General features: G+C 43.3%; 1 protein-coding gene and 2 long non-coding RNA genes across 3 annotated transcripts; 1 reads left to right on the forward strand and 2 right to left on the reverse strand.

Annotated features, from left to right (window-relative positions):
- Positions 1-4,125: 4,125 nt before the first annotated feature.
- Positions 4,126-9,637, forward strand: LOC125716230 (uncharacterized). Its single transcript, XR_007384281.1, has 3 exons — positions 4,126-4,220; positions 4,786-5,030; positions 9,154-9,637. It is a non-coding gene; the product is annotated as an uncharacterized LOC125716230 (long non-coding RNA).
- An 8,264-nt stretch (positions 9,638-17,901) lies between these two features.
- Positions 17,902-53,140, reverse strand: LOC125716820 (uncharacterized). Its single transcript, XR_007384407.1, has 3 exons — positions 52,552-53,140; positions 22,782-22,844; positions 17,902-22,008 (listed from the first exon to the last, which is right to left on the reverse strand). It is a non-coding gene; the product is annotated as an uncharacterized LOC125716820 (long non-coding RNA).
- On the reverse strand, positions 34,629-40,889 carry LOC125716818 (transcription factor Sox-2). The gene has a single exon (XM_048989583.1). It carries the CDS (start codon positions 36,283-36,285, stop codon positions 35,338-35,340), a length of 948 nt encoding a protein of 315 aa, XP_048845540.1. The 5' UTR covers positions 36,286-40,889; the 3' UTR covers positions 34,629-35,337.
- Positions 53,141-72,089: the final 18,949 nt, after the last annotated feature.

Consider the following 72,089-nt stretch of genomic DNA (forward strand, 5'->3'; position numbering starts at 1 on the left):
AATTGCTGAAATGGGCCACTTGCGACTTTTTGTGTTGAAGAAAACACAGGAAGAAAAGCGCTTTCGCAGAGCACAATGGACTTCTTGAATAATGTCCTTATTTTGTGGCTTATTTGGAGTCATTTTGGGCACGATGACTCGCAGCCCTCTTGTAGATTTATCGAATATGCAACACAGTGATTTTCATTTAGTCGTGCTGCACGCATAAGAAGCCTGTATTTTACCGAATATCTCAGAGTATTTGTGTGTTACATCGAGTTCTTCCTGGAAACTCATATCAGCCCAAATTTCCAGCAAACACTGCACCACTGCCATCGATCAAAGTGATCCCTTTGCTGCAATGTTTCTTAAATATTCGTCGCTACGCAATCTGTACAGCCTACCCCCACCCCCACATAAACCTTGTGGGTCTAACGTACTCAGCACGGTATGGATCGCCTACTGTGAATACACCTTTAGTCCATTGATTGTCCATGTTCCGCAATCACTTATTCAATTTGTGGTGATAGACAACACGGCAGGGTGGGGGCACTTGAGGAGGACATCCCAGCTCCGCTCATTTGAATCAGGGATGTGATTCTCGATGTGTTAGGCCTCAGTACGTCCTTATTCTTGTTTTCAGCTGTTATAAATCAATACTCATACATCTTGATATAAAGACAGATACACAGTAACACATACACACGCACCTTGGTGCTACACTAAACCCCCCACCATGGGATCCAAGGCCTGTTCGTGCTTCTGATTGGTTCCCGGTGAGGAAACGTGTCAGCTGCCCAATTAGAGGTTCAGGAACCTGAGCGGACTCTGTGCCTGGGACTCTATCCCAAGGACCCCTGAAAGGGCCCAATTTCCCACTGAGACCTTTTAGCAATCGGTTGCCATTGGTAGCCCATAACGACTTACACGGACCATGCGATGTCAAAGCAGACGGGCTGTTTTTCATACACATCCAAATAACCAAAGTGGAAATGGGGCGGAGGAGTTTGTCGGCTGACTTCCTGCTTTGTCAAAGAAAGAGGGATTAGTGAATCCTTATATCGGAGAGCCAAGAGTACAGCGATTCCTAATTATTCTTCATATCAGTAACAGAAATGTGCCCTTAACATATTTGGATTGGAACCGTAAGACTGTGTTCCTCAAACATTTGAAATACATTCCCAGAATTTCTCTCTAAGGACGTGTTTGTGATTATTTGAGCTCCCTCCTTTCAAAGCTCCTTACGAATTACACTTAGCAAAGACTGAAGCCGTTATGGTAATTTCAATTCCGAAGATACAAGCCCTTAAGTTGGATTTAATTTTATCCTGGTGTGGCTGAAAAACCAACGGCCTCTCATGACAGAAGGACTCAGCGACTTGAATAGTGAGTCCTTTCTTTTCTGCTGTCTCTGCCTGATCGGCGGCTCTGAATAGACGTACAGTCGCGTTCGGTTTCGGCTTGTTACAGCTCTTCACATTTAACCACAGAAGGGGGCTTGTTTCTCCATCTGTGCCCAAACCATGGAGTCCTGGTTCCGTGGGCGGCATGAGATTCAGCTCTGTTCTGTTCTGTTCTGTCGCTCGGTTCCTGTCACTGTCAACGCAGAATGGAGAAGACCAGGCAATTATCTCGGGCACAAAAGGAAACCCCTCAAAATCTGAAAATGGGATGGACCGAGATTCTCCTTTCAGATGGGACTCGCTCAGAATAAATCGGATGAAGCCTGTGTCCCGTGCCAGTGCCCTTGTATCATTAGTCAGTATCGGGCATGGCGGTCTGTGGATAAACAGACGGCAAGTGAGAAAACATCCGTGATGGCCAACGTTTGTGGGTCTTCCTCCCTCTTGTTTCCATGCTCGGGGCCTGGCTGAAACCAAAGCGGCAGACTGACTCGACCAGTCCTGCTGCTCTGTGCTGTCTAGACTACCCTCAGTGCACCTACCGCCCCCTTCCCCCCCTCCTCGCCCACGTTCCTACCCTTCCATGCGGGTCCCTCAACAAGATGGGGGAAAAAAACATCCGACAGCAGACAGAACATAGATGCAGATAAAGCGCAGCTGGAGGGGCCTGACCTTAGCAGTAACGCTGGTCCCTCGCAAACCCAACGGCAAGGGTGTGAAGCGTCTTCTTCAGATATACACCAACCCTGCATCACCAGGTGACCCCATGGAAGAAGTCAACCGTAACAAATATGTTACATGTCCAATGTGCTGAAAGCTCTGACCATCAGCAGCCGTTCCACCAGCGATCCAGATTTGGTAATCTGTCTGAAGTTAAGCAGGTTTGGTCATGGCCAATACTTGGATGGGAGAGCAACTAGGAAATCTGGATTGCTGCTGAAAGAGGTGTTGGTGTGGTCAATAGGTTAGCCCACCCTGTGGTCTGTGTGGGCCCCGACGACGCTGCCTGTAGTGTAAAAATGGCTTACTCCATTAAACCTGAGGTCCTGACTCTCTGAGGTCATAAAAGATCGCTGGCCATCTTTTGGAAGAGTATGGGTGGTACCCTGATGTCCAGACCAAAATCACCTATTGTGGCCCTTTCAAATCTGGCCTCCTAATCATCCACTATATCTAACTGGTGATTTCTTTCCTGATCCATCACCACCTTAGCTACTCTGTCATGTCATCTAGGTGGGTGCGATACAGTGGTAATGGTTGAAGTGGCTCCCCATTGCTTCTGGGATATGCTTTGTGTGTTGAATAGTGCTACATGTAGCATGTATTTAAAAATGTTGCATGTACAGTGTCCTGTGTAGCCGCTGAAGACCCTGACAAAAATGTCACATGTAGAGTGACCTGATCCTGACCCTGCTTTGGATGTAAAGGCTTCCTAGCAACCAAAACATATCCCGAAACGGAAGTCAAACAGAAAGAACGAATAACAGAATTTGGGAGTTCCCTACAATGTTACCAGACAGTACCCATCATAGGCATTAGTTATCACTAGTGTTTTATGCAGAACATAATGTGGTTCGGATTGATATTATCTGTTACCACGACCCAGGACTGGATTAGTGGTTGGAAGATGGATGAATGGATAGGTATTAAATGTGAATTTTGGAGAAAGATACTCTATTTCGGTTGCATTCACGGAGTCTGACTGTAGTGTGTGTGTACGTGCCCTATGACAGAATTGCATTCTGTTCAGGACGTACCTCCACCTCATGCCCTGAGTTTCATGGGTCTTCACCCTCCGCAACCCTGCCCATGATACGTAGTTAGAAAGGTGGATGGATGGATAGACGGATGGATCGATAGTTCAAGGAGTAACTATAATGTTGATGGAAATGAACACGATGGCCGTAAGGCAAGGTGCCAGCCTGGTGCCAACCCATCTTGGGTCACACATACCATTCGCACAATATGGCAACTGCATCACCATGCCAAGGACAGACATGTAAACATCACACACAGACACATGCACACACACACGGAATTTAAACCCCCACTCCTTCAGGAGCGAGGTAACCATGTGACCTCCTGCGCTGCCCAAAAAGTCCCGGAATTTACAGCAAAATCATTTTTGCTGCTAATATAAGTTAAAGTAATTTGATTCTACCTCATGTACTCATAGAAAACATGTCTTTTCATCTGTGTATGTGGAGATTTCAGTGTTGTTTTGTTTATTGCTACTTTTTGTCGTTCTTGCATTTGTTGGTTCGCATTTGAAGGATACACTGAAGAATATCACTGCACTATGTCCACGAATCGAAAAAAAAAAAATGTGACACTTTGTTCCAGCTTTCATGCATGTGTAAGTTGTACAGTTTCAGATTGCGGTTGTAACTGACTTTGAGTCATTACGCGATTAGATAAGCGAGATTTGAAGATGCCTTTCAATTAAAGCAGACGAGAAAGCAGGTGAGGTTTTTTCATTCCAACAGATTAGTGAGACAGTACTGATAATTCTTAAACTATCGCCAGCAACGGGTACAAACAGGCCCTTTCACCAGGCCCACCTTCACTCAGAGAAATTAATTTGAACTCTGGGTGTGTGTTTAGTCTTGGTCTTACCCGAGTTTGTCCATTAGGTGGAATTCACTGTTTGTCTTTGGATGGTTATCATGCTAAGCCCGTGTTTGCCAGTGATTTTCACCAGATTGCGCAATGCGGTGCTATTTTCAGCGCCGAAAGCTGTTTGCTCGAAATGTAGCCTTTCGCACACAGAGCTGCATCTTGTCTGAGCCTCATTTTTAAGATGTGAGAATAACTTTATTAGCCGCTGAGCTGGATTTAGTAAGTAAACATTCAAACAATATACATTTGTGTTTCTTTGTATCGGTTGTTTATGGTGTAAATGATATATTCAGCTTCTGCAATTTCATGTGTTTCACATGGTCATATGTTTATATGTTCGTGCATTCTCACGTTAAGGTGACATGGCAAATGTATAGCATGATTTGGTGTGATATGAAATCGGTCTGATGGACTATATTGCCTAATTTGCCGAATTCAAAGATTCAGCTCATAAAATAGTGTGTGTAGCGCACTTTCTAGGTTTTTCACTTAATCTTGGACATGATGTGCACGCAGAGGCATGTGTTATTTATGCAAATTTATCCTTTCTACGTCCCAGTTAAACCAGCATCGCTAGGAAATCAGTAATCCCGTAAATTATAAATAAACAGATCACTGTCCTATTAATGACTCTAAATTTGCCAAAAGTCGAAGCTGATCTGTTTGGAAAAGGATGAAGCTGTTTTTTTTTTTCCCTAAATGCCCTTTGAAGTCTCCGGCAAACAAGCTGGCTGGATAATTTATTCGAGTGCGGCGGCGGAGTAATTACTTTTGGTTTACTCAGGGGTGGGGCAGCGTTGACACAGCGGAGCGAGACGGCGAGGCGAGGGCCCGGAGCGGGCGGGGTGCAGGGAAGCCTGGCCACAGTGCTTGTTTGACGAGAGATTACGGTGACGGATTGGACAAACACCTCGTACGTGATGGAGCACAGATGGAGCGTCCGCTGCAAGGGCACACCTGGCGGCAGTTTGCTCAGTGTGCGGCTGGGGCCCCTCACTCCTCTCCCGTTGTTTTATTTACCTCCGGCAGGTAAGGGCAGGCCCTGGGACGTCATACGGAAAGCCCTGCTTTCTAAGGTGTGCTTAGCTGATCCCCAGGCCACACTGTAAGGGGCAAGGCCGGACTTATCCACAGGCTCGGCCCAAGACCTGGAGATGTGGGGGGCACCAAAATAGTTGTTTTTTTCTGGTCGTCACAGTAGCATTTTATGCAGAGGGTAGGGCCCCAAAAAATAATGGGCCAGGAGCCCCACCCCATCTAAATTCAGCCCTGGTGAGGGGGATTTATCCTGGACCCAGGGTGATTCGTTCAGTGGTCAAAGTGAAACGAACATGTTCAGTGTGTATGTGTCGGGGGGGTGGGGTTTGCATAGATCATATTTGGGGACCAAATATGTCCCCAAACTGTGGTAAAACCGTAAAATCTGAAATTTCCTTACTTTGGGGGACATTTTTCAAGCTCCCCTTTTTGGATCATATGTTGTAAAAATGTGATCAAAAAACTAAAAATGCCATAAGTCTTCTGTTTTGTTTGATCACTTACGGTTAAGGTTAGAGCTGGGTGGGGGTTTAGGTTTTTTCTGTAGAAATGAATGGACAGTTCCCACAAAGATATTAATAGAAAATGTCTGTGAATGTGTGTGTGTGTATGTGTGTGGGGATTAGGTTTATATTACATTGTGGAGACCAAATGTTCACCACATTGTAATAAAAACCATTTTTCAGGTCCCCACAAAGATATAATTACAAACCTGTGCGTGTGTGTGTGTGTCTGTGTGTGTGTGTGTGTGTGTGTCTGTGTGTGTGTATGCGTAAAGAAAGCAAGCTGGGATATGTGCAAAGAAGCATTCCATTGTACCTGTGAAAATAAAACCTCAGCATTATTCTTTTCTCCCCACTATAATGGTACTATGACCTACCTGGTCGTTTCTAGGGTGACCAGATAATCCATGTCAGGGGGGACACTCTGAGTTAGGACAGGAATTGTAAATTACCATTTCAATTAAAAGGACCTGGATTTCACTTCAGCACCGAGTTCCTGCTGTGTGCTGATTGGTCAGTCTCCTATAATCACGCATGAGGTAATAATGTTAATGTGAAACAGCTGGATGAGTCTTTCAATCAAGGAAACAAACCAGTCAAAGCACAAGAAAAGCTGAACTGTTTAGCCGAGCACAGGGGCCTTTCAGTTTGAAAGCAGTTTGTAAAACCCGAAGTAGCTCAAAGTGTCCTCCCTGACATGGATTGTCTGGCCACCCTAGTCATTTCTCTAATATGATCCCATCCCAGACTGGCCTCCTTGGGCACCAGGCAACAGGCATTCAACTGCTAATGCACAAACACCGGCATGTAGCAATATGGTGACTGCTAGTGCACAAGCACCAGCATGTAGCAATGCTGGGACAGCTAGCATGCAAGCAGGACTGTGACTGCTGGAACACAAACACCGCCGTGTAGCAGTTCTGCGACGTTTGGCACAAAAGCACCCCTGTTTAGCAATGCTGTGACTGTTAGCACACAAGGCTAGCACACAAGCATTGCCATGCAGCAATGCTGTGACTGTTAGCACACAAGACTAGCGCACAAGCACTGCCGTGCAGCAATGCTGCGACTGTTAGCACACAAGGCTAGCGCACAAGCACCGTCGTGCAGCAAAGCTGCGACTGTTAGCACACAAGGCTAGTGCACAAGCACCGCTGTGCAGCAATGCTGCGACTGTTAGCACACAAGGCTAGTGCACAAACACCGCCGTGCAGCAATGCTGCGACTGTTAGCGCACAAGACTAGCTCACAAGCACCGCCGTGCAGCAATGCTGCGACTGTTAGCGCACAAGGCTAGCGCACAAGCACCGCCGTGCAGCAATGCTGCGACTGTTAGCGCACAAGGCTAGCGCACAAGCACCGCCGTGCAGCAATGCTGCGACTGTTAGCGCACAAGGCTAGCGCACAAGCACCGCCGTGCAGCAATGCTGCGACTGTTAGCTCACAAGGCTAGCGCACAAACACCGCCGTGCAGCAATGCTGCGACTGTTAGCACACAAGCACCGCCACGTAGCAACGCTGCCACTTTGTTGCTGTGGGGCAACTTGTTAGGGAGCAATTAGCTAGGTCTTAAGCCATTGTCCCATCTATCATTTGAAGCTCTGCTCGTGTGACACATGGGTCCGGATATGTCTCACATTGCTAAAGGCCCCATGCAAAATACAGGCGCACTCCAAAACAAAACGGGATGATGGTTTCACCATTGCACCCTGTTAAAAAAATGGGGGGTGGTACCTAGGCAACAAGTATATCCTGATACTTTGAACGCTGCAGTAATGAGACAGGTGTAGCAACCTGACTTGGATTCCATCCTCCAGGTATGGCCTGGGGTTGACTGATGTTATCCAGAAAGAAGGACCACTCCTTTCCATCGGCTTGTGGGGAATATTACATTACAGATAGGGCTCTTTCCCCAGAACTTGAAACGAATCTTCCCATCTTCTTCTTCTAAGTCTTTATAATTGGGCAGTGTGTGAATAACCATATTTAAAGCTAATTAAGCTCATCCTGTCATTAGAAGGGTTTAGTGGTTTCACGGACTGATTTAAATCTGTGGTACATTATCCTAAAACGGATAAATAAGCAGATCGATCCACTGCTAGGAGCTCAGCTTGTGGGAACTTTCAGCACCGATTCTGTATTGACGGTCCTTTCCGTAGGTCTCTACAGAGGGCTGGAGTGTCGCAGTCGTTTTCCCAGTGGGCCGATAAGTATGTGGGCAGCCAAAATTTGTCGTGGGGATCTCCCCCCTCGCCAGAAATTACCGTAGTGGACCGTAAAGTCCAGGGACGATTTTTAATCCCTGTCCAGTTCCGTCTGTACAGAATCAATGCAAATGTCCTCTCATTTGCACATGTAAATTAAGTCTCATTATACTTAACGCGTTTGCGAACATAACTTTACACAGATTTTATTCTGATGGTGTAAATAGCACCATAAACCTTGGTGATGTTCCACATTTTTGCTGTTAATTCCTAGTTAGTCTCTGATATATGCTATATATGCTCATCTTGGGGTTAGGGTTAGGGTTAGGGGGTGAGGGGGTGGGGGGGTGGGGGGGCTGGCTTGGTGTTGGTTTGCAGAGTTACAATGAGTCCTGTCAAGCAAACTATACTGTAGTTAGAGATATATTAGTAATAATATTAGACTACTGTTAGAATATATATATATATATATATATATATATATATATATATATATATATATATATATATATATATATATATATATATATATATAGAATACAGCATTACTGGCTTGTTAACCATATTGCACCTCCAGCATCATGTGACAGGGGAAGTCTGAGTTCAGGTGTTCCCATTGGTTGGTAGTGATGAGCATCCAGGGTATTGTTTGGCCCCATTGGAAGGGACACTAAGCAGAGCTAAAAATATTCTCCGGGCCTGCATCTTGTTTCCAAATCCTTCCCACCCACCCACAGGCAAGAGAGACCTGCTAGTAACACCACGCAGAGGGTGGAAGGATGGAGTGCATGAAAGCCCCTTTGTGCACCCCTCCCCTCCTGCTTCCCCTGGCCTGGAGCATCTCATAGCTCACATTTTTGTTCTCATTAGTCGAGACCCCAGGAACGGTTCCCGCAGAGGACAGGCCTGGAAATGGGGGCCAGTTCTCTCCCACTGGGTGCTTCCAGCACTGGGAGGTCAACACTGTCATCACAGTAATTGCCTGATATTAAGCCCTTTCCAGAAACTGGTCCCGTTAAACATTTAAAGGTTCTTCAGTCTTGGCCCGCTTACCAGTCACCCATTCCAGTAACCTTTATTTCTAATCTAGCGCATAGATACCAATTCTGAAATGGGAGTGCAATCACTTTATTTAATCATTATTAGATCTTCATTACCCAAGAGTCTAAGATCCAGAAAGGAAGCAAACGATGTAATAGAGACTGGGAACTGATGAACTGGTTAAACTAAACTAAGCTAAATTAAGTTAAACTAAACTAAACTAAACTAAACTAAACTTCAACAGTTTGAGTTCTTCTAAAACATTCATTCACCATCTGCTTATGGTATTATATCTGCTGTTGATTGAACACTTTGGTAACTTGTTGGTTAAGTGCAGAAAAGGTGTCTCTCCCTTCTCCATCCGAGGTGCCAGGAATCGGGGACCATAAGCCAGAGAATTCTGCTGGCCTCGTGCCACATCCCGCTTCTTGCCTCCTCCTGTTTTTTCCTCTTTATGATTTTGCCTGGGTCAAACCTCCTCTGAGTGGTCCGAAACTGCCCGGCTGGCTCTGCCTTCCCATTCATCAGCCCACCAGCCCAGTGTCTCCAACTGGGAAATCAACACTCGCTCCCAGTGGGTATGCTGGAGCAGAGGTACTTGCACCCCAGCAAAGGTGATCAGTGTTTGGGGAGGTATGCTATGTGGAGGGGGGAGTGGGGCTGCTGTGTAGGGGGTGGAATCACCTAGGAATGTTGCACTGAAAACTGAAAACAAAGGCCCAATGAGTGTGAGTATGAATGTCCAATCAGCAACTAGCAAGACATATTTACTTCTCCTTATGACAATGTTCCATGTTCTTTTCACCACAGCTATCAGCTTGCAACTTTTTCCATTGCCACCACCAATGCTACCCCCCCCCCCCCCCCACCCAAACCGGGTGAAACTGGTTTGCAAATGGGTGAAAACTCAAACGTACGTTTACCTCTACGGCACCCTATTCAGCTTTCTGTTGCAGAGCCGGGAACCAGCCAGTGTCGGCCTGTGACTGGGCCACTTTCCATACCTGAGGCTCAATCTCAATGATACACCGTTAGGAACAGTGTACAGTACACTCTAAGCACACAGTGCAGAGTTCCCATGAAAGCCTCCCTCTGAGGAAGGTAATCAACAGGACCAGAACTGAGAATTACCTATTAATTATTAATTCATTATTTTGGCACATGTCAGCACTGGACATAAATCCTGTGTTCCTGCCACATTAAGACCCACCATCAGGCAGCAAGGCAACATACTTGTGACTCGCTCTGCGATTTGTCTTTCTTGTTCACCCTGTACCCAATCTGACAAGACAGTCCCCCCCGCCCCCATAGCCACACTCACTTCTTAATCCACTAACGACGATGGCAGTGCGATTTCATGGACGTTGTGAGCTCAGATAGCCGGAACAGCTGCAGGAAATGGGCAAGCTCAGCACCGGAGAGCCGATGTATGCATTTGTTTACATGAAAGAACTTGGAACGGAAAGATATGCTGTAAATTGAGGCAGCTTGTTCAGCCGGGATCTGCGATGTACCAAGTCAATGAGCGTGACTTGTCCCTGAGCTCAGAGCTGGTACCTTGAAGAGGAGTATCACAGGTTCGGAAAGCCGGCAGCCTGACAGGTATTTGGCCCCTGGGGGGAAAATGGCGGTGGTTCAGACAGATCGGGTGTTTGGCGAAAAAAGGCGCACAGCCGGCGAGCATCTGTCGCGTGCGAAGCGCACAGCTTCCCAGCAGCCTTGGCGACGCAGCAGGTGCCGCCCGGTCCCCCAGGCTGAGCAGTGCCCGATCGGCGGCAGAACTACGCGGTAATTTGCCGACCCCTGAAACTGCCAGGGGCGAAACCGCGCACAGGGTGAGAGGAGCACAAAGAGGCTGCAACAGGTGGACCACGAGCGAGACGTCACAGACAACAAAAAACGCAGCCCAGATGGTACTTCGGGGAAGACGTGTCATCAACTGAAGTTATTCACGCAGAGTATTTCTGGGGTGTGTTTTGTCTGGGGGGGGGGAAAGGTGTACGGTTGTAAATCATTGTAGTGGCTTAAACACAAATCGGTTTCTCCTGAAAAGATAACAAACTGGGTCTGTCCCTCCTTTACAGAATGGCAGCGTGCTGACAGAGATCACGATGGAGATACTGAAGATTGACTCGAGCCCCTAACTGGTCATGGGATGAGCCGGAACAGGCCAGGGTGTGGAGGGGTGGGGGGTTTCCTCATTCTGGTTTGTTGGGGCTTTTGACCCCTGTACTGGCCTTGATCCGGGCAAATGGGGGCTCCTGGACAGCCACGGGTCACCACTCAGTGACACATGACCAGCCACGGTTCATTTTTGTGGGACAATGAGCCAACTCCTCCCTTTCCCGGGCCCCAGCCTAGTCCTCATCCCGTTACAGGCCGAAATGCAGTAATGATTGTTTGTTTTTCTGGTCGGCTCTTTGCCTGACCTTTCAGGTTGGGTTTATGGGACACGCAGCACTGACCTGGAAGCTCAGGCTTAATCTGCTGACTCCGAGCGGGCTTTTTCCGGAATGTCACCGAAAGAGAGCCGGGGAATCAGCCGGTGTCAGCCTGGGGCCTCTGGGGGTGGTGGGGGTGTCCATGCATTAAAAAAAACACACTGTGACTGGGCCAGTCTTGTTACCTGAGGTTCAGTCTCAGCTATACATTGTAAACACACAGTGCAGAGTTCCCATGAAAGTTTCTCTCTGAGGATAAAAGATGGTGATCATCAGGACCAAGATTACTAATATTACCTCTTCCATCTTAAGAATATTTAATTGTAATGTGTGTTGTATTTTAGTACATATGAGAAAAACAAAAATTGATGCAAATAAATACAATGATTGGTGTTTGACGCTTTGATGGTTGACCAGTGCTTGAAATGGAGAAATAAAGCAATGACATACTCTTGGAAACACATGACGTATGAAGACATATGGTCACTGTCAGCTTTGACGTACACTATATGGACAAAAGTATTGGGACGCCTGGCCATTACACCTACAGGAACTTTTGTGACATCCCAGTCTAAATCCATAGGCATCGAAGTAGAGCTGGTCCACCCTTTGCAGTTATGATAGCTGCCACTCTTCTTGGGAGACTTTGGAGTGTTGGACGTGAAGGCCTGGCTTGCAGTCTCCATTCTAGTTCATCCCAAATGTGTTTGAAGGGATTGAGGTCAGGTGTGGTCCTGTTAAGTTCTCCTGCAGGAAACTCACCCAACCATGTTTCTACGGACCTTGCTGTGGTACAGTCATGCTGGAACAGAAACTGTCCCACAGAGTTGGTCACAGGGAGTCCAGAGCCTATCCCATAAGCTACGAGCCCAAAGAATAACCCAGGTTAGGGTGCCGACGCGTCACAGGGCACACGCACCGTTCACATCTATGGACAATCGGGTAACTCCAATTAACTTTACAATGTTTTTGGACTGTGTGGGGAAACCCCAGGACAAGATGCAAAATCCACACACACGGGGCCACATCAGACACTTGAGCTCTAGTCCCAGAGGTGTGCGACTACAGCACCGTGCCCCCATGTCACCCCACTACTTTGGCTTGTGTTACATTTCACTGTATTTGTGTATCACATGATACAAGCATAATATACAGGAAAAAGAAACTAGTTTGATGTTAATACATTTTTCAGTGAAGATGATGATTGTGAGGAGCACAGTCACCACACACTTCTGGGGTTGGGTGTTTGAATGCCGTACCTGCTCTGTGAGTGTGGAGTCATGCAGGTTTCCACCCAGAGTTCAAATATATGCAGGTAGACTAACTGACATCTCTGAATAGGTTGTGGTACGTGTGGCACTGTGTGTCCTGTACTGGAGAAGGGTTTGGAAGTCAGATTGGTTGGAAAATGAAGGTAACTGTTGGCTGACTCCTCTCTTGTGGACCATCCATCTTCCACTGTGGATGAGACAGCAGCCGCACTGCAACTCTTGTAGTTCATGCAATTATTTTGTGATTTTGTCAATGACCTTGTAATTTTCATTCACTGAATCCATTACAGCTTGATCCAGGCACTTTAATAGTTAGCATGCCGTTAAAAAAACAACTAAACTATTAGGGAAAATGTGACGATGGAAGGTGTTTGTAAATAAATTTCTTCTCAATTGATAACTTAATGCTTTTCATTTGGAGGGGAAATGATGAGATTTGACTGTTTAGGCAAACTGCTTCTGTCTGTTGGGAGGCACTAATGAAAAAATGGATTCAGTTTTTGTTCAAGTGGGCTAATCCAGGGACTGGAATTAAATTAAATCAAAGTCCTAAATCAGTAAAGAGGTCTAAATGAAGTTGGAGTGCAGGTAAATAGAGGCTGTAATTAATAAGGAGCCTGTGGGATCTGCTCAGTCGGATGAGTAGCCACTATCAGCATTTTACGGTTCACGCGCGGCGGGGCCATCCCACAGAACTCCCAGAATGCCTATGGAGTTCAACTAACAAGGATGCTTAAACAAACAGCACCTTGTTTTTGTTGTAGGGTGTAAGTGTGAAGGTTGCTTCAGTGTGTGATAAAGGCAGTGTAAAGCAGGCCCTGTGCTGGGCTCAGCGGCACCTCGGCGGACCGTAAAATGTTCCTGTTCGCGGCACTTTTAGGAAAGGAGAGAGATGAAGTGAGGCGACCATGCCCCCCTTGGACCATCACGCACACACACACACACACACACACACACACACACACTCACACACACGCCCCCCGCATGCTCTCACCAGAGTGATGCCGATCGTGCCCGGGGGCTCTCTGCTTGCTTTTGTGAGTCCAGTGCCGAGGTCCCGTTTGGGGGCCTTTGTCCTCAGTTAATCAGGCGTAGCAAACGGAGGGACCTCCTGCTCATTGCGTATTCTCACTTTGTGGTATTGGGGTGGGGGCATCATGGGAAGTTCCCGCCGCACTGGCCTGGGGGATTGATAACGAGCAGCCTGGACACCTTGTGAACCCCCCCCCCCTTCCCCCCCGCACCCCTGCTGCTTGTGCCCCCAGTCAGCGCCACAGCAAAGCAGCCACATTTCTGAGCGTGCGATGGATTTTCTGTCCGTTTTGGCCCTCGGCACCCTTTCCTGGCCTCTGTACGTTACGTTTTATGTACGTTGAATTGAACTGAATTGAATTGAATTCCTTTATTCTTATTGTGCGGAGTACAGATGTTAAACTGACATCACCCGACCCACAGTCCTTTGCTGCCACTCAACAAACACACATCGAAAAACTCAATCACAACTCAAATCGAAAGGGCAGCGAGTGCGAGGCCTGAAAGACAACCAGGATCTGTTAGCTATGTGGGAAATCATGTAGTCTGTCAACATATAGCAAATCAAATACCAAACTTTATAGCAAACATTAAAGCTACTATGTACTGTGGAATTACATAGTATCTGGCTTTGTTTTAAGTATTACATGGAACAGAGTCAGTGTTCTTAAATGATTTATCATTTGTCGGTAATCCTCTTGCAAAGCTGATTGAGTCTCGGGTACCAGAAATTGATTCAGATTTCCTGTGTTGGTTCAGATGTCCCCCTTTTGAAGGTGTTTGTCTGAAGTGGCTCATACTTGGGAGGGGGGTTACACTGACCCCCCCCCACCCCCCCTTCCTGTGAGACAGCATCGTCATGGAGCAACTGGATGATGAGTGGCTGACGGGAGGCAGATGGATGGACCAAAGGGAGCGATCGTCAGCATCCTTTATGCTGGGCTGGGGCAAAGGTTGGGTCTGGATGCTGACAGACAAGCAGGTTACCATGACAATAATTAGAGCTGACTCACTCTTTCCTAGTTATAATCCCCGAGATGCAGTATTGTACAGGTGTCCTACAAATCCAATTACCATAACCATGGTTGTAGAGAAATAGCTTATGACAAAATAGAAAGCGATCAGCATGAAAACAACGTCATCACACCCTCGATCTTTTGATTTTTTTTTTTCCTGTTACAATGGATTCTACGTGTCCTATGAATAGTTCTGAGAATTTTCTTTGTATACTTATTTATAGCAGCCTAATTTAGTATTTCACAGCACATTGTGTTTTGTGGCTGCATGTTATATTGGGAAATCACTATCCAGAAAAAGTATCTTAGTCATTCATTACCATTAAAGAAATGTTTCTGTGACGCACTATTTGAAAAGCAGGTATTGGAAATGAATGAATGGATAGATTTAAAAAATGCTGCCTTAAGGACTTGAGGTCTGTGTAAACCTGTTGATCCCTCACAGTTTGGACTAAATTCGAGGTGATGCTGAGGAGAAGATCTACTCCCTGGGATATTCCCTACTTTGCACTGATTGTTTCTAGATCCTGGACCTTCCACAACCCTGTATCAGACAAGTGGTATAGAAGAGAAATGAATGAATGAATGAATGAATGAACGAATGAATGATTAAACTTGGTCCACCTTAAGATATGGCAGGCTGGGCGAATCTGTCATTGGCTGATAAAGTGGATTTTATAGCTAAGGAGAAGACGAAGGCAGAGAAGATCTGCTTGCAGGGGATTTAGGATGGTGGGTGACCAGGGGGGTGACAGGCCCTCGAGTGGCGGGACATCCTGTCAAGGGGACGACACTTTTCCTGCAGGCAGTGGAAAAACAAAATAACAGCACTGGAGTGGATTGCAAGCATGTAATGGTCTTTTGTCTGCTACTATTGGAGTGTGTGGAGGCGGGGATGGGTTTGGAGGGTTGGGGAGGGGGGCTGCGTTTCCTTCCCCACAGGGTCCCGCCACTGCCCCCACCCTCCCCGCTGTCCCTGCCCCCGGAGCTCCATGCTGTGATTCTTTTTTAGTAGGGGTCCTGAAACCCTCCCATCCAGGACGCCCTTGTCAAACTCCTCAGCGCTTAGAGGCATGTGATGCGAAGTAGGCTGTCACCACAGCCATCCTGCTCCGCTGCTAAGGGGACGCGGGCCCAGACTTCCATGGCCGCTGTTCTTGGACCTGTTATCACTATTCTTAACCTATCCTGCCAAAGTAAATGTCCGAAAAATGAGTAAAATGCCACTTTTTCTACGACGTGAGAACAGAAATATTTTCAGTTCCATTCGATTTACAGCTTTTAAGTGAACAAATTCCCACTATCGTGAAACTAGGTGTCCTTTTCTGACCAGCACAGCAGGGAGTTTTACTTTACGCCGTGAACGCTGACGTATGTCACGCACATGTTACTTCGTCACGTGCTGGTGGCTGTCATGGGCCACCGTGTTCCGTGGGTCTGTTGACTTTGCGGGGTATAAATTAACAAAAGGTGCGCAAATGCAGCCATGTTTGATTACAAACCAATCTGCATGCACATGCTGCCTCTGCAAAGTCAATAAAACGATTATTTATGGTCTGAAAACAAGGATGTGCATGTCCAGTGGACTGCTATCGTTAGAAAGCCCTGCCAACTGCGGCCTGGAACACATCGATCACCTTTACACTTTTCTTCGTACATTCTCTGTTTGTATTCCTGAAATAGCAACATGGCAGCGGGTAAAAGGGATTCGGCTCGCACCAGTCTGCACCTAACAACTGTTCTTTGTAAATTTCTTTAAGAAGTGACAAGTACAAGAATTTCAATGCATAAAAACCATGGAAATGTACTTTTCAGAATTAAGATTGTTTATAAGGAAACTGTTTATCTTTAAATCAGTATAATATAATGTATTTTCATTACTGCCAGCAGTACAGATGATTGCTAGATATATATACTAAAATGGGATGTTGTGTGTAGAAAGAATCAAATAAATGCGATATTTCAAATTAGGCGTAGTACACCCTGGGAAAATGCCCAAAACAGTTAAAACTCGTACAATTCACAAAGTAACAGGCAGTTAGGGACAGTAGAGAGCGGGAACTATGTGTCACCTCTGTGTCACATTCCAGAGGGGACCGAGACAGCGAGTGCAAGAGTGCCACCCCCCAAAATCCCGTCCCATACAGTGCTCGTCACTCATGGCAACGGCACGAGTGGCACAATGGCACATGACAGTCAAATGACACCCCGCACCCCCCCCCCCAGCAAACTCCCCCACCACCTGAAAAACTCCAGCTGTCTGTTTGCTCCCAGTTTCATGCAGCCTGGGAATGTACAGTATCCTGTTAGTTGTGGAAGAGAGATGGTGGGGTGAAAGGGGAAGGGTCAAAGGTCGCTTCAGGGGTCCCATGATGCCCTGCACCTGGCTTGCAAAGGAGGATGCAACAATGGAGGAGAATGTGGGACGGAGGTGTGTGCTCCAAGGACCAGGGAACAGCAAGGCAGCGAAAGCGCGACTAACAGGACTTCCCCCGTGGTCGTCGGCGGTGGTGGCATCTCCCGAGACGTCTCAAACACCCCCTTCACATCCTCCGTGAAAGCTGTTACTTCAAAGTGACAAACTTTTCGTGGGAGACGCTTTTGAAGACAAAAGGATCGATCCGCTGATTGATGATTGATTGACAAACACTAAATGGGACCCAGTTCCTTCTTCTTCTCAGCAGATGGTCGTTTCTCGCGTAACGCTCGCCGCGAATAAAATTTAGAACAATGAATGCAAATGAAGAGGTGCCTAAATGAAACGTTTTAAGCTTCCGGATTTGCACACCACGTTCTTTATGCTGCTCAAATTAAATCCAAGCAAAGCAATTAACACCTCCCAAATAAAGAGTATCACGTCGATAAGTTACAGTTCTGCATTCAGAATTGACATTGTTAATCAAAAATCGAATAATTTGGTGATAAAACACTAAATGGGGCAAAGCAAGAATGTAGTGCTCTGATAGACCTGCTCTTTTAACCTACTTTCCGCTGGTTACTTTATTGGTTCGGAATTGGGTTAAACCAGGCAGCGACTGATGGTGCGTGATAAACCCGTGCTTTACGGGTTCGGAAAACTCATTTCCCCCTCCCACCAAATTTCATCGCATTACTCTTTTCACATGGATACTAAAATTGTCATTTTCAATTAGGAAACAGATAGAATATGTGGCGAAAAACAACATATTTTTGTCGTTTTTTTTAGTGTCTCACATACTTCAAAGGGGAACAGACATTGTCACTTGCTCCAAACCTGCAAGGTGACCTATTCTCTTTAACAAATCAAACATATTCAAAATTCATACTGTTATTCTTATCTTAACCGCTTATTATTTGGTAATAAGACCCGCTTGCACAGTTTAAGCATTCTTTATTAAATGTACAAGATAATGCAACGACAACACTATTCATACAAAACAATTATATGTTCATATCATTGGAAAGGGAATGAATGACATCGCATCTGTGCCGTACGTGTATCACAGACGTGGTCATCACAGTAAACCCTCCTTCCGTTTACACTCAAAGCTTCAAGCAGAAAAGTGCGAAAGGCCACGGTTTCCGTTTTCTGGGGTGTTTCAATCTGTAATTATTGTAGAGTCCGGATGCTGAAAGAGCACAAGGTGAGCTGCAATCAGGCATCGACACCGGGTCAGAACTGAACTGCTGTTGGACAAAACGTACATGTCCTGGCAGCAAGGTCCTATAATGTTTTCCTAGGAACAGTAACTGCATGATCTTTTACCAGGTTTATAAGGGGAAAAAAACAGCCGTCCCATAACCTACAGGTACAGCACAGCCTACGGAACCTGCCACAACATTAGGAGACACGTGGCAGTTTTTCAAAAAAAAAAAATCTTTTTTTTTTTTAAAAAAAGGATTTTATGTATTGTCCAGTGAATGGGTATAATTGTCGTGTCGCCGTCTCCTCCCCGGCCGAAGTCAAAAAACCAACCCCTGTTGGAATCTGTGGGTAGAACTGTATCATCACAAAGAATTTCAGAGGCTGACTGGACAGCAGTAAATTGGGAGGCTTGAGTCCCGGAGAAAGAGTGGCCTTGTTCAGGGGCTACACACTGCAGCTGCCTCTCCGTCGCCCCTCCTGCCCCCCCATAGTTTATTACACACGGCCGTGTCATGAATGGACGCTGCTGTTTTACAGTATGTCACAATTACAGGACTTATCTCCCAGCCCCCCACCGACGCGGCCTGGTCTCCTGCGAGGTCCTCGCGCCGTAATTCTTCCAGAGAGGGCCAGCATAAAGGGGAACTGTTTGGGAGGTCAGCCCGGCCTACAAAGTCCTGCCTTCAGGGCCCATCCAAGTCGTCCCTGGTTGTATTCTTTGGCACCAGGGGGTACAGAAACACAGATTGTTCCCCCTTCTCGAGTTGGTCAAAATTATGGAATGGCAGAAACTACTGTATACAGGACAGTTTATAGGTTCAAGTAGGGTTAGGGTTAGGGTGGTTTTTTTTTTTACAAGTGACACTGGGGACCCTGAAGGAGACCATTATCACCCACGTCTCCATATCAACCCATGAATTTGCTCTAACAATTTCAAGAAGTAGAAACTGCAAGAAAGGCTGCATTTCTTTCTGCGCCGAGGCTCTGCATGCGTGGATTTCAGCATCTACTACGTTGGTGCTACAGCTCAGATGTTCCATATCGTCGTGTTATTCCGTTTCAGTCGCAGTCTTTCATGGCGGATGTTTTCTCCAGGAAATTTGCCACACGGAAGCTCGAAATCACAGCCGTAATTGTGGGAGCAGAAAGTGATGCTCGTGGTGCTGTATACTTCCTGCCAACCTACCATTCCAGGTCAAATTATTATGCTAGATGCCACAGTTTACATAAAAGCAATATATCGGCAAGCCGTTTTTAGTGTATTTAAATCAGAAATTGTTGTCTGTACCTGAATGTTTGAAATGTGCTTGAATGAAAGGAGTTTTATTTACTTTTCAAACTTTCTCCCTTCAATTTGGAACTTCCCATGTCTGTATGCATTGACCAAAATATTACGTTTCAGCTAATAATTTGGGAACGCGATGACAGAGAATCAATGCATTTTGACATGCTCGTTGTTCTGCTTTTTTAGTCTGAAATTCAAACATTAAACATTTCTCTTATGGGCATTTGAGTAACTGTCAGAGGCTTTTGACGAACGAGGCTTTTATGTTGACCGTTTTTTTTTTTTTTTTTGCTGCCTGCATATCGCCAGGCACATCTGGCCGGGCAAACTTCATGATGCAACAAGGCCTTAAAAAGGTGATTGTATCAGCATGTCCTATTGGAAAGTGTACAGCATATAGAAGGAAAACGTTCAGCCAGAAAACCAGAGGATCCAAATCGAAGAAAGCACAGAATTCCCATTTACGTGGTTGTTTAGAATGTTGTCTTATTATTTAAAACAAGTAAATATATAAAGAAAAGTCACATTTAAAAAACAATTATATATAGTAAAAGGTACTTTTGAAATAAATTGAATCCCAAGAGTGCGTGTGATTTAGCCAGAAATAACAGGCTACTTCGGCTGTTTTTGACTCAGCGAAAGGGGACCATGTTAAACCTTAACACCCCCCCCCCCCCATCTGTCCCCTTTTGTTGGCTCACGTGCTGACATCACACACTGCTGATGGGGCTAAAATCCCCCGCTTTTCCAACGGCCGCAGTTTTGAAAGGAACCCCCCCTGAAAGAGACTGATGTCAGAAATAGGGCCGACTCCATCGTCACTCAGCATCGGCCATCCAGAAAATCCTACGGCCACGTGCATTTTTCCCAGAGGCCTTTGCTACATCCACTGTTTTGCTTGTATCTCCCCCCAAATTCCCCCACTCACGTCATTATAGAATATTCTGTTTTTGCGAATGCATGCGAGACGCATGTTCAACATGCATAACATTTCACAGGCATGTTCTTGGCCACCTGTCGTACAGGTTATATGGGAATTCCTTAAATACTCGGGGACAAGAATAATACTCAGAAACACTGCTGGTCAAGAATGGGAGAACACGCACAAACTTTCCATACATGACAGTTAATCTCACATGCACTTGAACTGATATATGTTATTGATGTATGGCGTTTTTTGTGTTGACTCGATGTCGTACACATACGGTGTGCATTTAAAGTTCCCCCCTCACCAATTCTTACTGGAATGTTTTCACAGGTGTTGCAATCCATAGGGGGCAATGGTACAGTGAGACAGGTTACAGATTCCCTGTCACCTGAGAAGCGATACACTGTATCGTTGTCAATATTCTGCTTAAGAAGTGTATTTCCTATAATGACATTAGCTATATGTAGGAGTATGCCTCTCCCACAATGCTATAGGGCTGCTCTTTCCTTCTGGAAGGGCAAGAGACCACTGTCCCCAGGAAGAAACTAATTTCTCTCAAATTGTTTCCATTTTTTTTTTTCAAATCATTGTTTCACTGAAACTTTTATCCCAAGCAACCTATAATATTTTATGCATGTGTGATCCTCCTGAATTATTGAAATGTATCTTGTTCAGAGGCACAACACTGGAAACTCCCCTAGGACTCCAAACAGCAACCTTCGGTTTGTATATCCATTTGCTACATGGTAATACCACCTGTCTAATGGGGTTTCAAGGTTACATTTTTGAATATCATCTGAATGAAACTACATAAAATATACAGCTCTGGAAAAGAAATTAGGGCCCACAGCACAATGTTTTTTTTCATTCATTTCTTGATTTATGGGTGTGTGTCTGTGAATAATATATATTTTTTTGTAATATTTGTAAACTGCAGCCTGGTTCTTCCCTGTTTCTCATTAATGAAGGGCTTCTTCCTTGCTTTGTGGGACTTCAGTCCTGCTTCTATGAGCCTGATATGAACTGTCCTAGCAGTGCACTTCACACCTGCACTTAATGTCTGTCATTCCTTTTGAAGGTCACTTGATGACATCCTCCAATTCATGACAAACTGTCGGATAAGTCGACGTTCATCTCTAGCTTCAGACCTTTACCTGGCTGGTTTCTGGTCATTCCCAGTGTCTCCTCTTGCACCTTATTCTTGTGTGCTGCTGTCTTAGAAATTTTGAACCTGGAATCAACCTGTTGCTCAGCATAGCCTTCTGCCAACAGAACCTGGATTAAACCAGGATTTAAAAATGCAGATTTCTTTAAAAATATAGACTGGTCTCTTATTTTTTTCCAGAACTGCATTTTGTCAATAGAAAATTGATACATTATTCTGGACCTCTGGATCTATGGTCACATGACCAGTGTAGCATCGAAAATGGTCACATTTTGTCCATTCACATCAGTTATGTGCTATTGTCGTAGAAAGCATATTGCATCTCTGGCATACTTTACAGAGCTTGGCCTGTCGTGACTGTGCAGCCATTTTGTTTTTATGTATATCTACATCCAGTTCTGGGAAAGCACAATGCTGGAATGACACAGTTCTTGGGGGATCCTGGACCACAGCCGACTCTGCAAAGAAATGACAGCACCCCGTTTAAGAATATCCACCTGCCCCAAAGACTCTGTGGACAGTGCTAAGCTCCACCGGCTGTGGGAGGTGCTTCAGAGGCAGGATATACTGAAGATCTCAGGAGACCTTGTGAATTTCAGTGCTACTTCATTAGTGTTACTTCATTTTTTGTTAAATAAATAAAAGACAAAGTGGAAATAGCTCTCAGTGTTGGCTTCTTAGCTCACTGCTCACCTTAGCTTTAAAATCTTGGATTTCTGTTATGCTCAATGAAAATAGTGAAAAATAGCAGAAACACTCAATTGCGGAAAATGCTTTTTCAGAGCCAGTCAGACGACAGGTAGCGCAAAACTTAGAAACATTAAAATACCTACCAGGTATATATAAGTGTGTGTGTGTGTGTGTGTGTGCATGTGTGTGTGTGAGCGGGTATACCTATCCTTATGGGGACACAATATCTGTTTTTTTTCCATATGGGGAAAAAACTATTTTATAAAAATCAGTGACTACTATGAAAAGGTTAAAAACTCTTGTATTTTGTTTGGTTACTTATGGTTATGGTTAGGGCTGGGTGAGGGTTAAAGTTGTCATAGTTAGCCTTAGCATTTTTCCCATAGAAGTGAATGAGCGGGCCCCATAATGGATAGGTATACCCTACGTGCATGTGTGTGTGTGTGTGTGTGTGTGTGTGTGTGACACACAAAACAGGCTACAGAATCAGCAAAGGAGTCCCAGGACTCTGCCAAATATGGTTGCCGGTTGTTGCTCATACATTTGCTGTTGATCTGTTTCCTCCTGTTTAGTTCATCATATTGCTTCTCCAGAACCGTTCAACCTACAAAGACACATAAATAAAACACTCTGTTAGGACATGCTGTACACAATGAGCTTTCATAATGACTGGATGATCCAGAGGGGACATTCATCCATCTTCCATAACTGCTAATGCGGTAGGAGGTGGCTGGGAACCTGGTTCGCATCCCAGGAAGCACTGGACACAGGGTGGGTGGGTGGGGGGAGTATGTCATGGCGAATGATTCGTTCTTCTCAAACTAATCTTTCAAGTGAAGGAGAAGATCATTGTAAATCTGATGATTTGTTCAGTCGCTCCACTGATTTTAAAAAATGCTACATCGGTTATTTTTTTTTCCACCGAGTAATTCCTTATTTAATTCAGTCACAAGTAAACTAGATTATTCTCTTCACAACTGGCAGATAAAATATGTACTAAAAAAAATGCATGTTTAACTATCTATGAATATATATTACCAACTGAAGTCACAATTTTAAAAAAATCAAAACCATTTCATTATGTTTAATTAATTACAATTCATTAAACTTAATTAATTACAATTAATTAAATGTAATAAATTACAGTTGAATGAACACAGAAACCAAAATATCTGTCCCCTGAGAGCAGAAAACATTCAAGGGGTAGTGAAGGAATCAATGAACTCTTCTGAATGAATCTTTTAGCTGAAAGAACTCAATTGGATTCACTGAAAAGAATCATGAGTTCCATATTTAGACGCCAGTCCCTTAAACCATACACAGCCTATAGCCTGTTCACGGTGCTGCTCCAGCCATATACTGTCTTTTAATTTTCTCTTTAGGTCTTGTGTTGCAGAACATGATGAGCAATAATTATAATGCTCCGTGGTTTAAAGTTGATGCTCACATCCTCTGAATTAGTCATGCAATTTTTAACATCTGACAATTAGCACTTATTAACATGCAACAAAAGCAATTATAAAAACCAGCTGATGAACTAAAGTATTGCACTACGTGTCATTTTTCAAACTGCACACTATACTGATTACTATATTAGTTTAGACTAATTTCTATATAAAAAATATACAGTTTATTTTTCCTCTTAATTGTTGCATTTTATACACAAAGAAATCTTTCAAAATATCACTGAAATTAATACTAGATTAAACTAACTAATATAAAAAATAAATTAAATGAAAATTAGCATTCACTCACTCACTGGATGAACAGCTGCATTCATGCCTTTGGCATACCATTATATGACCGATTTACCATGATTTACCACGGTGTTCAGGGCACCATAGATATTTCAAATCCATAAAAGTTTAATATACTTCATTTCTGCAACTTTCAATGTATGTGGTTTGGCTTTAGCACCACGCTTTTACATGTCAGACGCATCGCGTTCAATGTACAGCCACAATGTGTTTTCCCCAGTGGCCAGTGAAAATATTTAAGATATAGACCAGTAAATGTTTGTAGGAACAGTGGCACTGCGAAAGCTAAGCTACAGGCAGGCCTCACACCAACACCAACACTCCACACGTGCTTCCCCAGCTGTCCTCGGTCCCTGATGAGGAGCCTAACAAGCTTTTAATAGCCCCTTCTCCCGTACCCATCCCTGGGCTGGTTTGCCCGCCTCGGGACCTCCTTCCCAGTCCCTGGAGGGGGCTGCCACCTAAAGTCGACGCCCGGGCCGTCAGTCATGTCTCCGCCAGACAGGGTCACTGGGGTTAAAATCGATTCTGCGGCCCACATGGGGAGCCTGGGCCGCAAGCTGACTCAAAAAATTTATATCAGGGCAGGACTGGCCCACCACCCACGGCTAGGCCGGGCTGGCCACTCCCACCGCGGTGACAGACCCAACAGAAGCTGGTGGAGTGTGAGTCCGGAGCTGCTGACCCTGCAAGCTGACCCCTTCAAACTTCAACCGAATTGTTCTGACAGTTTCCACGGTGACCAGGCACCCCAAGCTTATCCTACTTACTGGAGGAAAAAAAACTCAAAGGGGTGCAGAATCTTTATAATCCACTAAGTATGGATGCAAACGTTACACCTTCCTCTTTTACTTTTCCGACTGGGTTGGAGGGGGGGGGGTCCTCTCTCCCACTAAGTTTAAGTAAAGTATTAATATGAAATAAAGAACTATCTTACAATTTTACTTTACTCTTCATTTTACATTATAATTGAGGATCTTCTTCAACAATGAAGAGAAAATAAGTAATCCGGAATTTATAACGAAACATTAGATTCTTATATTCCATTCTGTTCAATCCCTCGCACTGGAATCTGATGCACCTTTTCCGCCACTATCACAAAAGTTACCCTTACTTATGTCCTACCTAACTTAACATTTTTAACAACAACAAAACAAAGGCAATTGCGTTAAATGATCAAAGGTAGGGACATTTTCACAGCAAATTGTTAGGATCGTAAGAATGTACAGTGAACCGAAAAGGGTTTTTTTTTCATGTAAGAGGTCTTTCTGACACTTTGGCTATAGCCAGAAAGCCCTAATAAAGTCCGAAGCTCAGAAACGGAAGCTGAGAATCCCTTGGCCATGACGTACAAGTATAAAAATTCGCAGGGAAAAAATGCATTCATCTTTTAGATTACGATCCGCCGTTTGTTTGAATGGGACTTCTTGCCTTCCCTCCGCTGATTAGCATATAATTCCTGTCACTTTCTTTTAAAGCTGCTGTTTGGCTTTGAAATGTATAATATGCGCCGGAGGCTCAAGTGATCGGGAGTAACAGAGAAGCACAAGACAATCTATCCCAAAGACACGCATGACCCTATTCGTCGCTACGATAAACCTGTTTAAACTACTTGTCTTTTTTTCTTAAATCGAACTTTGCAGTTGATCGAACTAATAGTCCGAGGCTCTTAAAAAATCGTTTGGCACAGCTACGACTTTTTGTCACATTTTCTTATTATAGTTTCCACCTCCGAAGCTTACTTAACATTTTTAAAACTGAAATATCACAAATTCCCCAAATGTTTTTGAGCAAAAGAGGTGCGTGTGATTAAAGTTACATCATAATCTATATACCACGGCGAACTTTTTTTCTAATCTGCCGAGAATGCCGCCAATGTTTGATCTCCCCTCCTTAAACCTTACAGCACCGTAAATTATCTAAAGTGTCACATAATCGATACGAAAAACCCAGCTGTCACAGATACTCCTCGCTGGGGAATTATAAGTTGACATGGCATCACGCCAAACTTTCTTACTCTCCGTCTCGGACATCCAGCATTAGAAATAGCAGCTTTACCACTGGTGTCGCTCGCACTACTATTCACAGTTATTTTTTATTATTGATGTTACTAACTTTATCGCTACACACTTTACTCACACCAACACAAAGAAGACAATAAATAATAATAAATAATGATTAGGTATTTTCTACCGCATGTTGCGGTGGTCGTGTACATTTAAATTATATGGAGAGTGTAAATTGAATAACAATGATCTTATTATTGTAGCAAAAAAAAGGTTGCAGAGCCAAATATCATTTCGCGCGTAACTTATCTCTCGCTTAAAAGTAATCGCGCAGTTGTACAGAAGGGATAATTGGACATGAACATGTTGGGAGTACAGTGGAGTCCTTGTGCTGTGTGTGGTAACTGATGGACTTCTTCAGCAGCAGAGACAGTGAAATCTCATCCCGCAACCAGATTCTTCTTTCTGGGCGCTGTCATTTCGCGGAGGGGGGGACACAATGACGAGCCAGGGAGTGATAGAGCTCTGATCTCCACGATGAGGAGATAACCAGCTGATTAAAATGGGTCGCTTGTTCTCTCCGGTCACTCGATCGGCGTGCGAACTCCCCTTATTTACAATCAAATGCAGTGACCGAGCCCCGCACAGCCCGCCGCACTTCTACCTTTGCCCTCCTCCACCTCCCCCTCCCCACCCCGCTCCAGAGATCCCCGAATTCAACTTACTCCCTTGCAGGTGCAACTGAGCAGCAACCAACTTTGAGTGCATCGCAGGCTATAACTTTTTTAAATGTACGTTTATTGAAATCGCAGCAATAAATTAGTTATCTGCTATAAACATTGTGTTAAGGTGTTCTGCACACTTATGGCAGGTGCAGGTGGGTGCTTGCTCAAAACCTTTAAAAGCTTTAAAATAATTACATAAAATAAAAAAATAAGATTTGATCGGATGAATTACTTTTACTTTCCTGCTACACTTATGGTACAAAGAAATGTTTACTGAAAAATAAGAATAATCGGTTGTCATTCAGGATATGGATGTGAAACAGGTATAATTGAAAATGAGTGTGGTGTAATTAACAGGTGACGATTATTTAGCGTTACGGTACCAAACGGTACAAAATACCGGGAACAGCATGCAGTGTATCATCGTATGTTTTTCTGTTTTGATTAAGATTTTTAAAAAACCTAGCACTGTCCGTCAAGTAGGCTAACGTTTTGTCATTACTTTTAGACATTGGGACCGCACGTGGACATTTAATTAGGTTGATGAAATTCATGGGAAATTTATGGATTCGACATAATCGAGTTTTGCGGTTCTGTCCGTATGCGAATGAAGAACCAAGCAACTGGAGAATAAGAAATTGCCTTTGAAAAGAAGTCATGCATGTAATTGCGTATATTTAACACAACCATTTAAAATCAGTGATTAAGAAGACATCCGTTTATTTGACTGTATTTCCCTTTTGGTGACGTGTGATTCGAAACGATTACAATATGCATAGTACCATACAATGTGTGTGTGTTTATATATATATATATATATATATATATATATATATATATATATATATATATATATATATATATATATATATATATATTGGAAACCATACATTTCATGCGCATTTTACAAACAATGCGTCTTGCGAGACATTTATGATTAAAAAAAAAAACTCAAGGTATAGACATTTAATGAACCGTTCGTTACATTCATCTACGACCTGATTGCACTAGCCAATGACTGAGGTAGAAGCTCTCACAATGAACGTAATGCGCAAAACGTGCGTATTTCGAAAAGAAGCAATATCTGATTGAAAATCATGCGTATGTCCATTGCGTATCATCTGAGTACCACATCGTTTAATATGTTGAGCATAACAGTAATTTGACCGTTTTTATTCAGTTAGCGAGACTGTAAACACGTCCACGCGTTCAGGGGAGAGTTTTACCCTCTCTCCCATTCAGACCACTCCGGCTGCGCCAGAGAAGTAAAATGAGCCTTTGTGGGCTCCATTCAGAATCCAGACCAACTTTTGTAAACCCTTTATTCTAAAAGCACACAAAAGGCCAATCTTTTTATAACTAAATAGGGTAACGAAGTATTGAATTTTAGCAATGGATTTAACTGAAATACTTGCTCCGGACAAGACTTAGGGTAAATTTTATAGACTATTCCATTTTCCTTAAATGCGATTAAGACCATTTGCGGACTTTAATATGCAATCAAATGTCAAATGTCCCCCATCATACAGGAGCACTAGCTACTTAATAAAATCAGCGACCATGTAAACTGCAGTCTAAGGTGATTATATTGAAACAGCCGAATGAGACATTTAGATGCAATTTAAATATTTCTTTTTTACGGTTAGTAGAAAACACAGGGGGGAAATAAGCGAAAGAGAAAGTAATTGGAATACAAATACAAACTATGAAATTCTTAGTGATTGATAAAAAATGTTTTACTGTCGAAAGCCGCCAGCTGAACTGTTAAGGCGTTTCATGTGTCTCTGCAGAAATAAAATAATTAGGCTCCTGATCATCTTTGGAGCTAATATGCTGGGACCGATGGGCTAGGGGATATTTTTTGACAGGGAAAGATGTTACAGTCCTTGGACTGGTACCTAAGAACTTAATTTGGGATGCCTCTAGTCTGTCTTGTGCTCAGTTGTTCACAGTAGGGCGCTCATTCAAATGACGTTTATATGTCACAGGTGGGTCTGTTTAAGAGGAAAAAAACACATTTAAACAAATATTTCATATTGCTCTATTTGTACTTTAATATGTTTTGTGAATGTTCAAAATAAGATGCTTGCGTTTTTGAAGGTGGTGTTTAATTCCAACCTGTCGGTCCAGTAGATGAACCGCTCTTTCGCCTGTCCTTTTCACAACGTGTATGACGCAGCTAAAGTTATAAAAGCTCACAAAACTGCTGTTTTTATAGGGCGGATCTTAAACAGACATTCCCCCGGGGTACAATTGACAAAAGATAGACACTTCGTCACAGGCTGTTTTTAGCCATTACAGGCTCCGATCAAACGAGGTTTATTGTAATCTATATTAATACCCGGATGGCAGTGTTCCAGCGTCCATCGGCGGCAAAGACTCCCTGCCAATCATCGGCACAAAAAAGAAAAAAAGAAATCTGTGATGAAAACTGTTTAAAGTTTGCCCTCGTACTATGGGGTCAGTGATGTACTGGTGCTGAGGTGTTAGTGTGACAGATTTCGTGCACGGTTAAAAAAAAAATCTTGCAAAGATATACTTTAAATAATAATTTGAAGCATTAACAGATTTGCACAATAAAGCATTAAGAAATAATAAAGAAGAAAAGAGAATAGAAGAGAAGACGAAGAAGAAGAAGAATATTGCAGAGAAGATAAACTTAGTAACCACGGCTTAGATCTTGGTGCCTTTTAACTAAATGCATTTACACTTTGTAGCAATGGAAATATTCAAGATTATACGGGAACTTTTAACGTTCTTTGCGTCTTGCTCGCCATGTCTCTTCCTGCTAATGCCAATAGTGTACCTATTACTTCTGCTTCACGCGATTGTGCCCCCCCCCCCCCCCCCCCCCATTTCATCAGGCTGATGCCTTGCTGCATCAAAGCATATATTGTTCAAAGCATGGGGTGAACTAATAGCCGTGGATACATAGGAGGACTGATGCCCTAACTGCCGCGGCGTTTTTAAAAAGTTTCGATAAATAACCGGTAACCAACAAATTACATCTCGATGACTTGCTGACCTTGCCGACCCTTTAAAAATCATTGTTAGTTCGAAAACTTTCGATCACTCCACTTGTTTCTAAGTTTTTCTGTTTGTTGGTTATTTGAAATTTGAACTATCCTGCAGTAGATTCTTTAAATATCAGTTGTGACAATAGAACGTTTAAGTGCTCTAAACTTTATGTCTGTAATATCGAGATGTAATAAACGCCATGTATAATCAGGCTCGTTTGACTAGTACTTTGCAGTTGGGGATTGTGGAGGTCTATCATGTAATTGTCTTTCGCGACGTTTCTGAAAAAAAAGTTACTGGAAGTTGTTAATAGACAGTACTGTATCCACATGCGTGTTTCAGTTCCTGCACTCAAAGAAATTAATGCTAATAGTCAAGGCGGTCAAATGGTTCCCCCCATTTGGACATGTTCATAAATAAATATTTTAATCAGTTTTTAATCGGTATCGGTTTGGGTTTTATTGACTCGGTCAATCAACGATATCTTTCATAATATAATGACAATACTTACTTTGTTGAACAAATTAACAAATTATCGATACATTTTTAAATTAAGTAATCCAAATGGGTTATCACACAAAACTACCATAGAAACCACAAAAGATCAAAACTGATTATTGCATCAGTTGTATTCCATTTTCTCTTTCAGGTTATCCAAATATTGTTACTTATATATGTATTTATTTTAATTATAAAGTGCCATTAGAATGGTATGTGCAATAACAAGTCTGATTTTATCACGATCCCAATAATTCTTTTTAACAATGCACATGTGATCAGAGGTCTATTAGGTTTAAACTATGGAACATCAGTTAAATGTACGATAATTATACTACTGTAATGATGCAGAAAGTTTGCAGCGTAAAGTAACCGAAACCAAAAGAAGGCTGTAAATTATAGAAACAAAAACTTCCCCAAACTTTACCAAATATTAATAAGGATGCGTGTTACTAAAACCAAAGGAAACACTAAATTATTCCTAGTATTCATTAAACGGCGTCAGCACCCTCGGACAGAAAAGCAGAGATGTACCGTTTAATTTCCAGGCACCAGAGGAGGATGTTTTCACCTCATTATTGTAGATCGTTTTGACACTATCTAATCTGCTGAATGGTGGCGTCCGTTTAAATGACACCATATTATGAATTGAAAGCCATCTTTGGTGCTGTTATTTATATTTAAATTACTGTCACCTATCGAAATGATGCGTGCGACAAAAACGCAAGGTCTTCTGGTAGTTTTCTCGATACGCCTATGCGTTCTTGTGAACTTTGAGACTCGGTTGTGTCCAACCACACATGTATGGCATTGCAGTTATAGAATGTTTTCTATAGTAAGATTACACACGGTGTGGAACGCGTTTACCTTTTAATCTAACAAATAATGTTTAAGAACATTATAACAATGATTGTGCTGGGGGGGTGGGGTGTGGTCAGGCTCAGAGGTCAAATGATTTGTGAGGCGTGCATAGGACCGCGCATAGAGAGAGAGAGAGAGAGAGGGAGAGAGAGAAACCCCGAGATGATGCCATGCTGGCTGACAGTGTGAGTTCTATTGAACAGGCTGTGCTTTTCGGTTGCGTGAAGGCCCCCATCTCCACCCATCCACCCACCCCACATTAACCCCCACCCCTACCCCCGCCCCTTTCCCTGCACCTGCACTGGGTCAGAGAGCAGCGGCCATTCACCAACGACGGACTGTTAAAAGAGACGACATCTCTGGCAGTTTGCAATTCTGCGCTATCTCGGAACGTTACGCCCCCGCCTACGAAGCGAGAAAAACACCATAGTGCGGTTTTGCAGAATAATGTTATTTTTAGGGAGCCCGTGGCTTCATTAAATTAATTAATTGATTACAAGAACGACTCATTATTCAATAATAAATACTTATGCAGCGAAAGCAAAAGCAATTCCGCCAGCTGAGGGTTATTACTTTTGGGTAAGACATAACAGTACCTTATTAGGCTACTTTACTAATATATTAACTTCCAAATAGCGTAAAGGACGGCATACGGCCACGCAGTCATGGCCATATATACTGCAGGGGCGAAATAAAGGTAATTTGTGTGTCTTCCTGAATGTTTGCATTTTTGCAGAAATAACGCAGACCCATCCCCAAATGTCCTTTGTGAATTGAAGGCCAATGACGTCACAGGAGTACACATAGGCATACAGTATGGGAGTGAATCTGGCAGGACACGATAAGATTCTCCGGAGGAGTTTCTACTTGTTAAGAACATTAATTACTTATCATTTCCCAGTGTATTTCCCAGAGCGCGCTCCAAAATGTATCCCATCTGCAGGTTTCAGTCTCGGTTAAAGGAGTTTGCCGCACTTCTCAGTTTTTAAATAAACAGCTTGCTGACTTTGATAATTATGACAAACGACTTTGCTGCAAGGGTTTTGCGTGAGGTATCAAATACTCCACAACCGGAGAGCGTGCAGCCATAATCCAGGCCGCCGTATAGGCTACCATAATATTATAGTATGTGTTTAGTATTAATTTTTACTGGAGAACAGATGTGTGTCGTCTTAAGACAATGGGTCTGATGTCCTATAAAATACATTAAATGCATGTACATATACAAAGAAATGAAAGCAGGCGACACAATATTTGATACCGTAAAGCCTTACATTGTTCGATTCTAAAGGGAAAATTTGCCCAAACATATGAATTTTAAGCTAAAGTAAACTAAACTTGAGACGTGTAAAACAGTTTCCAGTGGTTAAAGTGCGTTAAACTATCTCACAGTCTGATTTATTTTTTAATATGCTGATTTATCTTTATCACTCTCTTTACCTGTTGCATTAACTACAAGGGGCAACACGTGACAAAATCACCACATACAATGGTGATAAGCAAACCGTAGTTTTTTTTTTTTTTTTTTTTTTGCGGTAGCTGATAAAGTGGTCTTTGACTGAATTAACAAAGTTTAGGCTTTCAGCGAAAAGGTTCAAAATAGGAGGGAATGGCACATCCTGGTTACATGCATTTTTTTCTACCACGAATCACTAAACGCAATTTAATTCGAATTTAAAACGAATTTGATTTATATTTGTCCTTAAAGTATCGAAATCTTAGCATTGTTCTAATATTAGGCCTATGTATAGGTTATTGATGATCTTATTCGAAGACTCCGTACATTCTCGACATAATTCTATAGGCCTGCTTTAAGAAACAATTCCTCTTTAACTCAATACAAAAATATCGCGAGATTATTCATAAGAATTAATGACAATCTATTACCACGGTGCGCTATAAAGCCCACAGTTTATCGAACGGATTCCGCTATTACAACTAGATCGACTGCTTGTGTAAATAATTAATTGAACCACTGCTCCTTGACCCTATGAAAGTCCAGTAGGGACGCATTTGTGGTAATAATACTTTGCAATGAGCCCTCGTCAAATATTCATTTAGCGGTTAATGTGAGCTTTTCTCCCCAGAGACCCCATGTAATAGAAGCTTCCCGGCTTTGGCAAGGGGCTGTGCTAATCTACGTCTGCGGTTCGGCAAAATATTTTAACACCCGTCAGATTTGAAGCGCTGTTCAATTCCCCATGGATGCCCATCTTAAACACTGCTCGGTTCTTAAATACACAAGGCCATTGACATTAAAAAGTAACCCTATCAAATACATTAACGCAATCTGACTAAATTTATTGTATTTTAAAATGAAAAACAGTAGTACGAAAAACAGTAAAAATGTCAAGGAATACATTAATCAACAAAATATGTTAGCGCGCCCAAAAGGTTTTTGCACACTTTGTGACACATTAAATAAAACATTGTAAATGTCGTTAACGTATTTATTTAACCTTTTCTTGATATTCTGACTTCATATAAAATTAAGGCTCGGCTTTCTGCTAAGTGTTTTACATATCAATAATATCTTCAAGAAGTTTCAGTTTGAGGGAAAACATCAGGCTATAATATCCACATTTTCCCGGAGATATTCACATATGCAGACATCATTCTAAAAATTCTAACTGACATTTTAAACAGATACGGTTCGATACGTAAAAGAATTACTCTTCATTAGCGGCACAATTAATATTTTTATTAAAAAAAATATTACAGGTTTTTAAATATTGCATCGCTTCCAAAACTGAAACGCATTTATCACTGATTCTGAACTAACATGAGGTTAAATGGGAAAATGTGCTTTCATCCATAGACTTTATACGTCCGGGTAAATAAATATATCCGTATTTCTTAAAGACTAACACATTTATGAAATGCTACTTCAACAGCCACTGGTTAAAAAAAAAGATCTTTGAGCTAAGCAGCAGTGGAACTTAATTGAAGTTACCGATGACAAGGAAAAGCAAGTGATTACCTGCGAAAATATAACAAAGAAAAAATGTAAGTGACACTATATAGCGCCTTACAATGTGTAATATTTTAAGTGGATCTTACTTTCAAAAACTAGGACGAGAAATTGACTGCTCGTAAAACACTGGTTTTTGAGATCCGAACTTCAGAAAATAACACACAATCATCATTGAGGCCGCAAAATTAATAACAAGGAAAAATCTCCGTGCATCGCTTCAATTTCAAAGTATCGTTCCGTGCTTGTTTTCAAGAAACAGCTCGTCTTTCGCACACTACATGAATGCCAATTGAAATGGTTCACGTTACAACCAAAAGGGGTGGTTTCAAAACCAGCACTGTCAACGTTTCAGAAGTTTAGATACCAACACAACCAGCAGATTAATGCCACGGTCGGGCCTAAATATATGTTAAGTGTATTTCATGTTTAAGCAATTTTTAAATTCCCCTTAAGGTATCTATACATTATTCTATTCGTTTTAGTACTTCTGCAACGTTACTAGCGAATTGACTATAGCAAACAATTACAATCAAAACTCAAACAATATACGTGTATCCAAATTTCAAAAATTTATTATTTTCAAACTCTGCATATTGAAAAAAACTGAACCGTAACTGTTATAAAGATGATATTAGTTCAAATATATATGTACATGGAGGTGGGCGACTGTCCTAAACAGTGCCGAATTTTAAAATACAACTACAGAACTTAAAATTGAAAAATAAAACTAAATATCACAATAAATTTACAGAAATATTACAAACCATGAGAAATAAAGAACACAAACTTATTATATAAGAAATGAAAAACAGGGGACGAAAATATAAATTAACAATTCGTGTAACTGTCTGTCCTTTCATATATGCAAAAATTAAAACTGTTTAGTTTGCCATAAACCGTTAAGGATACACTTTTTACCTGATTCTTTAAACTTTTTTTTCCCTTTGTAAGTTTTGCGATATTCAAACGAAACTGAACTCAAACAAATGCTCTGCGATTTCCACATTTGAAATGCAACAACTTTTTTTTTCATCTACGAACATTAGGTATTTTCATTTGCTATATGTCTGATAAATACTGTACAAAAGTTGCTCGGAATAATAAAACATTTAATCGATAGACATTTAGCGTTCCACTAGAACATTTCCTGGAAAATAAAAAAGAAAAAGTTTGTGTTCTTTCCTTGAGTTCTGTACAGCTTTCCCCAACCCAAAATGTTCTGTACAAAAATAGTCCAGTTTCTGTAATAAACTTTAACCTACATATGCGACAATGGGAGCGTGCCATTAATTGCTGTACCGGGTACTGGTGCGGTCTGGTAATGCTGGGGCATGTGCAGTCTGCTCTGGGCCGTTTGTTCTGGCACTTCAGCCCCCGGTAAGTACATACTGATCATGTCCCGAAGGTCTCCGGTCTGACAAGGAGGAGCCCTCGAATGAGTGGTAGATGTGACCACCGGTGGGCTCGAACTGGACTCTGACTTGACCACAGAACCCATGGAACCAAGCGTCATTCCCGGGGTACTCTGCTGGGAGTAGGACATGCTATACGTGGGCGATCCGTTCATGTACGTCTGCGAGCTGGTCATTGAGTTGTACTGGAGCGCGCTCATATCATAGCGATGCATGGGTTGCATTTGCGCCGTGTTGTGAGCGTTCAACCCGGGGTGCTGCGGGTAGCCAAGCTGCTCCTGCATCATACCATAGCCGCCGTTGGTCCAGCCATTCATATGCGCATAGCTGTCCATCCTCTGATTGACCCCAGCACCCAAGCCAGCCCCCACACCTACCCCGGCGCTCATAGCATTACCTCCCGGGGCAAGAATCCCACCTGGTAGGGTGTATTTGTCCTTCTTCATCAGTGTCTTGGTTTTTCGCCTGGGCCGGTATTTGTAATCCGGGTGCTCCTTCATGTGCAGGGCACGGAGGCGCTTGGCTTCGTCGATGAACGGTCGCTTCTCGCTCTCAGATAAAAGTTTCCACTCTGCCCCAAGTCTCTTGCTAATCTCCGAATTGTGCATTTTGGGATTTTCTTGTGCCATTTTTCTTCGCTGCCCTCGTGACCAAACCATAAAAGCATTCATGGGTCTTTTGACTCGGTCCGGACTGTTTTTCTGGTTGTTTCCAGAGGAATTAGAATTACCCGTACCCCCGGAATTTGTCTGAGGGGCGGGGGGCTTGAGATCGGTTTCCATCATGCTGTACATTCACGCGAATTCTGTGCAACCTGCTTCACCGGAGAAAGAAAGTCCAAACCGTGGATCGTTCGGCGTTGTTACCTTAATTTTCAGTAACTTTTCTGGAATGGCAAAGAGTTTTCCCTTCTCAGAACCGGTCCTGTTGTGTCCACTAACTTCTCTCTTGGTGTTTTGGAATCAACAAACTACTTTTCCCTTTTCAGAGGAGTCTTGACAACTCCAGATACTTTTTGAACAAGTTAATAGACAACCATTCATGTGATGAGGGCTGTCAGGGAATAAATGGGTTTTACTTGACCAATCACAGAGCGACTGCTCCCTCGGTTAGGATTGTGCCTTTTATTAGCATAAAGGGGCGGGGTTACTCGCGGTCATCGGCAACACCGCCAGGCAGACGCTGTTTTAAAGTCAGCCAATGCAGTCACATATTTATTCCCTCATATTTATTGATGTAGCAAGTGTTAAACTAACGAAAATTTTAAGTGCTGGGACGCTGCAAAATTGCTTCCCGCTCAAACCATATAAAATACATACCTTTTAAATTTTACACAAGTTCCACTTCTGAGCTCGAATACAGCGCTTACTTTTCTCGCCGTGATGGAGGGCAAAGGCGTTTGGAGAAGGAACTGCAACTATCTGTTTAATATATATACATATATATATATAAATATATTCAAAAATACCTAAAGTTTTACAAGGAGAAGTTTTGGTATGCTCCATGTCGGTTTCTTATACGCAAATTATTTACATAAAAGTTATATTTTTAATGAAAAGGTTTGATTTATACAATAACTTTTGCTATGTATGTTTACTGTTTCAGTTAATTAAACTTTTAAAATAATAAATGTAACTATTCATCAAGAGGAAACAACGAATTTTGCTCCTGTGTCTAATAAAGAACGTACAATGTGAAAGCGCCGGTAATTCATCTTTATTGCGTTATTCATGATTAATTCTGGTACATTTTAAAATTCAGTAGTAATTATCTTCATGCAACTTGAACTTTTAGGTTCCACTGGAACTGATTATGCACATAACATTACCCCCAAAAATATCACTTGTTAGGAAAATATAGGGTAGCTTTCTAATTTTGAAATAGTTAATAAAGTTAAAAAAAGGCCTGTATAAATTAAGACAAGACGCATGACAGAAGCTCTGACAGAAACGTCCTTCATAACACGGAATAAAAGATCATGTTGTGCTTTTCTACATTGTATACAGTCTTGGTTAGGCCTACTTAAATGTACCAGAACGCAAGTAAAAAAGGCGGTTAACTGTCAAGGACTTTCTCAGTCCGTCTTTAGACTGAGAGAACATGATTTAAATAGTCTAATAGAACTAACAAACAATTTACTTCGGATAACTTCAAAACATACAAATTTAAGGCATTTCTGAACAATTCCTGCTCCACAAAAATGACAATCCAAGATTTCTCAAATTGTGTATCAGGTCTGCACTGTACTGAACTTAGATATGTCAGCAGTACCACTCGGACGGACTACACAGTTTAAAGAGCTATAGAGCTACAGAGAATAGACTCCGGCTGGTAATGTAAAACTGTTATGAACAAATAGCGCCGTCTACTGGCTAACTATTGTTAACGAAAATAATTTTTATCTTAACTGGGACGAAACAGAAATCCGCAACGATACACTAGACAATTATAATCTTCCCATAAAAAAATAAGTAGCCTATATATTTATCGGATTTCGAGGTTTTATAAATAGTTCAGTTCTCATTTGGTATGGTTTATGTATTTATAGCATATTTATTTTATTTTAAATACACACTAATTGCGATTATGTAAAGAACATTAGGTTTTAAACGGGCTTTGTGATATAAAATGACATGTATAACATTTACAGAAGAATCATAAAATTATCAATTTACGCCAAACAGATGCCGTCAGCGGATTAATAGCAATGTCACTGTAAGTTGTTTTTAATAGACAATAATTTTCTGCTATGATAGATTGTCTCGGATATTTAACTCGAACATATGAAATGTTGTTGTGCTGTTTCTATAATTTACCATGTAAGATAGGCCTACATATATGCAGTAAAACGTAAGCGAACCTTATTTTAAGAACTTCGCTTTACACCGGAAAAATATTTTATTCGGGAATTTAAAGATAACAAATTTTGTCTTTTAAATACATAAAAAACGGTATAGGCCTAATGCTATTTAAAACACACATCAGTCACGCGCAACGGGCGCGCATTTCTGATTCATTTTATTGCATTTAATTTAAAATTATGTATCAAGATTACGTTTACAATTTCAGTATAATTCAACGAGAAATAGCCAAATATCGGATTATCATGATGCTTGTTAAATCGCTTTTCTTTCCACATCTGCATTTGAGTGCTTTCCCTTCCACTCCTTAATCTTCTTATGGAAATGTAGAGGAGCCGTGGGGATCCTTCAGACCCTCGAAGAATGTTCTTGTTAAATGGATTTTTTTTCGTATTGCTAAGCAGAATACATTTTGACGACCAATGGCGTTTAAAGAAACAGTGTTTAATCACCAACAGCCACGACAGACGTACATGATTAATGCGCTCATTATATGTAAGAAATCGTAATGTAAAATTAAATATCTCAAACATGACAAGGCGTTTTGGCGCAGATATTCTAGTAGGTGCTGAGTTGCACTTTTAGAGTTTTTTTTTGTAGATTTTTGTATTTATATGTACAACGTAAGCATTCAAGGCGCTTGTATAATAAATAATTTATATTGAAAAGCATTTCCCCGGGAACATTACAGACATCACAGAGTATTGTGTTACTCATATTCTTATAAAAATTGCATGTTTAACTTTTTGCAAGTTGGAATATAATTCCTCTGCAATCTGTTGAACTATAAACGCTAAATTTTAAAAAAGCTGACAGTTAAATATAAAAGACACCTAGCGAGTCTGTATATGAAATGTACTCCTGTAATCACCGTTTTCGGGGTAGTTTGTTTTCAAATACCAGCAGTTTCATACTTTGAAAACCATGGGCTTGTACCCTTGGATTCGCCCACTAGGGGCCGAACAGGTGACAATCAGAAAACGCCAGGTGCAGGTCATTAAGGGAAATAAAAAAAAAATAGTTTGAAACAATTTGGGAAGTACCAACCCAACAATACATTCTCTTACACCATAAATAATATCAAATAAATTAATACTAGTTGAGTAATATAAACTTTATAAATTATATAATTGCATAATAGCAGTCCCATAAATACGCTTTCGTGTATGCGCGAACGTAATTAAATACTCATTTTATAGTCGTCTGCAAATAGATTAACATTGTCGTTTAAATGCACTTGCATTTATGAAGATGAAATATTGTTTATTACAATTTAAAACTTTCAGAGGTATCGAACCAGTAATCTATGGTTTTAGTTGCTTGTCAATTAACCTAATGTCAGTTATCACATTTCACAATTATTGCTCCTATTAATCACATTTTCTTTGGAAGCCACTCAAAAATGTTTGTCCATAAAGTTAAGTACTTGTGAGGCATTATACCACCGTTATTAACACACAATTTAAACCAATAAACAGCTTATGAAAACTACAAGTACAAAAGCAAATTGCAAACATATTGGCACAGCCGAAATAAGTTTATTGAAGCAAGCTGCACGTCGCACACGTGAGTGCCCGAGCACAACATTGTGAAAATCCTCAGATTATAATAAAAGTAAAGTTTACGGTACGACCTATTAATTTATTAACCTATAGGTGGGTAACGCAGCTTGTACACCGCAGCACCTCTAGGCATAAATGAATGCAATTACATTAATTTACCGTGTGGGGACGTTAAGTTGCTCTATATTTTAAACATGTAGTAATGCGGACCGGTAACTTAGGAATTTTTTTAAAAACTCTGCGTAGTATTTTATAGCTACAATTCGATTTCCTGCATTTTGAGTTTTATGCCATATTGAAAAATACTGCAACACATAACTTGTATAGTTTTGGTATAGGCTACGTTTATATATTTGCTTATCTGTAATTTGCAGTAGACGCGCTAAACGTCGCCGTTGAAGGACAATGATAACACGGAAAACTAATGAATCTCATTCTCAAGCCCACGCAAACTTCGACCTGCTTCAAGTACATGGAGACGCAAAGGGGTCGCATGCCTAGTTACTATCCCGCATGTATACTTACGTCCCTGATAGGATACAGTCTCCATCATAAGCTGATTGACAAGAACATTTTCTGAATCTATCCAACTTTTGCCAGGCACATCCTGCCATGGCTCTCTTTCCCGTCGGTCCAGATTGTAGTATTCTTCGTTACCATTAAAATTTCCGCCTTCGAAAGAGTGCAGCAACTTCGTTAATGTGCAATAATGCAGGCGCTCTTCCATGTACATTTCTCGGTCTAGCATAGGAACAGGAGAATCCGTTTGTGGCAACGGAATCAGTAAAGAGAAGGATCTGAGGAATGCATCCACAAAAACCAAAAGTCAGCTACGAAGTCCGCTTTATACCCTCGCCATAGATTACAAGAAGAAAACGCTTTATATTTTTCCGCGGGCATTCAACGACAATTTGAAGCCATTGTTTCTGGTACAGATGGTTCCTTTTAATACAACGACACTACTCTTTGTGAATACTAGCCACAATAAAAAATCTAAAGGGGTCTTCTGAATAACCATTTTGTTCCCTCTTGTGTAAGGCTGACAAAAGCTTCCGTGAGGTAATAGGTTCTGTTTATTAAAGCCGCAGAATGGGGATTTTCCTTTTCATTTTTACACAAAATAGGCCACGAATTATAATAATTATTATAATTATTATTATAGTAAATATATAGGCGCACCATTATGTATAGCATATATAAATAAAAGTAATTGTGCTTGTCGTTCGCAGTCATATGTGCACTTTGACATCCGGCCATTTATATATAAAGCAATAGGTGATCAATGAACAGTCACAATGCCACAGTAGGGATCATGTAACCCAAACAGAATACACTGCGTGCCTGTTCTGAACACAGCCAATGAACTTTTTCCTGCCATAAACTGCTTGGCTGCAGGTAGATAATACAGCCAATGAACTCAGCAATACGCCGCAAAATGCGTCGATGGAGACCTGTTGCTCTGCATTCTCTGTAATATACTTCGACTTAAAATCGATTTAATTGATAATCGTTACCGTCGATTTAAAAAGTTCTAGAACGAAAACGAGGTAATTGTGCGGACTTTCTATTTCATTACTCCGATATGCAAAATATGGAGAAGGTTATTTTGAGTGGAACAAACGAGAAAGACATCGTTTTTCAAGGTGATATTCTTGATAGTTAGTTTTTAATCAGGAAAAATGAATTTCCCATTAAATTATTTTTATCGACAGGTTTAATTTGTTGTTAAAATATGTCGCAAAACCAATTTATTTTACCGTAAATATAAGAAAAATGATAACAGATTTTTGTTATATTTTTCCAGCTGAACACTTGGAATGTGTAAAAATGAAAAATATATGTAATGTTATGAAAGTTTGGAAATTTATGCAGTTATAAAGGTATACTCGAATGTGCACCCAAAATATTTGTATTATTTATAAAACGTTCATATGTGGAGGTTTCAGAGCCGGACCAGTAATAAAATGGAACAGTTTTGTGTAGGCATAACATTAGGCCTAATTGCTAGTAATATTAAATAGTCATCTGTTTTTGATGGGTTGATTTCCAGGTTGTACATTACGCACAATAAAGTAAGATCATGTTGCCATTTGGACAGGGAATAACACGGTGTAGATAGCGGTACTGAGGGCGCGTAAAGAATCAGGAGCACGTCTAGATGAGCAGGTCTCAGCTGCGTTTGACTGAAAGGTGCCTGGCGGGTAAAGCTCATGGAGTCGCGACACTGTACTGCGTGTGACCCCGACACCCGTCGGGGCGGCGCATAGGCGAGGTGGGGGGGAGTCCCGCGTGCCAAACGCCGTGAATATCTTAACACAGAACAGATTATGTATTTCATAATCATTTACCGGAGAGCTCATAACAGTATTTTTAAAATGAAATTCTACCCGACAAATTGGCACAGAGTGATGTTTTTATTATTGCATTTACTGTTGTTTTTATGAACGCAATACGATTATATCGCATAATCCACAATACGCCCACTGCCACAGCATGGACTGTGTTTGTCATCAAATCAAACACGCAATAGCCTCGTCATAATTACTGGATTGAGTCCTCTTAAATAAAAGCATTGCTCACGCAGCCATGACACGGACGGGACAGGCTGTTGTCCTTACTAAACAGTCATTCCTGCCGCAAGATGTAAGTGGGGTTTGTTTACTGCCCTATTTGAATTAAAATAAGGCTTTGATTCTGTTGACTGCACTTCATTATCCATGAGACTATAACCGCACCAGATAATCCCACCGTTTCCCTGGCCAGACCCTTTGTTTGGGATTACCGGCGGCTCAGGCTGTGAAAAAGAGTAACGAGATGTGGCTCTCATCCACCATAATTAAGTGCGGAGAGTCATTTAGGAGCTTGCCAAGGAAGAAGCGTCATGTGAGACGTCTTCTGTGCGCGGCCGTCATGGGGAGATCCTGCACTGCTCAGATTACAGTGGAACCAGCTCCGTCCAGGTCACATGACTTCACGTGACATAGGGTGCTGGCGCCTGTGGACCACTTTAGGGGTGAAACTAGGCTCTTCTGACAGGCCCCCCCGGGGGTTTAGCGGCGGCTCAGAAATCGAGGAGACTTCGAGGCCTCAGGAACATATCGAGCTACAAGAAGCAGGATCACATATATACTCATATCCTTTAGGAGAAACACCAACTACTGCAAAGCGACATCAGGGGTTCCGACGTTCCTGAAAGTCATCAAAAGCGAATGCATGTTATGTGCAGTTAACGCCAATAAAATTAGCTAATAAAGCAATGTTAAACACATGTTTTTCTAAGACAGCTTTTAAGCAAGTAAAAAATGCTGCTCAGTTGCTGCTTGGGTTATCATCATATGGAATAAGGTTTTATATATAAAAAAATATACATTGTTGCCCCCCATATGGGTAATTTAGCTGCCTGAATATTAAGGGTGATGTGTTGCCCACCCTCCCCTCTCCCTTAATGCACCCCCCTGAATGCAAAATCTATCTGGAGGCCCCCCAGCAGGCAAACTCTGCCTGTGTCATGGCACCATCAGCGGCGTAAATGTCTACTGACCGTTTCAGCAGTGGCTGAACATACCCATCGCTGCCACTCCACTGGGGAGGGAAACGGAGCTCGATAGAGTGGATCCCTCTTGGCCTAGAGCCGCAGACAGGGGGCGCTGTGGGGAAATTGGGACGGCGCCTCCTCGTCCCGACCCGGCATGGACACGTGAGTAAAGATCTGACAACTTATTTCTGTTGTTCAGGGGATAATCTTCAAATTTCGATATTAGGCCAGGAAAGGGGCCTAGCAGGGGGGATGGAGAGTAGGGCACAAATCACCTGGCTCCAGCTGTCCAAGGAGAGCAAAGGCGTGCTGAGACTTCAAGGACCCCCTTTTCCCCAGCTGAACGAAATGCCAAGAACTCCGGGGACGGATGCCGCTGAAGAAACACGGACTCCTTCCCTCCCCACCGCAAACACTTGACGCCCGGCAACCCGCAGCAAGTGCGTGCAACAGTTTGCCGCATCTGCCGGCGCTCTTGTCCCGCGCGTGGGCCGTTGCCAGCGAAGCCTCAGCTGACGGATCCTTTCGCCTCCCACTGCTAGCATCTGCCGGCAGAGCCGCGCCACTCGCTTCCCCCCGCTACAAATGCGCGCTAATTGAGCGACATTATCACACGCTGCTATCACCGGGCACTTCACCCGCCTCTTTCTTCATTATCTCCCCGAAGGTCCCAACCTGGAGGGGAAGCAGTCTCACTTCTCTCCCCCGTGCTTGAAAATGTCACTTAGCCCACCATGCAAACATCTACGATGAGCTGTATGAAAATAAAGAGCTATTTCATTGCTATTGTATGCACGTGTGTGTGTCTTATTGTTTTCTGAAAGCGATGTGAGAAATCCAATGCATGTTATAACAAAAAATTTCTGTTATTTCTTTTTAAATTTTAGCACATTAAATTGTATCTTTATTTAATTCTTTTTAATTACATTTATTCGGCAGAAGCTTATATCCAAGGTGAGTCTTTTCTTGAGAATGCAGGGTCAGCTGGATCCTTAGGAATCTGGGAGTTAAGGGTCTTGCTCAAGGGCCCAATGGTGACATCACTCTACTGACCCTGGGATTTGAATCTGCGACCTTCTGACCACGGGCATGTATTGCTCACCCATTGGTACTGACCAGTTTACACTGGTAAAATAAAAAAAAGCAGGAGTGATCCATTTATAAAGACAGTGAGGTGTCTTATAAGGATGATTCTGCATGATGAGAACCGTTTGGGATAAAAGACATCTGGCAAGATTTGGACCGGAATTAAGTGGAGAAATCTCTGTCTCTCCTGACCCGCATCCCTAACGTTTCGCCGTCTCCAGTGCACCGTGGGCCCGACAGCTTTGTCTCCCTATTGACATTTTCGCCAGATCAATACCGAACATTGAGTCTGCCTGCCATTCGGCAGTTCCATCTTCCGGTATCTTCTGAGCGTATAGCAGCCATACAAAGGGGCAGCTGAGCTCGTATAATTTGCTCGGCTTATCCGAGAGACTGTGGCATTGATTTTCTTCCCCCTTCCCTCGTCTCTTAGCCTGACATCCTTGAAAATGTAAAAAAAAAAAAAAAAAAGCACCTTATACAAAGGGACAGGTCGCCGCTGTACATTTCCCGAGGCCTCTGTTCACTTGCTTTATCTCTCACGTTCCTTTTGCAGCCAAAATATTATGTATCTAAAACAGTACATCTTTGACAGAATAAAAACCTGTAGAAAACATAAAGAATTTCCTTATAAAAACAGACTAAGAGAATTCCACGTATATATGTTGTTCTGCTCTCTCTATAAGGCTCATTTGCCACCCTGACCACAGCACTCAAGCCTCCGTGTCACATGATGGCTACCGACCTCAATCACAGATCATAACTGAGGTGTAAAATGACATCGATCAGAGAGAGTGTATCCACCAGCTCTTAAGTATCGGTAGATCGACAGCTCAATCAGGCACAACTGGCCTACGATGGGCAATCTGTCTAATGACAGGAGTGTCGACGCTCGGGATAGATATCCCCCCCCCCCCGGTTTATGGGACAGGAATATCAGTTAGTCGATCAGAACGGCGACTACTGAGGTCGCAGTCGTGGGTGACGGCCGCAGGATTCACGATAGAAGGGGCGGCTCCACACCACAGTCGTCATGACCCCCGCAGGTCATTGGTATGACATAAGGAGGAAGACCAAAGCTTCCACATGAAGCAGCCAGCCAGCATGCGGTTCCAGACAGAGCGTCTTCCATAGTGCCATGACGATTTTGATCCCAGCCACGATCGACGTGTCACCATTTGCAGAGAGCCGTTAGCACTGCTGTCAGTGGGTGTCCCCATACGTACACCCACTCAGTAGCCACATCCCACACACACACACATACATACACACAGAGCGACCATCAAATGCATTCCTCATTGGGGAAGAGGAGCTAGCAGGCCGCCTGACAAGCGACATTATCAAGTTCTCTCAGCTGAGTCCACTCTCTATTCAGGCTGGGGGCTGACTCTCAGTTTTGATTGACGGACGGATGCTCGAGTGGAAACGACCAGGATCGTGGGCTTCGCACCTCCATCCCCCGTTGCTGGGGTCGTGCGCGTGCGCACACATGCACGCACCCACCCACCTGTGCATCTCTGTGTGACAAAGAGAGGATTATGGACGCGTGAGCTCTCCATTGCTAGCGAGCCTGCAGTCCCACTGTGGTTTTTGCACAATGACCTGTAGGCTTGATAAGGGGACAAAGGGAGAGGGATGGATTGGGAGGAAACGTCGCAGCAGGGGTGGTGGGGTGGGGGGGGAGGAGGGGGGGAATGCTGTCAGGTGTGCCAGAAGACAGAGGGCAGAAAGCCCCACAGAAAGGCCGTGATGGGTCTATGACCCCTCCTCTGACAATCTACAGAAGGTTACCAGGTCAAATCCACAGGTCACTGTATGGTACTCATGACAAACTACTGAAGAAAACTACCTATAAGAATTGAAAAACAAACTCCAGGAATCTGATAAATAAATGAATAATATATACATAAATGGAACAGCCACTGTCCTTGTCTATATGTGTGGCTCATCGGTGACTAAAACGCTTTACAAGTAGTTTGTGTCACATGGCTTCAAAAAGCACAGCATACCTTACTGTCGTAGAGAGGGAGATTGCAATGTTCAGTGCTTCAAAACGGAATGTGTTCTTCAAGTCCTCCCAGATATACAAAATAAAACAAAAACAAGCCAACAAAAGACTTACGTCACACAAATCCTCAGTGGTTGGCAGCATTTTAAATTTAAAATCCCTTTAGCAATAAAATTGCTGCCAAAAAAAGGCTTAACGAAAACACCTGAGCAACTTAGAAAGGCCTCCAGATCAGAGCAGGTGTTAGTAAGTGCATATGTGCAGGAGGAACATGCAGTAATTGCCTCTCTAAGCCAGAAGAATGAAAAGGTTCCTTTTCCTCCCTCCACAGACCCCATTGGAAAAAAACATCTGCACAAAACCCGTGTGACTGTTACAGCAGACCCTATAGGAGCCTAAAGATAAAAAGCAACTGGCTAAGAAACTGCGGGACGAGGAGAATGGAGGCGAGCGTATGCGCTGTCAGTAAAGGCTGCAACAAACAAAAGGTCCGATGCACCTACGAGCAAGAGGATGAACAAAACAATTGGGAAACAGAGGGCAAATTCAATTACAGAAGTAATTAGAAAATATAAGGCAGGGCAGCCTTCTGGGACTAGGCCAAAAAAAGGAATTAATAAGGGTGAATAGGAGGAGGCTGGTATAGTAATTATAGAGGGCAATCGCCTATATCCATGAATTAAAAAAAACACGATCAAAACTATTAATTTAGTGATCAAAAAAGTATTTTTGGTAGATGATTAATATAGCAAAATTTATTTTAAAGGGTTCGTTTTCTAGAAAGATACTGGCACAATCACACATTATATGCCCCTCGCTGGTATTCATATCACTAATTAAATTTGATGGTTTCCAATGCCAGGGCTAATTATCATCGAGTGCAAAAAGGCAGCGTTTACAAAACGGCGTCTTGCCCGGTCGCGAACGGAGGTAGATCATGCGTGCAATTCTCCAAATGAACCTCTGCAATAAACTAGCTGGAATCCAGTGATCTATATGCACCATCCGGCTCCCTCTCGTATTGCGATGTTCCTCCTCCCGAAGAAAACAATCACTGCAACTGGGGATTGATAAGAACATAAATAGTGCCGATTTGCATATTTTTTTGTAACGATACTGTATGTCTGGGAGCTGACTGACTACAAAAGAAAGCAAATTAGCGGAAATGAGCGATGCAGATCATGCAAATAGCAGACGACATACTGTACTAAATATTGCTGAAAGCAGGTTAATGCCGTTCAGCATACAGCGACCTCCCGCATTCATAAGGTCCGCATCCAAAGCCGCGGCACGTCAACCAGCCGCCCATCATTTATCGTCGTTTCGCCGCTATCGCCCATATAATCTTAAAATCTCAAAGTTGTTCGAAGATGCTAAAAGCGATTTCGAAGATGGTCATGGTCCACAACAATGTTTCATACGGGCGCTACTGCTTGGAAAATCTCTACACATCTTATTTAAAAATGAAAATCCATCTAAATTTTATCTTTCAGTTATGCATTACAGAACACAATGAGATAAGCGACAGCCTAATATGGGTAATTCTACAAACGTATGGCCTGGTCGGAGGATCTTAAAGGGCACTGGCATTTGTTTTCTGATAGATATCCACTCACCCAATTTGCATAGTTATATGAATTAGCCGTTAAAACCACTTTATTACAGACATTCCACTTAATATTATCGGCTCTGAAGATCTGAAAGCGTAGGAGCAGTAGGCAGAGGAGCTGGATAACGCTAATGTGCTTTCAGTTTCAAAGGGGTTGCAGTCCCGTATTTACACTCTGAGGTGTATCATTTAATGCTGGGGGTAGAGAGAAGAGGGGTAATATGCGTGTGTACACACTGAGAGTACGATTATCATTTCAATGGGCTTATTGCCGCAGATCGGCAGAGTAATGAGGAGAAATACTTTCCGTAATCTTGAGGGAGGTGTTCACCAAAGAACCCAAATGGACTCTAATATAATAAGCACTTGAACAAGTACCAGAGACAAATTTCATGCTGCCCTTAAATCGAAATGCCTGTCTACATCATATTCATATTACCTGCGCACTGGAATATGGAGGAGATACAGATTCTGACCTCTGTGGGAGGTGGGGCAGGTGAGCGGCCTCCCATTTAGAGATTACGGATGGGGTCATTGCAGTGAGCACTGGCGGCCATGAGAAAACGAAACGCACGTTGATCTATATAAACTGCAGTGAGGAGGTAGATCGCAGCCAGCAGACATGGTGATAGTGACATGTGACACAGATAGCTACTCCCAAAGGGTTCCAGGGTTGAAGGCAAGATAATATGAATCTGTGATTCATCATGAATCTGTTTAACTGGATTGGAGGCCGGCCTGCAAGAGTTAAACTGGAATCTCTTACCATAAGCCTAATTTTGTATTTTTCTGATTTTGAACTGGGCCCTGTTAAAGTGATTTTACTTCTCAGTCGTCCTTGGCAGTTTACTAATGTCTTTTCTTTCTTCCTTTTCAAATTGTATTAGTATTCCCAGCTAATCCTTAAAGTGGAGTCAGTGAATTACTTGTGACGGAAAGCTAAAACGAAAGCCTCCATTCTGAACCCTAGAAAATGGCTCCAGTGGTTTCTGGTGGTCCGTGCCCCTGCGCCTTGAAGAAGACCCCGTTTGGAGGCCGGAATAGACAAAACAACAACAAACAACAACCAAGTGACTCCATACAGTTTCCATATAGTTTACACACATCCATCCATCCATCCATCAGTTTTCTATGAGGCAAAGGTCTGGATTGACACTGCCCCATGCAGTCACACACTATGAGCTATTGTGAGAGGAAGTCCATTCCAACACACAGAGAGCATGCAAGCTCCACAAACACAATCAGGCGCATCTTTTATACACCACAAACTAACAGCAAAGTTGTTAAACATGCAACTGTTAGTTCCCCACAAATATGCATTATTATAACAGCTTGATATTTCCTTTTATTGCATAAATATTTTAATTAAATCTTTGAAACGGTCATTCTTACAGCTGGAATGTCCTTGAGCAGCCAAAAGCCCAGCAAATGGGGTTGCTGTGCATAACTGTGATTTGTGAAAATCCCGCCACTGTCTTTGCAGAGCGCTCTGAAGCCTGATGTTTACCGCGTGAGAACAATAAGGTCCCTCTATGACATCTCCTCAAAGGCCGCGAGAGCCAGGTCCAGATTAGTGCCACACAATACGCGGATGAACAAGCCCGCACACCAGAGGGCTGTACCCAGATCAGATCAAAGCGAGGTTTATTTGGAGTTTGGGCCACTGTTTCCACAGCATTATCAATTCATAATTCAGCCCTAATTCTGCAAACAAGATGGTAATGTAGTGTGAGACACTGGGGCGGCACTCTTGGAACCCTAACCGGGAGGTTTTTGGTTTAAGTCCCAGGAGAAGGCCTACCTTTGTGTAAAATACTTAAGCTGAATTCCATTAATCTTCCATAACTTCTTATCACAGTGGACCTGGAATCGGTCCCGGGAAACACTGGACACTTTACAGTGACCAATTCACCTTTTGAATTGCAGGATTAAACCCACAGACACACAGCTGCCACACGCAGGGAGCCGGGGGTGGGAATGAAACCCACAACACTGGCTGTGTGTGTCTTCGGTGCTGCCCAACGCGGCATCCCGCCTCAGCGTAACCTGAACTGTGCATGTGAAACACCCAGCAGTGCAAATGGCTTTCAAACAGTATGATGCGTGGTTTAACGCACTGGCTAAGCGATGAAATTGTAATAAATATGCATTTGGTTATTGATCTGCTTACGGATGGTGGCCGCGTATCTCGTCTCGAGGGAGACTTAGCGGAAAGACACTGTATTTTCAGGGATTAGCTCCGCCGGCGGGCGCAGTTTGGCGTTTCCGGCTCACGAGGATGACAGAACACCTCTGCACGCCATCTGGGATCGCTCTGAAATGGCATCCGATTTCCGCACTTTTATTCCTGCTCTGCCCGGCCTGTGCTCTGTGCTCATTCAGAGAGGCTCTACTCTCGGGTGGCATTACTGGTGTTGGGGAGGGGGGGGGGTATTGAGTGTTGTATTTTAGTGCAAGACCAAGGCCGTGTTGTGGAACGGAAGGGGGAATTTGGCCATCAGGGCCCCCCCGGGGTAGGCATCCGCGTCACAAACCCCCCTCCCTCACCAGTGCTTCAAATCGGCCTTATTGAACGACTAATTTGAAGGCCTGAACTCAGTGGGGCAGAGAGGAGAGATAGTGGGGAAAGGATAAATGCAGAGCTGACGAGACAAAGAGAGCTCCTCTGGGGGTAGGTCCTGGGGGGGGGGGGGGGTGGCTGCCGGTGGGGGGGTGGGGAAGTGGAGAGGGGGAATCCTGGATGTTCACATTATCCAGAACTCCCGGCTCTCTATTGTCTACCCTGCAGCCCCTTAATTAACACTAGAGTGCCTGGTTTGGAGCACAAGACAGTGTGTGTGGTGGTGATGGGTGGCTGGGGGGGGGGGGGGGAGCTCAGAGCTGCTGTATAGCATGTATCTCACTTGGACGCTTCAAAATGCAGCAGGGCTCACGTGTAACGAAGCCCGTTCACGGGAAGTAAAGACACAGGTTAAGGGCTTTTCATGAGCATGTGACCAGCACTGTATTCATAAACGAGCTTTCGTTTGAGTACCATGCTGAGGGGAGCCATGGAGAGCAGGCTGTGTAATGGACACCAAACGAAACAGAATGCAGAGTGAGGGCAGCAGCTCCAGAGTGCATGAAACACCAGGCCGGCAAGTAAGAAGCGTGCAAACAGTATACAGACGATCGACATAAACTGTTAGAAACAATTCCATAACAAATAGAAGCAAAACAAAGTGTAAAACATTATTAGCAATGTGTTTGGTGGGACAGGCTTTGAGTAACTTGATACGTATATAATGTTGCATTTAGTTCCAGTAACTTTTGTTTAAAGAGAAAAGAATGAGAAACCAGATCGCGGTTTTGTCAGCTCGGCCTCGACAGGAAGACATGCAGACGGACGCATAGGTCTCACTCCCAAGTTTGGTCTCGTGAAAAGTGCCGGCCGCCCCTCCCAGTGTCTCTCTCCCCTGGCTGGGGCTCTGTGCTAATTGGCAGACCACAGGCTGTGTGCATATACTGGCAACCCCCCCGCCCCATGCGTGACACTCAGGCAATCTACCTGCAGCCAAAACATACTGACCGGAGTTAGAGAGCAATAACTTATAGCTTCTCTTCAGCTATGGCTGTGATGTCCAGGACTGCACAATGCAATATATTACAGTTATTAAATTACAGCATTAGAATCAGTCCGAAATGAAACTCTGGCAGCCAAAAATAAAAATAGTAAAGCAGTTTAAAATGCAAGCTGGTCATAGTGACAAAACTACAGAGTAAAACCCAGAAACTGTGAACTTAACCAAATTCAGCTTTCTTAGATGAACACAAATGCAAGAAAATGAGAACTCTGTTTAAAATGCAAATAATCCCCCCCCCACACCTACATCTACATAAAATATTTCATAAGATTACCCCCCCCAAGATAATTTCTTCTCTGTTTTAAAGGTATACCTAAACCTTCTGTTGATCTGTTTTGCTAAATAATCCAAAAAGTGGAACCAGATCCACCTCCTGACACAAAGCCAAGCACTGCGTTGTCCATTCAGGTGCGAGCTGATGGTCGGCACCCAGTGTCGGACACCCCCGCCCCCCTTCTTGGACCCGTCTGTATGCGAGAAGAGCATCCAGACACCTACATCTGAATCTGCCAGAGGATCTCTGCATAAAACAGTTACACAAATGCCTGCATAATCTTTAGCAATGCATTCCATTTAAAATGTACTGCTAAACAAAAGCGACCGACGAAATTCTCACTTTTGGACATTTACCAAATTGCACGTAATATAAGCACCTTTCCAGCGGGTATAACAGGCCTCACTTGGGACGCCAGCGCTTTGCTCACGTCAGATTGCCCCGGCCAGCACACTGCCTGCCACCTTCGCGGGGAACATCACAGCGGTCATGCGCGACTTACCCCAGCCTATCTGTGCCCGGCTGTCCCTCCGAGGCCTAGCTTGTGCCATAAATCCAGGGTGTTTCCCAGGCAGGGTCCCCACCCAGGTGCAGCAGGGGCCGGCACCTGCAAGCAAGCGGGACGGGACTTTTAAGAGAGAGGAGCCAGCAGCACCAGCAGCGTCTTCTCCTCTGCCTCGGCTCGCCTCGGTGTAAGGAGAGAGCGGAATGCAGCCTCTGTAGACTTTTTGTCCAAGCTGTAGGTCCTTTTTAGCAAGGCAAGATTAGTTCATACAAAACTCAACAATACGGCACTGAAACCTATTGTTGATATTCAACATTTTTCACATAGCGGAGCAGAATAGACAATGTGGGCGGCGGGAAACCCCGGCATGGATTTCCAGCTGATGGTATCTCAGCCGCTAGGCCTGCCACGGCATTTTTTTATCAGCCTTCTCGGAGGAGTGCGGGCAGAACGTGGAAATCGAAATGTCACCCCAAAGCTTTAATGGTGAGGCGAGGGATTGAAATTGATTCCGCGGAACGGAATCTCCCAAAAATCCCAGCCAAGGGAACTCCGGGAAGCTCCCGAACACAGCAACCTCAGGGCGAATACGCCTATTAAACCTCACGTGAATTTTTAGCCTGCTCACTTTGGGAGAATAGCTTCTAATACAAAACAGTGACACTTGTCAGCGGTTAGTAAAACGTAAAAGAAGAAACATAGATTTATCTTGAGCTTACTGAGAACTGTACATTTTAAACGATGTTTCTTAAAACCGTATTTTAAAAAGACCAAACTGATAGAACACTTAGTCGCAATATGTTAAATTTAAATTCAGTTTTATTCTTGCAGTACGTGCATGGATTTTAGGTTCAGGGTTCAACCCTAGATTCTGATTAAGGAGTACAAATATTCTTGACATTTAACACACCAAAGCACTACTTATCTCACAGTAGCACCACAGTGAAAACAGTCAGCATCTAAGATCTTAAGCAGCATGTCTGATCCGACCACCTTCTCCGCCACATAGAGGTCCGGCACCTGCCCAGTCCATTCCTCCCAGGATTCCAGCTGCCACTTTTTCCCAGTGTCCCTGCTCGCTCCGAGGTAGCTGGGAGAGTCAGGATTGTTCGTCCACTTTCTTTTCAGCACTTCCTCAATTGACCAATTGACAGCTGATTGATGGTTATCTTTTCACGGCTATAAAAGGGGGGAAATTACCATCACTGTGGCTGTGTACAGTAAGAGCCTTTGGGGTAAATTGCACATTGCTAAAATTCCCCTCTGCTCCGTCTGCACAATGGGGGGGCCCCCGATAAAAAAAATAAAAACTTTCCTTTCTGTCTCTTCTGTTGTACTGTAGATTTGGCCTTTTCGGCCAAGTATGGAGGGGCTTTGACAGCTTCTTTAAAAGCACATAAAGGCGCCTGAATGAGAAATGGCTTAAGGCCAGTCCTTGGCCTGTCCGTCTCAGGGAGAGGGTTATTCTTCGCACCGAAAACAGAGGCTCTTGTGAGGAGCAGATAAGCCCTGAAATGAATTCGAGCGAGGAGGCAAAGTGATCTTGAGAGGTCCATCTCGACGGCCGAGCCTTTGCAGGTTTCACACGCAAATCCAGTTGTTTGGATTCAAAATAAACAGCCCAGAACAGCATCTAATGACGTACAGAATAGGCCGGTTTATAGGATAAATGTTCAAGTGACACATGACATGAAACACATACATTATATACAGATTCTGTTCATTTTTTGATATTTTGATAAGTAGTTATTTCCAAATACTATCCAAGCTGGATTTTTCAAACCGTTGATGGACGGGGGGGGGGGGGACGGGGGGGGGGGGGGGGGGGGGGCGTGTTTCTCTTTTTTAAACACTTTTAAAAATTGGTTGTTAAAAGCCACCTTGGGAAATCAGAAAAGTTGAGCCAAAATAAGACAAAGAAATGGTTCAAGGTTCAAGATTTATTTGTCACATGCACAGTTATACAGATACAATTCACAGTGAAATGCAAACCCGGTTAGTCCTTAGACTGTGAGACAAATAACAGTTAGGTGAACAAACAAAAAAATAAATTAAATGGTTAATGATCCTGAATAGGACAAGCGGTTATAGGAGATGGATGGATGGATGTGTTAAAAGTGGGGAGGGTGGAAAAATGGATAATAAAGGTTAAACAAGATTATATACACTATATGTACAGAAGTGATCACCTAATATGGCTGATAACTGTTAAATATGAGTATTTATGCAGATATTACAATGTATAATGTGCAAAAACAGCAGAATGCAAACAAGGCAATGTCAGATGGAGGTTAGAATTAGCGCCGTGAATTTTGCACAACTGTTATAAAGATATCGTTATCTGGAAACAGACGCCCTTCGAGCACCTTAGTGTCATTTTTAGTCTCTGTCTGAGATTTTCTGCATTTTGAAAGATTTGACCCATTCAGGCTCCAGCTTACGGTCCAAACCTCCGAGAAGACAACAGCAGTTCCACCGCGAGGCATTTTCTCCCTGTAATTGTTCCATCCGTGTGTTGGCGCTGAAATCTTCCCTCAATTAATCTCATTTGAAATGTGAAAGATGTGCACCATCCTGTATTCATCCAGCCCAGCGGGGAAAGCATATTTCACCTGGGCATCATACTGTGTGGATTAATTGTCCACCTACAACGCTGAAATAGGTCGACTGGGGTGCCCGTGCTATTTTTCACCCTGCGGCTTGTGCCGCTTCGCCATGGAAACCATCTTCATTTCCCTCTGTGTGACCGTCTTGTCTTCCATTTCAAAAGCACACCTAGTGCATCAATGTCTTGTTCTCCTATTGAGAGGTCCTACATTATTAAAATAAACACACCTACCTTTGTGGGCCTGTGTTTTCATGTATGTTTAATAATAAGCTACGGCTGTGAATGGGTAGCCCAGTGGGTCAGTGGGTAGCACTGGTGTCTCATACCTCCAGGTGTCTGGGCGCTTCATGCCCCGTTCATGTACTTCGGTTCATCGTTGACTTTATTATCTAAACTGTGTTTGTGTGCCCATGTCACAAACTGCTACCCTTCCCACGAATTGCAGCCAGAGACAGCATACAGGCCCATTGTGCCGAGGATTCTGGGAAAAACAAAATGAATGAATTCATGCATGCATCTCCAGAATATAATGAATGAATGAATGATGCTTTAGTTGCCTTTCGCACAGGTACATTGGAATGCTTCTTTTCACGTATCCCATCATGCTGTTCTTCTTGAGACATGCACACGCACACAGGTGACAAGCTTGGAGTCCGAGCACAGGGGCAGCTGTTTTTATGGTGCCACTGGAAAGCTTGGGGGTTAAAATAAGTACGCAGGTGATTCCAAATGATCCCAGAAAGTCTAACATGGCCCGGTGTGTCCTTGGCTGCTTTTCCAACCAGGTGAAAGCAAAAAAAAGATAAACCCGCAGCCCCCACTCCTGTAGTAAAACAATGTTAAACAGTAGCTTTAGACAGAGAGGTGTCGGGTGACTTTTAACACGTTGGCTCCCCTGGTTTGAAATGTCACATGGAGCAGAGGTGACTGAAGCATCAAGTTAGCTTGGGGGGGGGAATCCTGCTGGGAAATACCCTTAAGTGCTCCCTCCTGCAAGCACACATGTGATATTTAACAACATTTGAATTTGAAAACAGATGCGTCTCCTTCCACACCTACGCTGAGGCTGGGGGCTATAGCTGCAGGTGTTAGCGACCGTGCATACAGGCCGGTGTGACAATGAGGCTCCGTTGGAATGTGGGGCCTTACGGATTTTACACGCTGACCAAATACGGATATGAGAATAACGTCTAACAAAAAATGCTGCAAAAGAGCAGTAAAACCAAAAAAAAACAGGGAAATATGTCCACAAAGTGTGCTGTGAACTGGCAGATGCACTTCCTGTTTCTTAAAAAAAATGCAGTAATTCAGTTACCTTTAAATGCGTGCAAAATCAGGTGGGTTGCCTACTCTTTGGTGCTACATGACTAGCTTTGCTTCCTGGCAAAGTCGTTTCAATGGTGCTAAATGTTGCTCAAGCTAAACCCTTTCAAATCTCTTTATGTTAATTGTCTGTCATTAAATTATCATTTCCTATTCCCAATCCCAATACAATGTACTTCCTTTGTTATTTATTGTCTTTATAACTAATATTCTTAGTTAATCCAGCTAAGTCATGGTTTTGTCCTATCCTCCAACAAATTAGTACAAATTGCCCTCCCCCCAAGACATTACTTAACCTGCTGCTAAATACCTGTTAATATCTTGCAGAGAGAGGAATGACTTAACAAATACCCCCCCAAGCTAAGGCTTAAAACAAACAGCTGCTGTGAAGGGTGTGTGGGGGGTGGGGGGGGGGGGTGGGGTGGTGATCTCTATGGATCTGCCTGATAGTGCCATGCATGCTGCCCCTAGGACATCAAAACATGGTGCTGGGGGGGGGGTGGGGTGCCACAAAGGTATCATTGAGCCAGCGACCCCCCCCCGGGAGGTGAGAATCACAGCAAGAGGTACGTTCGCTAGCTTTGAGGCCCGCAGATTTTAGCGCCTTTATAAAGGCCTGTTTCCTATCAAAGCCCCTCCCTCCCCCATGCCAACATTAACATCAGTGGGCAATGAATACTAGCGGGGGGTCCAGTTCATGTGTATGCTTACGGGTAGTCAGGCTGCCACGGGCAATGCACATATTCCTAAAAAAGGTATATACAGGTCTGGGCCTGGAAGTTACACTCTAAAAATAAGCAAAGTCTTTAAATGGACTTTTCTCAAGACTATTCCAGAATCTTTGGATGTGTCCCTTAGGGTAGTGTTGCAGATTTCAATCTGAGGAAATACAGGACGACTTGATTTGTGGAGCAGGGGTCGATATTTGTTTTATTTTTGGGGGGGGTAGTAAAATTTTCCTAGCATTTGTGTGAAATGTGCATAAAATATGGCACAAATCACTACATGGAATGATGAAAATAATTTTTTCTGGGGGATTGCGATGAAAAATTGGGTGGCTAATGCCTCCCTCAATAGGGTTTAGAATCACTTATGCTTAATCATCTCCACTAAATCAATATTTTGTCTTCTTCTTCTGACAAGCTAAATACGCTGTATGGACAAAAGTATCTTGGCAAGTGGCCATTACATCTACCGGAAATTTTATGACATCCCATTCTAAATCCATAGGCATCAATATGGAGTTGGTCCCCCCCTTGCAACTGTAATAGCTGCCCCTCTTCTGGAAAGGCTTTCTATAAGATTTTGGAGTGTGTCTGTGGGAATTTTTGCCCATTCATCCAGAAGAGCATTTGTGAGGTCAGGCACTGATGTTGGGCATGAAGGTCTGGCTCACAATCTCCGTTCTTGTTCATCCCAAAGGTGTTCGCTGGGGTTGAGGTCAGGGCTCTGTGCGGGCCAGTCAAGTTCTTCCACACCCAACTCACCCAACTATGTCTTTATGGACCTTGCTTTGTGCACTGGGGCGCAGTCACTCCACAGAACACAGTCACTCCCAGAGATCCAGTGGCAGTGGAACTCTGCAGTTATTGAGCCAACAGAGTGCTGACGACTTTCATGCACTATGCACCCCGGCACTCGGCGATCCCGCTCCGTTCATTTATATAGTCTGCCACTTCACAGCTGAGTTGCTGTTGTTCCTAAATGCTTCCACTTTGCAATAATACCACTTACAGTTAACCGTGGAAGACATTTTGCAAACTGACTGATTGTAAAGGGGGTATCCCATAACAAGCCAGAAAAATAATATTGCAGTACGTAATAATAGTAATTATACAGCAATAATATAAGTAGCTACATATAGTACATTCGTTATTATAAACTACTTTATTTAATGCAAGTTTTTTAATATTATAGGCTTTATGAGAGTCTATTCGTAAGTATGAATTGTCCATAAGTTGGACATTCTTAACCAGGGCACTGCCTGTACCACGCTTGAATTCACTGAGCTCTTCAAAATGACCCAATCCTTTAGAAATATTTGTAAACCTGACTGCATGACTCGGTGCTTGATTTTATACATTTGTGGCAATGGGTCTGAATGAAACACCTGAATTCAATGACCGAGAGGTGTGTCCCAGTACTTCTGTTCATATAGTGTATGTTTATCAGAATATGTGATAGGGCTTCCCTACACACTTCAGCCAATGTACACGTGGCACATAAAGATCTCTCCAGTTTGTCACGTTTAACTCCAAAAAATGGCTTCCCTATGCGGATGGGGAACAGATGACTTATGCTCCGTGACTGGGCGCAGTGCCCTGAACAGGATGGCTCATGAAAACATCGCGTATGGTCAGGTGGAAATCAATCTCCGCCTGCAAATAGCATCACATCCCCTGGCTGGCTTTTCCTGGGATGAGGTCCAGACTCATCTTGAGCCTGTACTGGATAATTGGTACGGAAGATGGCAGGAGCCCTGAATGGAAATATCATCAGTAAATTTAATTAAGGGACACAAGATCCCTAAGGATCCTGGAGGCCATTATGAGACACATCATTGTGCAAGGGGGGTGTACATGGCCCAGTGGGTTAGGACTCTGTGCCTAAGATTAGAAGGCTGCAGCTTCAGATCCCAGGGCTGCTGTTGGACCTCTGATCAAGGCCGTTAACTCCCAGGGACACTGCATGCTGGCTCTCTCTGTGCTGTGACTCCAAGCTTTCTCCTATGGGGCATAAGATGGGATAAGTAACGAGGGGAGTTTCCCCACAGGGATTGATAAAGCATCACTGTTCCATTTTTAAGGCTTCAGAAGATTTAAGACAAAAAGAAAAATATACTCACCCCCCAATTGTCTTAAATGATGTTATACAGTGTACATGTAGTCTATATGATCTCCTTTTCTAATTGTTTTTCATGTCTTTCCCTTTGAAAGCACTGTATACGTTTGTATGCATTATACCTAAACCCCTGTTTATGCTGTGAATGAATATGTGGAGTAATAAAATCCAATTCCATCCATCCATCCCTCCATCCATCGATCTGTCCATCCATCCCTCCAGACAGTGCAGGTTTGCGGTGGCCAATACCAGACTATACCAGGCAGCAAAGGGTATAAGGCTGGGGATTGGATATATACTGCTAGCTCATCACAGGGCACATACCCAAATACAGTGACATGCTATATTGAATACAGTGGTGCCAGTTCATCTAACTGCATGTTTTTGGATTTTGACGAGAAATATAAGTAACCAGAGGAAACCACCAACAGCAAAGCACGTGAATTGGCGATACTCTGACTGATGAGAAAAATGCTTTTAAAAAGTCTCATATCCAGACAGAATATGTTGTTACCTCCGTTAATTTATCAGTGGAGCTACTTGACATTTGCTAAGGAATATTATTATTACAAACAAGTGTGTAAACAATGTTATACACACAATCGTTGTGTCTGGATGTTTGCCTGGATAATTTGTTGGGAGTTTCATTTGCAGTGACTATGTCAAGCAGACATTCATTTACACGTCACATTAGAGAAATGCTGACCACTGGCTGAAAGGCTGGGAGAAGGTTATTCATCTGTCAGACTGCCGCTGTGTGTTTTAGGGGGTCCGGCGATCCATGCGCGCTATCAATCGGTCCAAAACTCCTAACTCTCTTCACTGTCCCGCAGGAGCTGCATTACTCTCACTTCAGAAACGCAATAATTGCCCAATCGCGAGCTTTGTTTCTGCTGTCAGGATGAAGGTTATCTCGCCCGCCACCGTGACCATCAGGTGACAGCCATATCCCATAATGCAACAGCGGCCGTCAAGCTGTCCATCCAACTGTCGGCTCGCTTGTGGTTCCCATGGTTCCCCTGGGACCCCTTCTGGGGAAGGACTGAAAGCCTCTATTATCTCCCGGCGTTGAGGAGAACCTGTTGGGGCTTTGATAAGCTATCACAGGTCCCAGGTGAGACCCGGCTAACAGCACGACAGGAGCAATCAGCATGCCCAGTGACAACATGCACAAGCTTAAGATCTATCCTTCTCTTACTTAGCATCTAGACCAGTGTGGGCACTATTATGATGCATGTAAATATTACGGGTTTGACACTAGCTCTAGAGTCTAATATAATTTGGCTGTGAAAGTCCTGGCACACAAAACACAAAGTCTAACCTTGTATCAAAGTTCGGGAGAAAAATCCCTAAATTCGCACCGCAAAGTGCATTTCCTTCGGCTCTGTTTTATGTGGTATAAAGTGGCATTACTTTTTTCTATGTGCTGTAGAATGTTTTTTTTTGCTGTAGAATAAAGCCCAAATGGCCACAGTTGTTATGGCTTTTCTGCTTTTAGGTGCCGGGTTTTACAAATGGCCCTGTATGGTAGAATAATTGATTTTCTCAGTTGTCCTTTTATGTATAATTTCTGTTGCTATCTTTCCATCTTGTTGTAACGTTTCCCAGTCAGAATGATACTTTTCCCCCTCTGATAAACCAATCAAAGGCAGTTTGTTCTGCCAATTAACTTTATTGCCCTGATAGCTCCCCACAGCCTTTGATGAAAACAATTATCAATCACCACTGGTCCCCTCCCCTGTTTTACTAGCAAAAAAGACTATTAATTAGAAAGCAGACCCCATCCCTGTTGGCCAGCCATGTTTTCTATACTCTCGAATGGGACAGTACCACGTTGTTAAGGTATGATTTAGCTCTCGTATGGTCTCCTTTATTATGCAGGAGCCTCACATATTGTTATTATTTTATTCTTTTGTCACTCAGACACCACTTTTATCCAAAAGGACATCTAATTTTGCAGCTGAGTATTTTCAATGAAGTGGTTCAAGTTAAGCACCATTCTTGACAGAATGACAGTAGGGCTCCTCCACACACACAAGTATCCAATCTCCATTTCCTGAACCAGTTGAACGAAGGATGGCAGGCAGGGGAAGTGTCCACCTACCAAGCTGCACTGCATTGTGAGTGATTTTTTAAGTCATGCATCCAAACTGAAAATGAACAGGAGGTCAGTAGTTTTTATAGTTTGCTTGTTACGAGATGTGTTACATATGGCCATAGCTGCAGGATTGTGTTTAAAAATACATAGGATGTAAGATCAAAGATGCAGACCAAAGGATTTTTTTTAAAGAATTTAATGAATGTTAGGAATAAATCAATGCACAATATAGTATGAAATTCTGTTCTGATGGCACTATTTATTAGCTCTTGGGGTATAATTGCATTATGGTGCAAAACTTGATTATAACTGGCATTTGTTAACATGGAATGTCAGCCATCTTTGCTATACGCTGTCTATTAGCGAGACATGGTAAGCATGGTGCTAATGCTAATGATAAGAATAACACAACACACCTCTTAGTCATGGCGCTAATGCTAATGATAAGAATCACACAACAGACCTCATAGCCATGGTGCAAATGCTAACGATAAAAATATCGCAACACGCCTCTTAGCCATGACGCTAATGCTAATGATAAGAATATCACAACACGCCTCTTAGCCATGACGCTAATGCTAACGATAAGAATATCACAACACGCCTCTTAGCCATGACGCTAATGCTAACGATAAGAATATCACAACACGCCTCTTAGCCATGACGCTAATGCTAACGATAAGAATATCACAACACGCCTCTTAGCCATGACGCTAATGCTAACGATAAGAATAACGCAACATGCCTCTTGGTCATGGTGCTAATGCTAGTGGTAAGAGTAACACAACATGTCTCTTAGCCATGCGATGAATGGCCGCTCGTCTCCTGCTGCTATGCTGCAATCCCCACAAAATGAAAAAGGAGTTAAACCCGAAAAGCTCCATGCGTTCAGCAAAGTGGATTAAACGGGGCACAGAGAATCCCTCAGGGCCATCTTGCATGCATGTGGGGGAGTGGGGGGGGGGGGGGCGGTCAAGACAGCCATGTCAGGTGATGATCTCCCCCCACCTCATTTGAATTCTTGCCCTGAACTTTTCATCGAAAGCACTGGGGACACTGTTACAGCCATCACTCGAAGTTATCGCAAGGAAACATGCGCGACCTGTGCAATGGGTGGCAGCAGGTGGCGTAGTAGTTAAGAAACGAAACGAAACGAAAGACTTTACTACATTTCAGAATGTATACCATTTCAGAAAGGAATTTAAAATATAAATATCTCTTTCTTCTCCAGCACTTTGTTGAGTTATGCATAGCATGGAGCCCATGACCAAGCACAGAAGCTAAAGCAGGGGGCCACATGGTGTTGGCCTGTGGGAGGACATGGGGGCTCCTGGCAGATATCCCCACAAACTGAGAGGGAACAGTCTTTCACTGGGAAGGTCACAAAGCTGGGCTGCACACCCTGGATGTAACAGTAGTCCATTGCAGGGCACATACGCGCGCACACACACTTACTGGGCAATTTAGTGGGAAGTATGGGAGGAAACCAGAGCAGCCAGAGACAGGATAACAGTAAGAAACAAACAAACAAACAACTGAACAATCTAAGGAAATTTACACTCCTTCCAGTTTGTCTGATAACCCATTCTGCCTGGGACAGGTTACAGTCCCACCATGACCCTGAGCATGGGTGGGGAGATGGATAATAATAATAATAATAATAATAATAATAATAATACCTGGATCCTTGATGCACAAATCCATAAAGAACCTCCATTTATTTTATACGAAGCTTCCCAAGAAGGTTTTAATATCAAATGATCACACTTTAGCCCAGCTACAAAGGCCATATTAAATGCAATCCAACCTAATATCTTCTGCTCAGATTAACTGATTGCCAGCTGTCTACCACAGACTGCATGCTTGTCTAGGTACTTCAGATTTTACTTTTCAAGTGTGTGGATGGAGGGCCGACTTGCCTATTGAGCAGTGTGTCGTCCCCCCCCCACCCCGGATTATTCTAACATGCAGCAGTCGATATTAGTACACTGTGACCTTCGGTACCTCAAAGCAAATCTATTAAGTCCAACATTTCTCCCTGTAAGTGTTTATCAGGAAGGATGGCTTACATGTCTACTGAAGCAGATATAGAGACCCTCTGGACAATGGCAAGATTCCAGACAGGGTACCACAAGGCCGGGCTGGGGAAATAGGGGGAGAAAATCTTAATCTGCCGGACAATGGTGCTCTCCTGAAACCCTATCATTTTCACTCGCAGCGAGGCTTCTGTCCGACCGCGAATGAGATGAAAGGAGTGGTTAGCGCTCAAAATTGGATCAGCGCTAACATTCGCTCACTTTTATCAGCGGTCGCCAAAGGTCATCTGAAATAAATGGCTGATGAATTTAAGCCAAGGCAGATTCTGTTTGCTTCTTTTTTTTTCCAATTTTGCCTGGCCCCTCAAAAACCCCCCAGAGTGATAAGAGCCCTTCCCGATCACGGCCTGTCACTAACATCAGGAATCGGTGCGAAAGCCACTGGGAAGGAAAGCCAGAAAATCAGCCTGAATGTCAATGGATTTAAAGAAATAAGTCAGGAAACATGACCTGTCATGCAACAGATGTTACTGTGGAAGTTCCTTAGGTATCATCATGTGTGGTTGTGCCACGTCAACATCATCATGTAAGGTCGAAGGCGGACCAGTGCTGTATGCATTGAAAAGACATGAACACTAATAGAATGACATCAAGTGAGTACAATATCATTATGACTCATCCCTTCAGAATTTACTGAGCTATGACAAAGAAAGGCTTTATAACCACTGAATGAGAAAAGGGAAGCTTTAAACTTTATTAAGCCATAGTTACATCTTCTCATTCTCCTTAATATGTTTAATAGTTTTTAAATGCTGTCTGAACTACACTGGAAATCTGTCCACAAGTTGTATTACACTTATGTCAGATTTATTGTATTAAATAATGTTTTTAATAGTACTGTTTTACAAGATTTGAAGAAGCCTGTTTTAGACGGATAACTCGTTTCAAACATGCATACGAGTTTAGAGTCCTTTTTTAGTGTAGCTAATTCTAAATTCTAATGATGATACTGCTGCTCATGTTGATTGGTGGGTTTGAGGTCAAACTTCCTGTTATGACAGGAAGCAAATACCCTGTACCCTGTTACGGCAGGGCATGGGGAGGTGACGGATGATCCACATTGTGGGTTATAAAAAATGAAGGACAAAAAAAGGAAACAAAAGGAATCATGAGGGTATAAACACAGGCAGGTAAAAATCAAAAACTAAAGCAGGGAGCAACACAGGAACAAACACAGCAGTACAGGAACAAGCACAAGGGAAAGCTAATACTAAACACATTTGTGGAAGCACAGGCAAGTAAAACATACAGGAACCCAAGAGTGACCAAACACAGGAACAAATGCACAACAGCACAGGAACAAGCATAATGACCGACTGAGGAACAGAGTAAGGGTAGGCATTTAGAAACACATGATGCCAAAGGGCTTCAGCAAGGGACAGGTGTGGGTTTTAATTAATTAACCATAATACAAGAGACTTGGGGTAATGAGCAACAGGTGAGGGTAATCACAATCAAACTCTAGGGACTATGGCAAGGAGATATAGGGAACCTAGATGGAATAATTATTAAACTAGGCGCACACAAGGATAACCAGAAACAGATACAAAAACAAGAACCAGTACAGATTAACATGTGTACAAGAACTAACAAAGGGAAAAAAGAACAAAACTCAAAATATGCACCAAAGTTGGATGACTGTATGCCCAAGTGGTGGCCCAAGAAGCAGGGGAACATACCAGAGACAGAACAAACCTGGGAAACAATGGGTGACAGGATGGTCAGTGACACCTACTGGCCAAACAGGGAGATGACTGATTTTAACGTAGTTAAGATGGGGACCAATCCTGACAGTACTCAATCATGCTTTGAATTGGCAAGATGGATCACCTGTCCAGAACTCGTTGGACAGAAAATATCATGTAATGGAAAGATCCAGTAACCCACTCCTGCCCGAGATGATGAGAACACCGAACAGAGCCTAAGACTTATCAGCTGACGATGTCTCACATGCTAAACCACAAGTCAGCGTCATTATGAGTAATTACACACTGTTCTTATGGGCAATGGAACTGAACAGTGGATTTATCAGTCACCAAAACCCACCGCGGTACAGAATGACAGAGCAATTCATTAATTAATTAGACCCAATCACTAGAACTCCGCCAGTGCATTAGTAGTCAAGAGGAACTAGTGACATATTTCTTACTGGGTGTTAATTAGGCTTATATTCTGTATGCTCCCACTGTTTAGTTTGAGTGACTGCAATATAAAGCCATGAAGATTTACGGAGGCGGGAACATCCAGAGACATCAGGAACAAACAGTAAAAGGAGCTGATAAGAGTTCCTCTTCAAACAGGCATCCTTTCTTCACTTAGGTTTGCACTTAGGGTTTCACTTAGGTACGCCGGTGCAGTGTGGGCTCTAATTGGTGCCTCTTCCTCCTTCCACTGCCATGGGGGAGGGGAGGTTTGCACCAACACGCGCCCACACACACACACACACACACACCACCCAGCAACGTGTCCCGGACCCATCTCTCCGCAGGAACCAACCAGAAGTGTCTCCATCCTGCATTAATTGCCCAAATTGAAGCCCCCACTTGCTTCGATGCGACCCCCCCCCCCCCCCCCCCCCCCCGCCTTCCCCTGAGCCCGCCACTCGTCCCAACCCCTTTGATATGATAATGGGCCGCTCCGCCATGGATGGGGATGCAAATTGCGGGGCGGCAATTTCGCCGGCGTGCACCTGCCGGCTGCACCGCTCCTCCGCCGCGGCTCCGGAGACACAAAAGCCGCGCGCAGCAGCGAGATTGCATTCAAATGGGCCCCCGTCCCCAGCAGATGCTAATCCCCCCTCCTGGCCCAGCCCAGTCCGCCAACGGGGGCCATTTAGTCCTCGCTCCATGCTAATAATTGGTCAACATTTACATTGCACTCCGACCAATTGAATTATAAATAGATTTTAAAGGTCCATTTAACGCTTCCGACAGAGTAGGTATTATTGGCTCACAATGACAAGCCGGTTGAAAATGCTATTAGCCCTATTTTGCTTCTCATGCAGGTCTTTGCATTTATGTTTTTTTTTTTTTTTTTAATGCTGGGTTCCCTGTTGTCACTCACATCCATTCCATTTAGGAGTCCTAGTTTAAATTCTACTCGTCAGACACGTCCGTATATACAGACGATGGTTTTTGGAGCTTCGAAGAGATGTAAACATAAGCCCATGTGGACAAACTGGATCCGAGATCAGGAGATACGCTCCCGATAGCATGCTCTGAGTGAAGCACTGCTTGTGAATTTACCCTCTGCTTCAGCATACACTCCCCCACTGTCTACATAAAAGCAAAAGAGCATTTAATGAGAACAATAGTATGATTATTATTACACGTCATAATCAGGGCAGCACTCTCCTGTTTACGCTGAGACAGCCAACCCACATTTCCTGGTCTGTCTCACAATTTTCTCGCCCCAGTCTGCCCACCCGCCCCCCCCCCAACCCCACCTCCAATCTCCTGCAGCACAGCCAGTGTCTGCAAGGATCCCACGTTTTTTCCCAGCATAAGCAGATGCCGTGCCAATCCTGTAAGGTTGGTGCAGACGTTCTCCCACTTTAATATTAACCACAAAACCATGCAACTCCATTTGTATCATCAACCAATTTTCACTTAAGTCAGAGATGATTTTGATGGGCGTCCCATCCAGGGTGTCCCCCTGCCTGTCCTCTGTTCCCTTGGAAAGCCTTTAGAGTCTCCACAACTCTGTACTTGATAAATGGTTATGGATGGATCGACGGATTGTAAAGACTTGCGTGAATAATGTAAATAGCACTTGTATGAGTACACGCTGGTGGGTCACGTGAAGGCTGTTACTAGGACTCCCGCTGGTCATTATAACACGTTCTATGAGCTTACGGGCCTTGGGTTGTCAGTATAGGCATGCAACGGATTCACAGGAAAGGATTCTAAAAGTCAACTGTGGGATTTTGTGACTGGGGGACAGGCGATACCCTGGGGCCGTAAATGACCCTATAAAATGAACGTCCCGAAGTGAAAACGCGAAACGTGAAAGGGGTTTATAATGTCGGCCGTTCAGGAAGCCCAGACGCCCTGTGCAGTTCCACTCCAGTTAACACCAGAGAGCACGCAGCTTCCCGGAATCGCAGGACGACACCTCGCTCCCCCTCCCATCCTTCATGCGCCCCCGCAAGTCCATTCTCAGTGCAAACTGTGCTTCAAGTTTGAATGAAGAATCCCGAGTCCCCTAAAAAAGCCTCACTCCCCCCCCCCCCCCCCCCCCCCCAACCGGGGCACCTACTCCCCATTAATTACAATTTACCAATCGCTTCTGCAAAGCTGCCACATAACCGAATCCCTCCACACTGAGGATGCCGTGATAGTGGAAATTTTTTATATCGTCGTTTTAATAGGCAATCAGGCCGCAATTTCCAGGTCTGGGCGGTATTACCATAACAAAAGTGTGACACGGAACACATCTGTGGATCAGCGTGGCTTTACAGGTTATCAGGCACGCACAGAGAGATAGGCAGCCCAGAAGCACACACTTCCTGGCCCGGCTTGGGGCTGCCTCCATATACCAGGAAAACTGCTCTTCCTTTGTCCGGCTCCTGCTCATTTTGAGTCAAGGGAATGCTTATAAGAGAGACGGAAGACAGGCAGGATATGTTTGTGACACAGAATATATAAATCGGGGCTAATCACTCGACCCCGGGTAAATAATGTTCTCTGCTCTTAAACCCCGGCAACCCACAATGCACTAGGAAAAGTTTCTTTCTTGCATTTTGAAAACTTGCTTGCGTTATTATGCCGGAATTCAGAAAAAATACGAAAAAAACGCACAGACGACCTGGCCAGCGGTTCCGCAGTGACCTAGCAACCGGGGCAGTTCATCTGGAGGAGATCCTGGCAGCAGCTAACCAGGCCGTGGCTCACTCCTGTGTAACCGTCGCCGTGCCGAGGCTTGGCTCCAGACAGGTCAGGCTGGCGTGGGGCTCTGGCCCGCTCCGTGTGCGTCGGCGGGCTGTTTCCCGCCACACCGTCCCCAAACAAAAGGGCCCCTTCTTCCCTGAGCTCGGCGTCTGGCACGGTGCCCTTTTCAGAACCCAAACTGACTCTCCGGCTTGGATGTTACAAATTAGTACATTCTCGGAATTACAATTAGCGCACGCATGAGTCTGCCATTGTTTCTGCTGCATAATGAAGAAGCTGGCCTTCGCCCATGTGACCAGGCCTTTCATTTGCAGGAGGGGGTGGGGGGGGGCGGGGGCAGTAGCCCAATGTGAGCTTGATGTTAAGTCACACCACAAATGCTACAGGCTCAGAAAACTAATTAATCAGCTACTGAAAAATACAACTGCGGGAAACATATTTTTTAGTGATTAATTAAACTATTCACAAAAACGTTACAGGAATACATTCTATATAAATACGAAATCACTCTGTGCCAACTGAGGCAAAGTGTGTAAAATACTAAAAAGGAAGTTGTTAGGTAGTTAGCATAATGGTTTGCAAGGGATTTGCAGCCTCAGGCTGTGCAAGGTTTGGTTTGAAGAGTGAGTAATATACAGGAGAGATGAGTACAAGTCTCCCTGTATTTTGGCAAATGGTCTGTGTCCATTTCCTGCATTTGTGTAATGGCTCGCCTAATGAAAATACCTTAAAGAGAAACATGCATTAGGCCAAACAGTTTTATAATTGAAGAGCAAATTTCCAAAACTCACTCAATGCACGGGCAAACATTTAGAGAAAATTTCTGCGAACTTCGGAAACTTATTGAACGTCCATCTTCGGATTACACGAGGATTTCAGTTCCCGATACTGTAACATATGATAAGGAAACCTGACTTCATTGGCAGTCTCATCTCAAAACCAAGAAAAAAAGAGACTCAGCGAGTCTTGCAAACCTGCTCTTCAGTTAGAACACTGACCTGGACAGCATTAAAACCTATTTGACAGCGTGGAGCTGTGATACACAATTACATTCTGTCCTCGTGGCATTACATTCAGTTCTCGAGATGTTGTCGTAAATACTTTTTGACGACACTATGAGTAAAACCAGGAGAAAGACCCCGCTTTACCGAGAACTCTAATGGAAATTTTTCTTGGCCCCAATCACAAGCCTATTCATTTACAAGAGAAAGATCACCTCAGTACGACAGGCACCTCTCGTAGATAATTACGTCTCGGTATCAAGCAGGAAATCCGAAGCTTTTCGCGTCAACGGCTGGCCCAGGCGCTTCTCCGTAACCAACGTGATGCTACACGTTCCACATAACCCCAGTAGGCGCGGAGCAAAATTGCCATATAATCCAGACTAGGAGTTAGACTCTTTAGAAACATCTGAATTGCCACTAAACAAACTGCTGTTATTCAAAATAATCACCATCGCATATTCACAAAAAAATAAAAAATAAATAAGAGAACAACCCCCAATTTCCACCACTGTCTACATACAATATCGGAATTGATCCCCCTGTCAAATGCACTTTACCGGAAATCTCTGTTGGTGTTTGTCACTTGAAATTATGGATGCTTTACATTTCTGAATAGTGCTTTGTGTCAGAAACGTCTCTTTCATCATTAGCGTGATTCTTCATCACTGAGATTGCCATCATCTGTCGCTAAGAAAGAGGGCACGGCTCAAGTTGCTCAAAGAACTTCCATTTCTTCTCCACACAGATGTGCGCAGGAAGGGAGTTTGCACTACTGTGGACGCGGTGGCGAGCTGTTCGGTCCTGGCAGGTCGGGTGCCGACGAATGCTGGCCGCGCCAAAGGCACAGATATTTGTCAACAAACTCCCTGCCCATCCCCCAAATTTCTATAATTGTGATGTCATAGAGATGCTCTATTAACACTATAATTATGACTAATCCATTTTCACCCTTTTAATTAGCTGTGTCTGACTGTGTCCATCTCTGGATGTGCAAAAACAGAGTACTGAAACAAAGAGAAGTGAAATTCCTGTACATTAGTGATTGAACACATCACTCAGTCATCAGATGTATATACTTAAAGAAGTGTCTCTTATCATATCTGTTTACTGGCATATTTTTTGACATATTCAATGACATAGGCCCATTTGACAGGACTTTAATTAACGTCATATACACGGGCACTTAAGCGGTACAATGAATATAATGCAACATAATATGTGACCTCCATAGCTGCCCGCCGGCGTCCCCGAACATGGCTGAGTTCTCCCTCCGCGTTAAACAGATCACAGATTTCTTCTAAAGAGTGTGTGACCCTGAAGAAAATGGAAAACAACAAGCATGCCTTTGATATTCAGGAGTGCATTCATAGTGTTTTTCAAAAGATCATAAATACATTGACGATACATAATGCCTACGACTATAGGGTGTCCATTTTATTACATATATTGGACATAGACTGCGGTTCTTCTCACAGTCTATACGTAGGGAACAGCCACAGTGCATTTTCCCAGGATAAGCTCAGAGCTCAACGTGACCATGCGTTGATTACAGGAGATAGATCTATGTAACCAATCACGGCGAAGGATGCCCACCACTCTTTTATTTGTGGCTTCAAACTTTTTGGTTGTGTGTTCTGTCCGTTTGCTCTCCAGCTTCCTCGCACAGCCCAAAGGCATGGATTTAGGCTAAGAATGCTAGTTAGGCATCTCAAATTGCCCATGCAGCATGATTGTGTGCATGTCCCCGCCTTGTACCCTGTATCGACGAGGACACACTCCAGACACTGTTCAGGATCGGCGGTTTTAAGATGAATGAAATTGCAATGTGTGTCTTCAGATTCTGCATAAACCTTGTTTAACCAAAATGATCCCGACCGTTCATTCTTAAGTAGCTTTTTTTTTTTTTAGATCGTTTGTGTATCTTAGAGGTGTGTGTCCATCTCATTTTTAACTTTCCATGCTTGGGAAACTAAGGACTATCTCAGCAGTGTGACAATTGGACGACGCACAAAAGGACGGAATTAATTGTATTTTTGTCACATTGTCTACAGGATTGGCTCACGCAAGTGAAGTTCAGCTTCAGGCTGACTGCCAGATGAGTCCGATGGTTATTTTGTTAGTGATTCTTGTTTTGTATCCCATCGATAGAAAAAGACTCGATTCTGTCGACAGATGGACAGAATTGCACAATGCGTGTAATCTGATAGCTACTAGTGTTAACTCTAAAAATAATATTATTAGAATTTTTAGTCGTGCTTTACTTGAGGGCACAAATACTTGGTAGTAACTCAGTTACTACTGAAGTACAAATCATGAATAAATATAGCAGCTACTTGATAAAAGATGCATCATGATTCATTAATGTTGAACAAACATGAGATCAGTATGTCACTTGTGTTATTCATTACCTCTTTCTTCAGTAGGTACTTAGTAATTCACAAAGGTTTACAGAATTAACATATAGTAAGAAATATAGAAACTGCTAGGAATAAATGATGTTTCACAATGCATTAATAATGAACAAACATGAGATTACTTATAACTTAGTTTGTGATTAATTAATACATAAGTAATTCCTTAATACTACGTAATTTGTGCCCCCTCAAGTATAGTGTTACAGAATTTTATTGTGTTATTAGTAATAACACCTTTGTCATTGTGTTTGTTGCACACAAA

The sequence above is a fragment of the Brienomyrus brachyistius genome, chromosome 21 (genome assembly GCF_023856365.1).
Source record: "Brienomyrus brachyistius isolate T26 chromosome 21, BBRACH_0.4, whole genome shotgun sequence".
In the NCBI taxonomy this organism is placed as follows: Eukaryota; Metazoa; Chordata; class Actinopteri; order Osteoglossiformes; family Mormyridae; genus Brienomyrus; species Brienomyrus brachyistius.

Bases quoted from the DNA above. Each gene is read 5' to 3' on its own strand.
- LOC125716818 (XM_048989583.1), bottom strand. From the start codon at position 36,285: ATGTACAGCATGATGGAAACCGATCTCAAGCCCCCCGCCCCTCAGACA.